Genomic DNA, 72,089 nt, shown 5'->3' with positions numbered 1-72,089 from the left:
TCCAGTTTTTACTTGGCATAGTATTATTCTTGTGCATTAGTGTTAAAGATACAGGAGCATGATCGCTGACAGCTATAGGGTGAATCTCAGTGTCTGAAACGTCACTCAGCAGTGAGCTGCTGACCAAAAAATAATCCAGACTAGAGTAGGAGTGATAAACATGTGAAAAAAAAGTATATTCCTTACTGGTGGGGTGAAGGGAGCGCCATGCATCGCAAAGACCAAAGTCGCTCATATACTGTTTGATTATATTTGTGGACTGCCAATTACGCCGAGTTCCTGCTGTATTGAGCCTATCCATTTCTTCATTCAGTCCAAGATTGAGGTCACCTCCAAGCACAAGTGTGCCATCTAAGTGTTCAGAGAGTGCACTGAAAAAACCGTGAAAGAATGAGGGATCATCAACATTTGGACCATATACACTTACAATACATAGCTTTTTATCAAGTATAGATAGTTTAATTCTCCCTCCCATTCTACTTTTAAATACTCTAGGAACAACAAGTAGGCCTGCAGAGTGGGAGCGAAGTGCTCTAATAGGGTAATATGGTTCTACAAGGTCATTAAGATAAGATGGGGCCTGATTATTTAAGACCTTGTATGTGAGGAGCAGGATTTTGAATTCAATTCTGGATTTAACAGGAAGCCAATGAAGGGAAGCCAAAACAGGAGAAATATGCTCTCTCTTTCTAGTCCCTGTCAGTACTCTTGCTGCAGCATTTTGGATTAACTGAAGGCTTTTCAGTGAGTTTTTTGGACATCCTGATAATAATGAATTGCAGTAGTCCAGCCTGGAAGTAATAAATGCATGAACTAGTTTTTCAGCATCACTCTGAGACAGGATATTTCTAATTTTAGAGATGTTGCGCAAATGGAAGAACGCTGTCTTACATATTTGTTTAATATGTGCGTTGAAGGACATATCCTGGTCAAAAATGACTCCAAGGTTCCTCACAGTGTTACTGGAGGCCAAGGTAATGCCATCCAGAGTAAGAATCTGGTTAGATACCATATTTCTAAGCTTTTCAGCGCCGAGTACAATGACCTCAGTTTTATCTGAGTTAAGAAGCAGAAAGTTAGTGGCCATCCAAGTCTTTATGTCTTTAAGACATTCCTGCAGTTTAACTAATTGGTGTGTGTTATCTGGCTTTATGGACAGATAGAGCTGGGTGTCATCTGCATAGCAGTGAAAATGTATGCTATGTCTTCTAATGATGCTGCCTAGGGGAAGCATGTATAATGTAAACAGAATTGGTCCTAGCACTGAACCCTGTGGAACTCCATAATTAACCTCAGTGTGTGAAGAGGACTCTCCATTTACATGCACAAATTGGAGTCTATTAGATAGATATGATACAAACCACTGCAGTGCAATACCTGTAATACCTACAGCATGTTCTAATCGCTCTAACAGGATATTATGGTCAACAGTATCGAATGCTGCACTAAGGTCAAGAAGGACAAGCACAGAGATGAGTCCACTGTCAGAGGCCATAAGAAGATCATTTGTAACCTTCACTAAAACTGTTTCTGTGCTGTGATGAACTCTGAAACCTGACTGAAACTCTTCAAATAAACCATTCCTCTGCAGATGATCTGTTAGCTGTTTGACAACTACTCTTTCAAGGATTTTTGATATGAAAGGAAGGTTGGAGATTGGCCTATAATTAGCTAAGACTGCTGGGTCTAGAGATGGCTTTTTGAGTAAAGGTTTAACTGCAGCCACCTTGAAGGCCTGTGGTACATAGCCGATTATTAGAGATAGGTTGATCATATCGCTCTAGGCCGTAGGTCGATGATCGATTTTGTAATCGTATCACCAGACCTGCGACCATATGTTCTGGACACTCGGGCAAAGAGAGGGGCTGAGCTGTCAACTGATCACCACCTGGTGGTGAGTTGGATCAGGTGGCGGGGGAGGACGCTGGACAGACCTGGTGCACCTAAACGTGTAGTGAGGGTGTGCTGGGAACGACTAGCAGAGGCCCCAGTCCGCGAGATCTTCAACGCACACCTCCGGCAGAGCTTCAACAGCATTCCGAGGGAGGCGGGGGACATCGAGTCCGAATGGACCATGTTCAGCGCCTCCATTGCCGAAGCTGCTGCATCGAGCTGCGGCCGCAAGGTGGTTGGTGCCTGCCGTGGTGGTAATCCCCGAACCAAATGGTGGACACCAGAGGTGAAGGGAGCCACCAGGCTGAAGAAGGAGTCCTATCGGGCTTGGTTAGCCTGTGGGACTCCGGAGGCAGCCGACAGGTATCGACAGGCCAAGCGGAATGCGGCTCGGGCAGTGGCTGAAGCAAAAACTCGGGTGTGGGAGGAGTTCGGAGAGGCCATGGAAAAAGACTTTCGGACTGCCTCGAAGAGGTTCTGGCAAACCGTCAGGCGTCTCAGGAGGGGAAAGCGGTGCTCTACCTGCACTGTGTATAGTGCTGGCGGAGCGCTGCTGACGTCGACTGAGAAAATTGTCAGGCGGTGGAAGGAATACTTCGAGGACCTCCTTAATCCCACTGACGCGTCTTCCAAGGAGGAAGCAGAGTCTGGGGATGAGGGGAATGACCCGCCAATTTCTGGGGGCGAGGTCACTGAGGCAGTTAAACAACTCCTTGGTGGCAGAGCCCCTGGTGTTGATGAGGTCCGCCCCGAGTTCCTGAAGGCTCTGGACGTTGTAGGGCTGTCCTGGTTGACACGCCTCTGCAATGTTGCGTGGAGATCAGGGGCAGTACCCGTGGACTGGTAGACCGGGGTGGTGGTCCCCATCTTTAAGAAGGGGGACCGGAGGGTGTGTTCCAACTACAGGGGGATCACACTCCTCAGCCTCCCCGGGAAAGTCTATGCCAGGGTGCTGGAAAGGAGAGTTCGTCCGCTAGTCGAACCTCAGATGCAGGAGGAACAATGCGGCTTTCGTCCTGGTCGCGGAACACTGGACCAGCTCTTTATCCTCTCAAGGATACTTGAGGGTGCATGGGAGTTTGCCCAACCAGTCTACATGTGTTTTGTGGACTTGGAGAAGGCATTCGACCGTGTCCCTCGGGGTGTCCTGTGGGAGGTGTTGCGGGAGTATGGGGTGTCTGGCCCATTGCTACGGGCCATTCGATCCCTATACAACCGTTGCAAGAGCTTGGTTCGCATTGCCGGCAATAAGTCGGACTCGTTCCCGGTGGGTGATGGGCTCCGCCAGGGCTGCCCTTTGTCACCGGTTCTGTTCATAATTTTTATGGACAGGATTTCTAGGCGCAGCCAAGTGGCGGAGGGCTTTCGCTTTGGTGGCCTCAGGATCTCATCTCTGATCTTTGCGGATGATGTGGTTCTGTTGGCTTCATCGGGTGAGGGCCTCCAGCTCGCACTGGAGCGGTTCGCAGCCGAGTGTGACGCAGCGGGAATGAGGATCAGCACCTCCAAATCTGAGGCCATGGTTCTCAGCCGGAAAAGGGTGGAGTGCCCACTCCGGGTCGGGGATGAGGTCCTGCCCCAAGTGGAGGAGTTCAAGTATCTCGGGGTCTTGTTCGCGAGTGATGGGAGAAGGGAGCCGGAGATCGACAGACGGATTGGGGCTGCAGCTGCAGTAATGCAGACGCTGCACCGGTCCGTCGTGGTGAAGAGGGAGCTGAGTGTAAAAGCGAAGCTCTCAATTTACCGGTCGATCTACGTCCCTACCCTCACCTATGGCCACGAGCTGTGGGTAGTGACCGAAAGGACGAGATCGCGGATACAAGCGGCGGAAATGAGCTTCCTCCGAAGGGTGGCTGGCATCTCCCTTAGAGATAGGGTGAGAAGTTCGGCCATCCGGGAGGGGCTCAGAGTAGAGCCGCTGCTGCTCCACATCGAAAGGAGCCAGCTGAGGTGGTTTGGGCATCTGGTAAGGATGCCCCCTGGGCGCCTCCTGGGTGAGGTGTTCCAGGCATGTCCCACCGGGAGGAGGCCCCGGGGCAGACCCAGGACACGCTGGAGAGATTATATCTCTCGGCTGGCCTGGGAACGCCTTGGTGTTCCCCCGGATGAGCTGGAGGAGGTGGCTGGGGAGAGGGAGGTCTGGGCCTCTTTGCTTAGGCTGCTGCCCCCGCGACCCGGCCCCGGATAAAGCGGATGAAGATGGATGGATGGATGGTTGATCATATATAAGATCGAAGAATTAATCAATGGCAGGACTTCTTTGAGCAGTTTTGTAGGAATGGGGTCTAAAAGACACGTTGATGGTTTGGAGGAAGTAATTATTGAAGTTAACTCAGAAAGATCGATTGGAGAAAAAGAGTCTAACTTAACATCAATGGTACTAAGAGTAGCTGTAGATAATATTACATCTGTGGGATGATTATTGGTAATTTTTTCTCTAATGATAAAAATTTTATTTGTGAAGAAGTTCATGAAGTCATCACTAGTTAACGTTAAAGGGATGGTTGGCTCAAAAGAGCTCTGACTTTTTGTCAGCCTGGCTACAGTGCTGAAGAGAAACCTGGGGTTGTTCTTATTTTCTTCAATCAGTGATGAGTAGTAAGCTGTTCTGGCTTTGCGGAGGGCTTTCTTATAAAGCAACAAACTATTTCTCCAGGCTAAATGATGATCCTCTAAATTTGTGACACGCCATTTCCTCTCCAGATTACGAGTCATCTGCTTTAGGGTACGTGTTTGAGAATTATACCACGGGGTCAGGTACTTCTGATTAGAGACCTTAGTTTTCACCGGAGCTACAGTATCCAGAGTCGTACGTAGTGAGGAGGTGAAATTATTAACAAGATAATCGACCTCTGTTGGGGTAGCGTTCAGATAGCTGCTCTGCTCTGTGTTGGTACAGGGCATTGACGATGATAACAGTGGCTGGATTATATTCTTAAACTTAGTTACAGCGCTTTCAGAAAGACATCTACTTTGATAAAGTCCACTCTCCACTGCTGCGTAATCAATTATTGTAAATGTAAATGTTATCAAGAAATGATCAGACAGGAGAGGGTTTTCAGGAAACACTGTTAAATGTTCAGTTTCTATGCCATATGTTAAAACAAGATCTAGAGTGTGATTAAAGTGGTGGGTGGGTTCTTTTACATTTTGAGAGGAACCAATTGAGTCTAACAACAGATTAAATGCCATGTTGAGGCTGTCATTTTTAGCATCAACATGGATGTTAAAATCACCCACAATAATTATTTTATCTGAGCTCAGAACTAAATTAGATATAAAGTCTGAGAAATCAGACAGAAACTCTGTGTAAGGCCCAGGTGGACGATAGATGATAACAAGTAAGACTGGTTTCTGAGTTTCACAGCTGGGGTGGGCAATGTTAAGCATCAGGCTTTCAAATGAATTAAAAGTCTGTCTTGGTCTTTCATTAATTAATAGACTGGTGTGAAAAATTGCTGCCACACCGCCCCCTCGACCTGTGCTTCGAGATTTCTGGTAGTTAGAATGACTCGGGGGTGTTGATTCATTTAAACTAACATAATCATCCTGCTGCAACCAGGTTTCTGTAAGGCAGAGTAAATCAATTTGTTGATCAATTATTAAGTCATGTACTAACAGAGACTTGGAGGAGAGAGACCTAATATTTAATAATCCACATTTCACTGTTTTACTCTTTGGTTCAGATGTGGATACTGTATTGTTCTTTCTTTGTAAATGTTTAAGTTGTTTGTTGCTGGTTTTTAGTTTGTTTTTTGTCTTTTTGGAAGCAGACACAGTCTCTATGGAGATGGGTTTTTGGGGGGGTAGCAGGAGGAGAGAAGCTGCAGAGAGGCGTGTAAGACTGCAACTCTGCTTCCTGGTCCCAACTCTGGATAGTCATGTTTTGAGGGGTTTAATAAATTTGTCGATATTTCTAGAAATGAGAGCTGCTCCATCCAAAGTGGGATGGATGCCATCTCTCCTAACAAGACCAGGTTTCCTCCAGAAGGTTTGCCAATTATCTATGAAGCCCACATCATTTCTGGGACACCACTCAGACAGCCAGCAATTTAAGGAGAACATGCGGCTAAACATGTCACTCCTGGTCTGATTGGGGAGGGGACCAGAGAAAACTACAGAGTCCGACATTGTTTTGGCAAAGTTACACACCGATTCAATATTGATTTTAGTGACCTCCGATTGCCGTAAGCGGGTGTCATTACTGCCGACGTGAATTATGATTTTACTGAATTTACGTTTACCCTTAGCCAGCAGTTTTAAATTTCCCTCCATGTCGCCTGCTCTGGCCCCTGGAAGACAATTGACTATGGTTGCCGGTGTCTCTAGCTTCACATGTCTGAGAACAGAATCACCAATTACCAGAGTTTGACCCCCAGCGGGTGTGTCACCGAGTGGGAAAAAAACGGTTAGACACATGAACGGGTTGGTGGTGTACCTGGGGCTTCTGTTTAGGACTATGCTTCCTCCTCACCGTTACCCAGCCGCCTTCTTTCCGCAGCTGCTTGGGATTTGCCGGGGAACAGCTAGCGGGGCCTACGCTATCTTCGGCTGCACCAGCTACAGGGGCCTGGCTAGCTAAGGGTGAGAGAAGGGTGCAAAGCCGAGTCTCAAGATCAGTAATCCTGGCCTCCAGAGCTGCAAATATGCTACATTTGTTACAGATATCATTACTGCTAAAGGAGGCCGAGGAGTAACTAAACATCTGACACAATGAGCAAGAAAGTGCAGAAGGGACAGGTGAAGTAGCCATGGTGCTAACGGGTCGGCTACGAGCTAAGCTAGCGAAACAGTACAGAGACAGTGAGTGAATACTTTGGCTATAAATTAGGTAGTGAGTACACAGAAAGTGTGCTTCGGATGAAGGACGTGAAGATTATACTGTGGAAAAAAAAGAATGTATTTAAAAGTTGTTAATTAAACTGCTAAGCAAATAAGCTGCTCAGAAACACCACTGTGTTTGAGCAGGAACAGGAAGCGATACTATACCACAGAGCGAGCGAACCAGTGTTGCCAACTCCTCAGTGATATATGTTACTCTCATTGAGTAACGTAACGGATTACGTTACAAAATACATTTTGGGGCATGTATTCTGTAATCCAAGGGCGTAGATTTGGTTTTGGGGATGGATGATTCCACCACCGAACTCTGCCCCGTTTCTTTTCTCCCCCTTTTTGTCTTTGCTAAAGACAAAAAAAAAGATTAACAAAAGGGAGAAATATACTTGCCTACATGAACCACCAAGTCATCATCGAATTTCACCTGTGATCTTGTGTCACCATTACTCTCTGAGCTTTGTGTTGGTTCTTCTGTCACCTGATAAATAGGACATACATGACAATAAGAATAAAATGTGTAGCTGCTTTAGTGTTTCTGTCAGTTTGTGCAGATCTTGATTCATCAGTAATGTTTGTAGGCTGAGTGCATTTTTAAAACAATTTGTGCAAACTGCACTACAAGGTGGAATATTTGCAAAATCATGACTACCTCATGATATTTTGCCTCAAAAATTAACCCTATGAATATGTCAGTACCATTAGGATGAAATTATTGTGTCACCAACATGTTAACGTTAGACATATAATTTTAACAGCTTCTATAAACTAATATCCTGGCTTGCTCGAGGCTGCCGTTTTCTCTGACAGTTTCAATCAAAATTAGAAATGCTGCTCTGAGACTGAGAGAACTAATAGTGCTGCCTGTTGTGCAGCACTATCGCGTTCGGTGTGAATGCACCGTAACACACCTTTTTGAGAAAAACTGTCTGAAAAATCCTCAGTACTATAAATTCAGCTCCTGGACATTTAATGAGAAAAGGGATTTCACTCAAACACTTGATTGTTTTTAGGAAACGGCAATTAATACACAAAGCCTGCGAGTGCTCCACCTCTGCCTGCCTGAAACATGCATTCATTCAAAGTTTGGAGATGAAATAGAACAGATAATCACAATGGCTTGAGTTACACTTACAGCATGATTTCAAGGTTAGAAACACCCAGAATAACAGAGTTTCTGTTGCTGTTTGAAGTCTTCTATTAAAAACACGTTTCACACTTTAGCCTGTCACTAATCTCTCATGCGATGAAAAACACAGATGCCTGTGCTGTCACTCACTATGGAAAGCTAGCACGAGCTTTCTCATTATTAGCATAGGTCATCACTAGGTGTCATATTGTACCCATGTTTTTATCCCAATTACTGCAATGAAGAGAATTTAATTATTTAATGTTTTGAAATAAAATGTGCTTGAGCTCAGAATCTTTTAATTGTCACAGCTCTGGTTCCTTTTGACTCAGTGTTTTTGACTTCTTGTGTTTGTTATGGAAATGTTAACAATAACCTGCAACACACCCAGTGAGCTTGATTTGAAGTGGGTTTAATAAACACAATGTGGAGAGAGCATCCCAGTGAAACACCAGGACCATCTCTGAAATGTGGCCACCGCCCTTACATCTTATATACAGACACACAGACAAAGAACATTCCTCAAATATGTCTGTGAAGGTTCTCACTCAAACTCTTACATGTTGGCCCCTCTCACGGGGGGGGGGGGGGGGGGGGGGGGGGGGGCTATACCTCCTCCCTCACAGAGAGAATTATGACCTTGTTTTCTGCTTAGCCTTCACCTAAGGATTTACATCCCTGATAAGCAGAAGGAGCCTCACTATCTGTTTAACGTGTCTCATTACAACAGCCTCACTGTGTTAACTTTCCACATGCATGTAAACTGGTGACAGGAGTGCTCTTACTATAGTAAAGTGAGAAAGTGATATTACTATAACTAATGTGATATGATTAAATATGTGATTAATACATGAGAAAAGAAATCTGCCACCACATGTTTTAGTGTTACTTTGTATCATAGTTCATACTCTGGTTCATTTGTAGTCTTAGTTATTCTGTTTTGAGTTTCTTATATTCCCTGTTTAGCGTCTTGATGATCAGATTCCCTCTTGTGTCTTTGGCCTCTGTGTCTCTGTGTGTGTCTGTGTTTATATATGTTGTGAGTTATTGTGTCTTGCTTCCCTCCTCATGTTTCACTCTCTTCCCCCCTGCCTGTTATGTTTCTCATGTCTCCTCTCGTTCCCTCGCTCCCTCTAATCTACCTTTCCTCCACTTCTCTGTCAAACTCATGTGTCAGTCTTGTGTTCCTTATGTGTCTTCTGTTCCCTTGTCATTGTACTTTGTGTTTGCCGATGTCTCCCTAAGTATAGTGTTGCATTCTCCCTCATGGCTGTGCGTTTCCCCTGTGTGCCTCTTCGTATGTTTAGTTTATATATGTCCCAGTAAAGTTTTGCATTATTTGCCTTTCAGTGTTTTTGAGTTTCCCGTCTCCATCTGCATTTTGGGTGTCTGCATTACAGCCGTCTATGACATTAATATCAAACCTCTTTAGTGCAAACAAGATACTTACTCCAGTGTATAAACTACACCTTGGACATCCATTCAAAAACACAATCATGACAGTTATAACTGTATGACTCTGATACAGGATATTGGACTGGATTATCAAAGTTAAAGAGGTAATTGCAGGCTAGCCAACAAGCTACCAGGCTAACAGCTGAGAAAGCTAACAGCTGACCGAGGAAACAGCTGACTGAACCTGCTACCAGTAGAACCAGATACAATGGGGCTGAAGAGGACTCCGTCAGCTGAGGAAGTCGGGGACATTAAAAGGTCTCTTTACTTCTTTGAAATTTCCACTATCAGGTTGCAGCAGAAAATTATCCTTGAACTTGTGGAGGTAAAGCTCCTTCACATCCAAAATGCAGAAAAATTACTAGACTACCAGGATCACATCACATTGTGCAACTCTCATAGACAACATTTTTACAAATGACATTAAAAATAAGACTGTAAGTGGACTCCTGATTAAAGACATAAGTGACCATCTTCCAATTTTTACCATCTATGATAGGAATTACAAGATCAATAAAGTGGACAGTAAAAAAGAGTACAGACAAGCAAGAACAGAAGAAACCGAACTAGGGTGAAATATATCAGAAACAAGACGTTCATAGTGCGTATAATGAATTCCTTAGAATATTTACATTATTGTATAATACCAACTGTCCAATAAAGCGATATAGTAGGAAACATAAATATATGGGCTGTCCATGGATAAGAAAAGGTCTGCAAAATGCATCTATAAAGAAAAATGCTCTATACAGAGATTTCTTAAGAAAGAGAACAGAAGATGCTGAAATCAGATACAAAAGATATAAAAATAAGTTAATTAATATACTTAAATATAGTAAAATGGAATACTATAAGAAGCAATTAGATATAAATAGAAATAATATTAAAAGTTTATGGGAAATACTGAACAGTGTTATAAAATGTGGGGCTGGACAAGAGAACTATCCCAAGTATTTAATTTGTAATGACCGTGAAGAATATAATATGGAGGTTGTGGCAATCTTTGGATTGTACTAATATTAATAATAATAATAATAAATTTTATTTATGAGCACCTTTCAAGTCACCCAAGGACACTTTACAATAGGATCAAAACATAATAAAACAATGTCAAAATAAGAACAATAAAACAAAAAGCACAGGATAAAATTAACTAACAGTGGATTCACAGTGAATATGCAGATTTGAACAGATGGGTTTTGAGTTGGGATTTAAACATGGGGGAGAGAACCAATGTTTCTTATATTTGGGGGTAGAGAGCTCCACAGTCTGGAGCAGAGCAGCTGAAAGCTCTGCTTCCCATGGTGGTGAGGCGGAAAGAAGGTACAGCAAGCTGGATAGAAGAAGATCAAAGTCAACGGGCAGAACAGGTGGTGCTTAACAGGTAAGAAAAGTAAGGAGGAGCGAGGTTATGAATGGCCTTGAAGGTGAGCAGAAGAAGTTTGAATATTATCTGGAATTTCACAGAGAGCCAGTGAAGTTCCTGAAGAACAGGGTGATGTGCTGGTAGGAGGGGTTCTGGTGATAATGCGAGCAGCAGAGTTCTGAACCAGTTGAAGCTTATGGAGGAATTTTTGGGGGAGACCATGCAAAAGAGAATTGCAGTAGTCAATACAGGAGGTAACAAGACTAGACAAGATTTCTAATATTTACGCTCTAGCTGCCGAGCTTTGGCCTTCAATGCTCGGAGGTCAGAGGTAAACTAGGCAGCAGAGTGAGCAAAGTGGGTTTTTACAGGAGCCAGAGAATCAAGGACAATGCGTAGACAATTATTATAATACAACAAGAAATCATCAGGAGTAGAATAGGAGTCCGGAATCTGAACATTGTCCAAACTGGTAGTGAGAATGTCCATATCAATGTTGTTGATGTTGCGGAACGTGATGAGACGGGTTGGCTTGGTAGAAGAGCAGCAGAGAGTGAGGTTAAATGAAAGGAGGAAGTGGTCAGTTATGGGGATTTCAGCAGCAGAAAGATTCGAGGGAGTAAGACCAGAACAGCAGACCAAGTCCAGGGTGTGTCCTTTAGAGTGAATGGCAAAGTCGATAAATTGTTTAAATTCAGAGCCTTCGAGACAAGAGGAAAAATCTCTGGTGAGCAGACGGTCATTATTATCCATATGAATGTTGAAATTTCCCACCAAGATCACATTTGGGGAGAGAGATGAAAGATGGGTTAGTAGATTAGCAAAGTCACTGAGGAAGACAGGGTTAGGTTTAGGGGGGCGGTATACAGTAGCTACACTGTAATCCCTAACAGTTGTTCTAGCTCATAACTAATAAGCTCATAACACTCAAATGTTGTTTTGTAGTTGAGCAAACTATAAAGTATTGAGCTCTGTTGGCTTTTATGCAACTTTAATTGAATAGGGCTCAATATTTTTTAGCTAATTTGTTTGGAACGCTCAAAAAGTTTAAGAAGCATATATTAGTGACGTTCTGGTGGGTGGAGTCTTGTCGCTCCCTCAGGAAAGCTGAGTCAGCCATCTTGAATTTACCTTGATGCGGGGAAGATTTGGCCAGCCCGTGTGGATTAAGAGTCCGCAACTTCAACCCACCACGACCACCACCTTATTTTTTTTTCATCAACTGCCCTAAATTTGGTAAGTCTAACGTGTTTTTGTTTTGTTTAAATTTAATTTCGATAAACATTCTTTTTTATTTTTTACTGGAAATATAGTCGTACTTTGTGCACAGTGAATGTTTGTTATAAATAAATTTGAATCCAAGTAATTGTAATTTTAGAAGTTTTCGAATGTGACAAATACGTAATGTTATTTCAAATTAGTACGGTGTAACGTTTTGGCGGTTTTCCGTGGGGGGCAACATTTCCCATAATGCATTGTATTCTTGCCCGGGAAGTTGACGGTGGCAGTTCTAGCTCCATGCGTTTGAACTTTCTACTAAAACTTTCTACTGTCCGTTTCTACCGGTTGTCGTATCCGCCGGTAATGCACGTGCGTATTGTGAGTATACTTATTTCAATAAGTGTCCCTGTTACACAGTCAGTAGTTTACGCTGTTGAGCTATGTGTGTGTGCTAGCATGAAGCGAACAATAATAAACAACATGAGTGTGTTAGCATGATGGTAATTAGGCACATGTCTGTATTTTTTCGTAGTCTCAAATGTGTGGTTGTGAGATAATCTCGAAATCCTTTTAACAGTTTAGAGGGGTATTCCACTAAGCGAGCTCTACAAGTCAAGGCTTGCGGAAAAATGCATCGCCTGATTCAGCCTAACATTACACACTGGTCGAACTCGGTGCTACGAACGAAGTTCAGCTAAATTCTTCGCGCTAATTCGACAAGGCTCAACCAGCCAGACTGAGGCGCCTCCTTGACACCTTTAAGCCAGACCCTATCGATCTTTGCTAGATAAATTGAAATGAAATGAAAATAAAGAGCCGCGTTCTGCTCCCAGGCTAAGAAAGAATCATTGATGCAGACTGTGCGGATCACAAATACTCCCTAACCTGTAATGAGGATTTCAAACCTGTTTGAAATCCTCGCGACCGTCGTGAGGGTGTCACCGCAGTTTCTCACACTGCGCACGCGCAAACACAAAGCACAGAGAAAAAACAAAGGGGAAAATAGGACGGGTAAATTTCAAGTTTGTTATTTAAGTTATTAAGCTTAGCAACACACCTATTAACATTAGTTTGAAACGGTTAACATTAACAGACTGAACTGGACTTAATAACAGGAGTGCATATAATCTTAGTAAATTATTGTGGTGAGTATCAGCTGTGCTGGGTATGTAAATCGGGCCATCCAGCTGCGGTGCTGATTCGACGTCACTGGTGCCAAAAATCCGGACAAATGTTACTTGATCAAGGAGCAGATCTGCATCAGATGAGATCAGCTGACTACGTGTGTGTGCTGTGCAAAAAATGTTTTTGAACATTAATAAGTCGTCTTTGTGCACATATTGTTTACAGATATCAGACTGCAAAGAGCGCTACAGAGAGTCAACATTTCACCAGTTGTCAGTGGGTGAGTTTTATAATTTGTGTCCTAATTTAAATAAAAAATAAATACAAAGAAACTAGAGAATTTTGCCCTGAATTATTCAAAATTTTTAGATTTTTTTTGCAACAGAACAGACAAAATTAAATTACTGTGTGAACTTGTTGGCATAATTATGTTCCACCTAATTTAAAAATTTACACGCATTTTAAGTACAATGCATGTAAACAGTGCATTTTGAAAAGCCAAAAGTGCAAACAGGGCTGAAATGGTTTTGACTTTAATTGCAAATATTTTAATTGCAGGGGTGAAGTTGGCCCAATGGAGTGGAAATGCAAGTTGTGTTCTGCAACTTCAAATACTCGGGGACAATTATTTTGGCACTACACTGTATTGCATACCCAATATTCACGAGTGTCCCCCCTGCCATGTCTCTATGACAGTTGCATTTGTACTTTTCCATCATTCGAGGCAATGAAAGCTCATCTGTCAAGATCACATAATGATTCACATAGAGTTGATGCGACTGAAGGAGCATGTGGTTGTTTTATATGTCCTTTGTGTAACTTCACACAGCCAACACACATGGTAAATAACAAAAACAAATATCTTGGCATATATTTATTATTGAAAACATTTATTTAAACATATGTTTTGAAACCAAACCCAAAATAAGATTATTGTAATGCATCATGATGTATCGCCATATCAAATTAAATCGTTGACATTATAATCCTAAAAGAAACGTGCGACTTATGAAGATTCACACCTCTAATCAATAGCATGATTTGTGTCCTTGTGGGGCTGAACTCATTCTTGTATTATTTTTGTTTTGCAGTCAGCAGATGGTCCAGACTTCATTGACACTCCAGTGGCTCTGCTGACAATTGTCACGGATGACACTACTGATTCGGCCCTCTTCAGTCCCGAAAGCATCTGCATTGTCGTTGAGGATGAAATACTTGTGAATGGTCCCACAAATCTGGCTGAGTCATTTCTCCTGCTCTTTGGGTACATCTATGCACTAGACCTACAATACCCAAAGAAACTTGAGCTTACATTCACATTTATCCAGAAGGTTATGATGTGCCTTGAGGACAACAAACCACTGAAAGGGCGTCTACTGACGCTGAAGAATGATTTGTTCAATGAGTGAATCACTCAGAATGGACTACTTGTTGAGCTGAGTATTGAGGAAGCTTTTTTGTTTGTTTTTTTCCTAATCATTTGGCTTTTCTACCTCACATTTAAGATGAATGACTGTTCAGTTCATGCACTATTCATGTTTAATGTTCTGTTGCCTAATACATAAATGCACTGCCTTGATGTTTGTTCCCTATAAGTACAGCAGTGGAAACCAGTACTGTTTTTTATGTATTTTTAAAAAAGAAAGTGAGCTGCAGCTGTCAAGGTACAGTAAGTTTTAAATGCCTCAATGTTCTAATAGCTGCAATTGCTGTTAATACTGAAAATGTTATTGAATTTTAGAATTGAGATGGAGACCCTTGAAGTCTTTTTCTCTTGTTTTATTTATGAAGCACTTTTTTATGAGTGAGCTCTGTTGTTTGTGCCTTTTTAAAAGCACATTGTGTTTAATAAAAAGTTGTTAAATTGTTAGTGTTGTTACTTTCATGTTTTCTAACACTTTTAGCTGATTATAATTTACTGGGCAAACAGTTTAGAATTATTTGTAAGTGTATTTCCCACAGTATTTTAAAAATATTGAAGATTTTAAGTGTTATTTCCCATATTATAACTTAGAAAATATGAAAAAGTTTGAGTTTATTTCCCACATCGTATGAGTTGCAATATGTAAAATATTTTGAGTGTATTTCACACCTTAATTAAGTTGAATAATATTGAACATTTTGAGTTTATTACTCCCTAATTATAAGTTGAGGAATATTAACATTTATGAGTTAACATTGAGGTAATTTAAGGCAACTGCAAATATAATTTTTATTTTAGTTAAACTTAAAACTTTTAAAAACATCACTCAAAAATTGTTGTGTAATCTGTTACACAACAATTTTTGAGTTCTGTGAACTTATTAGGTTTTACAGTGTATGATGGTGGGAATGGGTCCAGTCAGCTCACATGCAAGGCACTCACGGGAACTAAAGGTATCAAGATTAACTGGTGGGACATTCAAATGCTAGCGAAAGAAGATCGCGAGACCACCCCCACGACCTATGCAGCGAGGTTTAGAAAGGTAAACAAACCCCGGAGGAGTGGATTCATTTAGCTGAGAAAAGTCATCAGGTTGTTGCCAGGTTTCAGTTTAGCAGAAAAAGTCAAACTTACGGTCAGATAGGAGGTCTTGGATGAGAGGCCCCTTATTTGTCAGTGAGCGAATGTTTAGAAGACCGAAACTGAGTGGAGTATTTTCTTTTTTGCTAATCGCGGTCGGCGCCCTGGGCAGGTGGGCTAGAGATTGGTGGTTGACAGTCCGATCAGGGTTCCTGCGAGGGCGGCGAGTAGCAGACCAGAACGATTTAGTTCCATTGGAGTTATGGAAAATCATGCGGGACCCGCGATGGATGTATCTCCGGCGAGGCTGGAAAGTGATGTCTGGGTGGCAGTGGAGCTCCACCGGCGACGGGAGCGACAGCTGCTCGCGAAGGTGCAGGAGCTCAGCGGCTGTATAGCGGAGCAGACCAGCCATAGGATGGTAGACGAGCGTCAGGAGAATCCATAATAGTGCCGACCAGCTCAGAAACATCTTGGGCCACATCTTCGATTATGTGGAGGAAAAGGAGCCGAGCCAGCCGGAGCGACGAACAGGTAGGCTAAAATAGCTCAAACAGTTAAGCTAGTGCAGCTCACTGTGAAGAAGACGTAAGAGCACATTCAGCTGAAATAGCAGATGTTGAGGACAAGCGTTGCAAATCAATCCCTGGCAGAGATCGATCTGGTCCTGAGTGTGAATGTCCCTGTTCATTCAAATCTGAATCCAAATAATCTAAATAATCAAAAATGTACCGGTGAGTAGCAGTAGCCAGGCGCACCAGCGTTCACTCAAGCCGGAACCCGATTGATATTGATATGATAGTGGTTAAAAGATATAGTAAGGCTATTATAAAATCGTTTACGTACATCTGTAATTTATCATTTCAAACTAGTCGATTTCCAGACAGAATGAAAATAGCAAAAGTTGTACCCCTATACAAATCTGGTAACAAACACCATTTCATAAACTGCAGGCCGGTCTCTTTACTACCTCAATTCTCAGAAATTCTTGAAAAACTGTTTAACAACCAACTGGACAAATTTATAGATAAACATAAACTACTCACTGAGAGTACGGATCAAGCAGAATTCAATAGAATACATCTCAAATTCCATAGACAAAAAGCAATATGTGGCTGGGTTATTCAAAGACTTGACAAAGGCATTTGACACTATAGATCACAATATATTAATAAGAAAACTGGAACGTTATGGTGTCAAAGGGGTAGTTTTAAATTGGGTCCTGAATTATTTAAGTAAGCAGTTTGTGAAATTAAATGGTGGTTGCTCCTTATGTATGGACATTGCTTGTGGTGTACCCCAAGGCTCAGTTTTGGGCCCAAAATTCTTCAACTTAAACATTAACAACATCTGTAAAGTGTCCAAGGTATTAAAAATGGCTCTCTTTGCTGACGATACAAACATCTTCTGCTCTGGTGATGATCTGCAGAATTTATTGGATGATATGACTAATGAAATAAGTAAAGTGAAGTTCTGGCTTGATAAAAACAAATTATCATTAAATTTGAATAAAACTAAAATTATGTTATTTGGAAATAGTACTTTAAATACAATGCTAAGATTAAACTAAATGGTGTTGATATTGAAAGAGTCAGGGAAAATAAATTTCTGGGGGTAATAATAGATGAAAAACTGGAGTGCTCACGTAAGATATATTCATTCCAAAGTATCACGAAGCATTGCAATACTAAACAAGGCAAAGCAGGTATCACACGGGACATCACTTCATATTCTCTACTGTTCACTGGTTTCACCATACTTAAGCTTTTGTGCAGAGGTCTGGGGCAACAACTATTAAACCACATTACATTCACTTTTTACTCTTCAACAAAAAAAAGCAGTTCGAATCATCCACAATGCAGGTTACAGGGAACATACAAACTCACTATTTTTGCAGTCTGAAATATTGAAATTTGCTGATCTAGTGAAATTCCAAACAGCGCAAATTATATTCAAAGCTAAAAATAAAGAACTGACAGATTATATTCAGAGTAAGTTATAATTTAAGGGGTTTTTGTAACTTCAAAACAGGGAAGGTACGTACAACAGGAAAAAGCTTTTGTGTTTCTGTGCATGGAGTGAAGCTGTGGAACAGTTTGAATATGAAATTGAAGCAATATCCAAACATAAAACAGTTCAAAAAGAGTTATAAAGATATGATCTTCTTGAGCTATAAAGAAAAGGGAAAATGTTGAAATTAAGTGAATGTCACTATTTAGAAAACTTCATGATGTGATATTATAGTATATATTATATCAGAAATCTGTTCACTATTTTTATTACAGATTATATCAGTAAGGAAGCTGACTAAATATTGACTGATAACTTATGGCAAAGGGGTGGGATTAAATAAGTGTGTACTTCTTCCCTCTCCCTTTCGACATGTAACTGAATCAGAACAGAAGCAATATTGAAATGTATTAACTTTATTTTGTATAGTATTTTTTCTCAGATTTTCTTTGCTAAATGTACCTGTATATTGTTTACATGATTGAAATAAATTAACAAACAGGCCCAAATACAGGAGAAGGACAGCTGAGAGTGGAAAAAAAATCACAAAAATAAATACTGCCAGATTTTCAACTTCGGTCTACAAGAAAATAAGAAGATCATGGGATTAGCCTCGATTGCACTTTGGACCTATTGACGGGATGCGCTCCGTCCCTTGATGCATGTACACTTTCAATTTCTGGTTGGGCTGCTTGGGTACAAAGTAAGTTTCATCATCAGATGATGAGCTTCATGTAAACATCTGCATGGAAACTGGATGCCTGGACTTCTCTGCTTACTTAGACCAAACCAAACCCTGAATTATGTTGGAAAATATGTGATGTTTTATGAAGGATCACATAAGAAACAACATTTTTTAGTTGTTTTTGTGAAAAAATAGTTTAGAAAGGACTTTTACATTTTCATAATATTCATGGCTGTGTGGTAAAGCTGACATGATCTCACTTGTAATGGTTCAGATTGGACACTGTGACTGGCCGGTTCTGTGCTCCAGACCACATGTTTGATACCCCTGGACCCATGCAACGAAGTATAAAAAAACGTGTCCACACTTTGGCCTGTGAAGAGTGAAAGCAGATATACGGCTTGATATCGAGCCAAATGCTTCAAAGTGTTCCTTGATGATGTGATAAAGAAGTGGCGTTCCTCCTCCAACCACAAACAGGAAGCTCATGAAGCGAGCAGTGTCAGTGCTTGTACGACACTCACCACGAGACCTCTGAGCAGGATGGCTGCAGTCGCACAGCTCTGCTTCTCCCTGCTGTTCACTCTCATCAGCAACATTCATGCAGAAGAATTTATCGCCATAAGAGAAGAAGGAGAGTCTTTACAGTTCAAGCTCCCAGATCAAAACAGCTCCTGCATCACCTCCAGACGTGTTGGTGAAGATACTCTGGTCCTGTGGAACATCTCTGACCCCTGGAACAGAAACTTCACAGTACATGAAGACCTGACAGGACGACTCTCAGCTCCTGAGACATTTCATGGTTCTCCTTCATTTACTCTAAAGAGCCTGACCCACTCAGACTCTGGACTGTACCAAGAAGTGTGCTGGACTCAGGGCAGCGTGACATATGAGAGAAACATCAGCCTGACTGTGTGTAAGACAGTAAGGTGGGGAGAAGATATCACAAGTCCTGATGCCACTGTAGACGTACAATGTAAAGGAGCAGGTGAGAATCTGACGGTGCGTTGGATCAGACATGACAGGAAGTGGCGACCAGGAATGCTGAATAGTTTCGAAGACAGAATAATTTTTAAGGTGAATAAAGTCCAAGAAAGTTTCCTGGAGGTGAAAAACACATCACTTCTTCATGTCTTCAATCAACAACAAACGTCTTACATCTGCCTGTTGATGAACCAACAGCAGTGTGTGAGCACTTACTCTGTACATTTGACCAAACAAATAAAGCTACATTATGCTTCAGAGGGAGACACAGCTGTGCTGGAGTGTCCCTTCATGGACCCCATTCATGACCAGCCCCCAGTTTGGATGAAGGAAGCAGGTTCCTACAATATTGATCAAGAAATTGGTCGAAACTTCTCGCTGGTACTTCCATCACTAATGTTAAATGATTCAGGTTACTACTACTGTGAAGGTGAAAAAGTAAAACATGCGTACTGGCTTTGGGTGTGCCCTAAATTTGGTCCACCTGCAGTAAAGGTTTTCTTAGAGGGAGATGAAGTCACTATGAGATGCTCTGATGATTGGAAAAATAGTACTTCGGCCTTTATTAAGTTGATCCAAACAGAAGGCAAAATTGTGTACGCTAATAAGTTCTGCAGTGACAATAGAATCACTTGTTCCTATGACAGCCTGATAATCTCTAATGTCTCACTGGAAGATGCAGGAGATTATGTGTGTACAGGTTATAAGTCAGGTAGTGAGTGTTTGTCCGCAGAAAAATTTGTTCTGATCTACAGAGAGCCCTTTGGGGTTTACTCGACCTTCTACAGAGTCAGGTGGATACTGCTCAGCAGTCTGCAGGTGATGCTTTGTGTTGTTGTGGTCTGTGTGAGACAGAAAACCAGGAGAGGAGAGCAGCTTTCAGCTCAGACACACACTTAATATGCTTATAATAATAATAATAATGATAATAATAATAATAATAATAATAATAATAATAATAATAATAATAATACATAGAAGTTAAGAAATCAAAACAAAAACAAACAAAAATATTATTGTAGATATGAATCTGTGACCTGACTGGACGGTTCAGTCTCTTATATGATTATATATTTTAAACATTTTGCCTTTTTCTATCTTTCGACTTAATTCTTGTTTATTTCTGCTCATATTTTATTTCAGTTATAATGATTATGTGCTTTTTTGTTTTATGTGATTTGATGTTTATCCATATCTCATTCATGTATCTCTCAGAGTATCATTTTGAATATTCTTCTGTTTCTATCAGTGATCAGTTCGATCTATAATAAATGTTAGAAACCAGTTGTAAATGTATTCGTTCTTCACTCTGATGTGAATCATTATCATCTCTCTTGGAAAATGTATTTTGTTATTGTGTTTAAGAGCAGATTCATTACAGCACCATGTTCATCTGCACTATATTGTTTTCATTGTTGTGAATAAACATGATTGTCTGATACAGCAAACACTTCATAATATGGACGTTACTGCTTTGATTGTGTTTTTATATTCTCCATTTTTGTTAGGAATCATTTCTGAAATAAAAATATCTAAATCTAATTTAACAGGCTGAACGTTGATGCTCTTCTGTCAATGACTCCATGATGATTTTAAATTTTAATAAACACACAATCCTCATATTTCAGTGCAGGATGTAGAGCAGAGTATATCAGTCAACTGGATCAGAGCTCATCAGCATTTTGAACTGAATATGCAGCCAACACACTTTAACACGTGTCTGATGTAGAGTGAAACATATCATGGAAAAATGGAAGACGAGAGAAGCTGCACATGGTTATCATCATTTATTTATTCATTTATTTTTTTGCATGTCCCATTTGGATCTTTAGCCATCAGAATTGTTGTTTGAAGGCCAAGAAAGATGCCATGTTGGTCCATTTGATTGACCTTTATTATAATTGTGTATTTATTTTATTTTATTATCGGTTGTTACAGACGGGACAGACATGACTGGGGGATAGGACAGGGAGAAGGAAAGAAGGAAAGAAAGAGAGGGAGAGAAAGAAAAACAGAGGGCAGAAGAGATGATGAGAAAGGGGGAAGGAACAAAAAGAAAAACAAACACCTGGATCACCTGTATGGAGAAAAAAAACAGAAGAGAAATCAAACAAAGAGCAACATAATAAATACATGTTATCATCATTTATTATTATTTTTATTTTTTGTTTTTGGTGGTGGTAGAGTTTAAATTTTGGTGTTTTTTTTAATATTTTATTTTAATTAATTAAAATGTTTTAATGAAAAACTATGAATTTTTTTAGCGTTATTTTTTAAAATCTTTTTACTTGACGATAGTACGTTTACTGCACATAGCTTGGAGGACTGTGCTGAATCAACTCCGTTCACTGAGCAACACAAAGGCCTACCACACCCGGTGCACGGCATTGGTGCATGGGGGTCGTAGTGCAAGATGTAATAAAAGAATAGAGTCCAAATAGAAATGCACAATCACCAACTGCTGCACCTGTAAGAAAAAACAAACATACAACAGCTGGAACACAAAAATCTGAAAATGCACAGATACATAAATCAACAATCTTCTCCTGCAGCAGTCAAACAGTCTCGTTATCACACCTGCATGAAGCACTGTGTAAATGACGGCATCTACCACGTGCACGCGCTATTTCTCCTGCATTGATTGTTTGTGTGTGATAACAGTCTGAAGCACAAAGCTGTACGTGAGCTCCACTGCAGTGGCTCGTGCACCGCTGCGTTCACAGTGTGACATATGTATGTAAAATGTTTACTGAAGTTAGTGAAACAGTGTTTGTAAGGACAATCCATCCATCCATCCATCCATCTTCATCCGCTTTATCCGAGGCCGGGTCGCGGGGGCAGCAGCCTAAGCAAAGAGGCCCACACCTCCCTCTCTCCACTACCTCCTCCAGCTCGTCCGGGGGAACACCAAGGCGTTCCCAGGCCAGCCGAGAGATATAATCTCTCCAGCGTGTCCTGGGTCTGCCCCGGGGCCTCCTCCCGGTGGGACATGCCTGGAACACCTCACCCAGGAGGCGCCCAGGGGGCATCCTTGTCAGATGCCCAAACCACCTCAGCTGGCTCCTTTCGATGTGGAGCAGCAGCGGCTCTTCTCTGAGTTCCTCCCGGATGGCCGAACTTCTCACCCTATCTCTAAGGGAGATGCCAGCCACCCTTTGGAGGAAGCTCATTTCCGCCGCTTGTATCCGCGATCTCGTTCTTTCGGTCACTACCCACAGCTCGTGGCCATAGGTGAGGGTAGGGACGTAGATCGACCGGTAAATTGAGAGCTTCGCTTTTACACTCAGCTCTCTCTTCACCACGACGGACCGGTGCAGCGTCCGCATTACTGCAGCTGCAGCCCCAATCCGTCTGTCGATCTCCGGCTCCCTTCTCCCATCACTCGCGAACAAGACCCCGAGATACTTGAACTCCTCCACTTGGGGCAGGAACTCATCCCTGACCCGGAGTGGGCACTCCACCCTTTTCCGGCTGAGAACCATGGCCTCAGATTTGGAGGTGCTGATCCTCATTCCCGCTGCTTCACACTCGGCTGCGAACCGCTCCAGTGCGAGCTGGAGGCTCTCACCCGATGAAGCCAACAGAACCACATCATCCGCAAAGATCAGAGATGAGATCCTGAGGCCACCAAAGCGAAAGCCCTCTGTAAGAACTATAAGGTCCATAATTACTGAGGCAGTTAGGCAGTTTCGCAATCTTGGCTCAATACACACACAGACACACACACACACACACACAGACACACACACACACACACACACACACACACACACACACACACTCCATTTTTATCTGTATCTAGCATTTCCGAGCAGCATGTCTTCATTATCTGTGTGTCTGCAAACTCTCTGGTTTCAGTGGTTTCAGATCCATTTCTCTCTCACGTTGGTACAAATTAGTAAACACTTTTTATATTTCACTGTTTTTACACAAGTAAGCAGCACGTCTTTATCAAGATCAATAAGCTGCTCGCAAACAAGAGTTTTAGTCAAAGGTAATGTAGTAATAATTAAACATTTTAGTATTAATATCCTGGCTGCTCGAGGCTCCGTTTTCTCTGACAGTTTCAGTCAAAATTAGAAATGCTGCTCTGAGACTGAGAGAACTAATAGTGCTGCCTGTTGTGCAGTTAGTTTCCAAAACACGTTATTCATGGTTGCATACAATTTTAGACTGATGTGGGCCAAAGCCTAGCATAGCCTGTAACGTTATTATGACGGGCACATTTTATGAGTGAACTTGGCTTTAAGTGACTTACAGGTTTCTTTGAAAAACACTTTCTTATATCCAGGTTCTTCCTTTTTGCTGCCGTCCTCCTCTCCTCCTTTCAGGTCCTCACAGTGCAGGCTTGCTGCTGCTAAAACTAAACAGAGCTCCCTGAAAGGCACAGCCAATCACATTGGCCATATTTGTCACATGAGGTAGAGAACGTAATTTAAATCTTTCTTCGCCGCTGGTTGAACGAGACGTTGACAGATTGTTTTTTTCTTTCTATCGCGTTTGTTTTTCTTTACTTGAAGAAATCAAATTATTGGTGGGGCCATGCCCCCTCTGTCCATGCCAAATCTACGCCCTTGGCCTAGTACATGGTTCTGTTGTTGTAATGATGGTCATGTCATCCATGTAGGCCCTAATGGGAGGAAGACGAAGGCAGTTAGGCAGTTTTGCAATCTTGGCTCAATACACACACACACACACACACACACACACACACACACACACACACACACACACACACACACACTCCATTTTTATCTGTATCTAGCATTTCCGAGCAGCATGTCTTCATTATCTGTGTGTCTGCAAACTCTCTGGTTTCAGTGGTTTCAGATCCATTTCTCTCTCACGTTGGTACAAATTAGTAAACACTTTTTATATTTCACTGTTTTTACACAAGTAAGCAGCACGTCTTTATCAAGATCAATAAGCTGCTCGCAAACAAGAGTTTTAGTCAAAGGTAATGTAGTAATAATTAAACATTTTAGTATTATTTGTTGACTCCATGTTCTGAGTGTTACATTTTGCCAACTTGTCTATTGGCGATAAAAAGTTAAAGTTAGACTGAAAGCGGGTTCAAGTGTCCAGTGTTCTTCATGTCATGATGTTGCAGTGCACTCACACAGAGGCTGTGGATGCTCCAACAGCACAACTGTGGTTTGTCACTGATATGTGAGACTTGAGTTTGTGCAGCTGAAAGCAGATGAAGAGGTAATTAAAAATATAAATAAAAATAAAACAAATGTATATTTTATATATATATATATATATATATATATATGTATGTGTGTGTGTGTGTATATATATAAATTAGTTTGTGTGCTGCAGCAGGCCCTGTACTGATGAGGTCCGCATGGTTCCCTCATTTAGATCCAGGCAGACTTTGAGGTCATAAGTCATGATGTGAGCTGTTAACTTTTGGATTAGCTTGTGTGTTATTGCACTGAACATCTCAAGAACTTCAATGTTCTTTTATTTATTTTCAGTGTTGGGGAGTAACAGAATACATGTACCGAAGTTACGTATTAAAATAGAAAATATGAGTAACTGTATTCCGTTACAGTTACCATTTAAAATGGTGGTATTCAGAATACAGTTACTTTTTTGAAATAAAGGGATTACACGGCCGTCTTTTCCTGTTTCATATGTTCGGCTATGCCCTCTCTGTTTTTGGTAATTCCATGCCGACAGAACCCCCCAAAAAAACACGCATTAAGAGGCTCTAATGGCGGTGTCTCAATCTCGCGGCCCATGTCACCCTACTTGCAGCCCACATAATGACGTGGAGAAATTCTTTTTTTTTCAATTATTGTTCAAAAATTCTTTAATATAAAAGCAACAGGCAGACTGTTCCAGGCATAGCCCTAAAGAATGTAGCTGTCATGAACTGGCTGTGTGGAGGCAGAGGAGGACTCAAACGCAAAACTCACGGAGACAGGAACTGAACTCAAAATCACTGCTTTATTGCAGGCCTTAACACGAAACAGAATTAAACCGGGAATACTAACAAAAGACCGAGGGAACACAGAAAGCCACACAGGTTCGTGGAGGAGACATTGACGACGCGACACCGAACTGAGGGAGACATGCACATAAATACACAGAGAGTTAACGAGGGAAGTGGAAGCACACGGGGAACACAGCTGACACAGATAAACATAACGAGACATGGCAGGAGTAAACCACACTGACGGGAGACTGTCAAAGTAAAACAGGAAGTACACAGAGGTGCAGACAGGAGGAGAGAGCACAGACATAACGGGCTGGGGAAAACATCAAATGAAACACGAGGGGAAACGAGGGCTCACAGATACACAAAGGGGCACACAGGGGGTAATCAAATAAGGAACATCTTTAACAGAACCTAGGAACCACGGCATAAGGAACAAAATACAAGAAAACTAAGAATGCTGGGCCAACATGGCCCAGGACCATGACAGTAGCCTCATGGGCAGTGTAGCCCAGCTGTAAGTAAGCTATTAAGACTCGACTGTACACCGTGTTCGTGTTTTCCTCTGAAACAATAAGTTCTGTTGGAGCAGCCTTTCAACGCCTCTCTCTGTCTCTGCTAGCAAAGTTGACCCAGACAACAAAGTAAAGCTAGTTTTCAGCTACGAGCTCGACACGAACCCGACGTATTAGCCAGAGGTCCCTTTACTACGGTTTGGAGCCGCGGACCTGTTTTATATACGCGCGGAATAGTTTCTATATGAGATCGCTGCTAAAAGTGCAGCCTTACCTAATGTCCACCTACTGTTACTCATTTATATTAAGATTTAAAAATCTAGTTGGTGTTGATATGGTGAGTAGCCTACAGTAATAGTAATAAATCACAGCAATAGTACATTCATGTAGTTGTAAACAGCATGATAATATGTTAGGTAATCCAAAGTATTCAGAATATGTTACTCTCATTGAGTAACGTAACGGATTACGTTACAAAATACATTTTGGGGCATGTAATCCTTAATCCAAGGGCGTAGATTTGGTTTTGGGGATGGATGATTCCACCACCGAACTCTGCCCCGTTTCTTTTTCCCCCTTTTTGTCTTTGCTAAAGACAAAAAAAAAGACTAACAAAAGGGAGAAATATACTTGCCTACATGAACCACCAAGTCATCATCCAATTTCACCTGTGATCTTGTGTCACCATTACTCTCTGAGCTTTGTGTTGGTTCTTCTGTCACCTGATAAATAGGACATACATGACAATAAGAATAAAATGTGGAGCTGCTTCAGTGTTTCTGTCAGTTTGTGCAGATCTTGATTCATCAGTAATGTTTGTAGGCTGAGTGCATTTTTAAAACAATTTGTGCAAACTGCACTACAAGGTGGAATATTTGCAAAATCATGACTACCTCATGGTATTTTGCCTCAAAAATTAACCCTGTGAATATGTCAGTACCATTAGGATGAAATTATTGTGTCACCAACATGTTAACGTTAGACATATAATTTTAACAGCTTCTATAAACTAATATCCTGGCTGCTCGAGGCTGCCGTTTTCTCTGACAGTTTCAATCAAAATTAGAAATGCTGCTCTGAGACTGAGAGAACTAATAGTGCTGCCTGTTGTGCAGCACTATCGCGTTCGGTGTGAACGCACCATAACACACCTTTTTGAGAAAAACTGTCTGAAAAATCCTCAGTACTATAAATTCAGGTCCTGGACATTTAATGAGAAAAGGGATTTCACTCAAACACTTGATTGTTTTTAGGAAACAGCAATTAATACTCAAAGCCTGCGAGTGCTCCACCTCTGCCTGCCTGAAACATGCATTCATTCAAAGTTTGGAGATGAAATAGAACAGATAATCACAATGGCTTGAGTTACACTTACAGCATGATTTCAAGGTTAGAAACACCCAGAATAACAGAGTTTCTGTTGCTGTTTGAAGTCTTCTATTAAAAACACGTTTCACACTTTAGCCTGTCACTAATCTCTCATGCGATGAAAAACACAGATGCCTGTGCTGTCACTCACTATGGAAAGCTGGCACGAGCTTTCTCATTATTAGCATAGGTCATCACTAGGTGTCATATTGTACCCATGTTTTTATCCCAATTACTGCAATGAAGAGAATTTAATTATTTAATGTTTTGAAATAAAATGTGCTTGAGCTCAGAATCTTTTAATTGTCACAGCTCTGGTTCCTTTTGACTCAGTGTTTTTGACTTCTTGTGTTTGTTATGGAAATGTTAACAATAACCTGCAACACACCCAGTGAGCTTGATTTGAAGTGGGTTTAATAAACACAATGTGGAGAGAGCATCCCAGTGAAACACCAGGACCATCTCTGAAATGTGGCCACCGCCCTTACATCTTATATACAGACACACAGACAAAGAACATTCCTCAAACTCTTACATGTTGGCCCCTCTCATGGGGGGGGCTATACCTCCTCCCTCACAGAGAGAATTATGACCTTGTTTTCTGCTTAGCCTTCACCTAAGGATTTACATCCCTGATAAGCAGAAGGAGTCTCACTATCTGTTTAACGTCTCCCATTACAACGGCCTCACTGTGTTAACTTTCCACATGCATGTAAACTAGTGACAGGAGAGCTCTTACTATAGTAAAGTGAGAAAGTGATATTACTATAACTAATGTGATTAAATATGTGATTAATACATGAGAAAAGAAATCTGCCACCACATTCCAGCCTTTGTGATACCACAATTAAGAATCACATAAAAACATGGGGATTTATTTTCTAACTACTGAACATAACATCAGCACAATTGTGTACTCAAAGAAATTCCATAATGTGCATCCTCCCTATAATCAGAAGGAAAAAACAAATTCACACTTCATGGTCATCTTCGCTCCATCTGAGCCTCCACCCTTTCTTCAAAGGATGGCAGTTATACCATAAAAGAAAACACAATATGAGATCATATACAAAATGAAACAGCCTTCGTTGTTCATCTGCAAAAGAAAACTTTAACCTTAGTTACATCAAGCTGCTCTTTCATAAGAACCTGTTGTTTAGATAAGGACGTCTTTCAGGATGTGATATATTTCCCACTTTATCATTAAATTCATCATCCCATGTTTCCAAATTTATTAACGGTTTCTGTAAAAGACCTTCATTCCCAGTGTTATTAGGGATTGAGGCACACATGCCTCACCAAACATCACACACACTCCTTTGTGCCATTTGCTTTGCCCTGTCCAGATGTTTGCCATAAAGGACAGTGACTATATCTGTACCTAAGTGAATACCACAAACCTAAACTAACTTCAAAGTTAGTGCTTCCCAAAGTCTGGGGTAAAACCCAGAAGTAGCCATGAATTTCCACACAGCCAACATATATCAAACACTTCTGAGCTAAATTTACAACAGAATTATAGATCTTTCCTCTCTGTCTATGCAGTGTGCTGTACTCTTTACTATTGTAGGGCCATCAGCCTGTTTAAAAGGTGTAAACCCTCTCAAGGGCATTTACAATTATCTTCACTGTGCCCACATCAGTGATTGGGGAAACCAAAACAACCACATTTAACTCTGGAAGAACAACCTCCTTCTTTAGGTGCTTCCAGCATGTTTGAGGCCGATCAAAATCCCTCAATGAAATGTGATGAACCCAAAATCCTAGTTTAGGGTGTCAAACAATGTGTCAAAGTTGAGTACACATGTCAAAAGAACTCACAACTGTTGTTACTATGTTTACTCAGACAATGAAGGCCTAATGAACTGATCAGGAAGTGACACGCTAGATAATCAGTCTACCTATCCTACAAAATGCACACAAGTTGCTGTAAAACTCTCATGCTATAATTACTCCAATCACTTTTACTCAGGCTCAGGACTCTAACAGAGTTTGTGATGTTCGGAGAATCATGTAAATGCATATCATTTAAAAAATGATTATTAACGTCACACCAACGACCTCCTTAACTTAAAAACATACTAAGCTTTCCAGGGAAAGTGATTGGCTGTTTTAAGCAGGTGTTATCTGCATTCATTCGCTGATCCCTCTTGTGTGGCACAGAGTCTGCTCTGCAGTCGTTGAGTTGGAGCTTGGCCTTGTTGGAGGAGGGCGCTCTTTTCACCCCTCACCCTCTCGTTTCAACGCAGTTTTATGGTTATTGCTGTGGTTCTGGAATCTTCTCATGATGACTAGTAGGGCCCCAAACTGCACGACCTTTGACCTCAACCACTGCCTGAGCTGTCAGCTATGCTATGAATGGTCCCTGCTTCTCGCTGGGTCTCTGAAGACTTCTGAAGACTCAGTCAGGAGATTCCACCCTTGGGATGATTTCTTCCAGCAATACTCTGGCTCCTGCACCTGTATCGCTTTACTAGGAGGAAAAACTTCTAACCATTTGGAAAACATGTCAACCATAATAATCATAATAATAATGGATTGCATTCATAAAGCGCTTTTGGAGACCCTCAAAGCGCTTTACAATTCCACTATTCATTCACTCTCACATTCACACACTGGTGGAGGCAGCTACAGTTGTAGCCACAGCTGCCCTGGGGCAGACTGACAGAAGTGAGGCTTCAAACCACATTTTCCTTTCAGTTCAGTGAAGTTTATTTATAGATCATCAAAACCTTATCTGAACATGGACTTAACCCCCCTGTAGAGGTTTTAATACCTGTACATGAACTGTTAATCCCACAAATCACAGTAAAAAAGCCATGGACAAAAACAATGTTTCATGTTAAACCTAGAATCCCTCCTTTTGACACATGGTCTCTCCCATGAGTCAACTCACCAGAACTAGGAGAATAACAAAAAGTAAAAGGTTAGTTACACAAATTCTTAGACAACATCAGGGCTTCTCCTCCGGAGTAATGTCGCTTCAGCCCTGTAAACTCTGTGTTAAAGACTAAAATCAGCATTAATGTCATGTTAAGTGGGTCTAACTCTTGGCTCTGCCTGGAGCCTGCATCCACACCACAATTACCTAGAAACCAAAATCGGTGAGTAAATACAAACGTCACACTTAGAAACAACTGTAGGGTCATAGGAGCAATAAGGCATCCCACACCACAGACACAAGTGTGCCATGTGCAGTTTATGTCCCCAGATAATTAAAAACACTACTGTTGACATAATTTACCCAAATCATGAATCACCCCATGTGTTTAATCAAAACTACCGTAACCAGTGACTTTTCTTAAGTAACGTCACTCACGTGCTTTCACACTATGAGCCCAACAGTCAGATGTTCTGTAATCACTGCACAACCTGTTTCGTTTCACTTATGTCTGTCTGTGTCTGTGCCGAATCCTCCACAAGCACTCTTAGAGAGAAACAAACATTAGCAAAACATATGAAGCATCCTGGAGGTTTTTCCTGGATCAACAGATTCCAGAGGTGCTGCAAAAAGATCATAAAGTTAACACTCTGCTGTAAAAGAGGTAATACTGGTTTCAAACACAGTATGTTTGACACTGTATTCACATTTTCTCCAACATTTTCTCAACAACATAGTGTAATTGCATAACAAACATATAACCTGCAATCACAGTTGCCTTCACACATAAACCCAGTAATCCTGTGAGAAAAAAAATTAACCAGAATCAGATCACATGATGAACTCTCTGCTGTAGAAAGGAGAATGTAAATGTTAGCGCCACGCAGGTGTATACACACTTCCTCACAGTGACCTCTGCATTTGGCAATACTAGGTCATAATAACACTCCGCTGGTAAATTCACAGACACAGAAAGTGGCATTTAAAAGGTTAAATCAGCACACAACCTAGGATGTTGCTGTCATCTTTCCACTCCTTTAAAAACAGAGAAACTCACATAGATACATCCACCCTGTCATCATGTGGAGGTGCAACCTCACTACTTTTAGCATTCATCCACCTCAAATAAATCTATGGTCAGAGCTTTGTGACTTCCTGCACACGTCGGGCCCAATTCATGCATTCAACGGACCCGTCTGTGTTTTGATTAAAATTTTGTTTCCTAATGAAGTCAGCAGTGGGTGGGTGAAAGCCGTTAATCAGAGCATAGCTGAACTGCAGCTGATGTGGGCTGGCCTTCTCTGCACGCTCTTCAACGCCGCTATGTTTTCTGCCAACTTCTAACATTTGACATTTTCCAACAATACAGTGTGTCACCATAACCAACAAGCAGCCAGTAAAAACAGTTTCTTTCACACGAAATCAGTAAAACAAAAAGTAGCAGCGTAAGGGTTAAGTCTGCAAGGCCCGCCCACACTCATGTAAACCTACAGTCTCTCCTCCTCTGGTCTCTGTCATCCTTCTGCTTCTACAAAAAACAAGCAAACAAAAACACATACATCCACCCTTTTTCACTGTTTGGGTGGATTAGGCATTAGAAGTGACTAATCCTAAAATAGTTACTGTCTTCTCAATTTCAAGTCAGTCACATTTAGTCCACATCATCAGTCCAGCCACAGTCCTCTGCATTTGCATTTATACCAATCACATGCATTCATCTAGTCACATGCATTCATAACGATCATTGCTGATAGTGGAAAACCGCGCACAAATTTAAATATCCACTGACAACAATATTTCGTCATTCCAAAAACAAAAACAATTCTTATTGTATTTGAAATGGATTGAATCGCTATAATCCTTTTAAACACAGGATTTACCATCTAATATGGTCAGCGTCCTATGTAGGTGAATTTTCTCAGAATCCAATTGTAATCTAGAGAAGCTCACCTTATATTTGCTCTCAATTAAAGTATTTTATAGCGCTTTTGCCCCCCAACTTGCAGGCCTGCTTTTAAATCATCAACACACAAAATATCACCCCCAGAGGGATGATACCTGGCAGGTTTTTTTCCTAAGTGCACTGTTACAAAAAAAAAAAACATATTAGGCCTGGTTCCAGACATGTCTAAGTGTAAAAAAAAAAAAAAAGTCTTTCTCTTAGAAAAAGAAAAACAACCTAAACCTAACTGGCAGAGTCAGCCTGGTACTAAAACAAAAACCCCAAAATGTACCGGAAAAATCACAGGAAAAGTTTTGCCTTCAGGTGAAATAACAGGCTGTAGGGGTTAGAACCTGCCATGCAGTGCTGCAGTCACTGCTTCTGGCTTTAATTAACAACTGATGCTTAATGTTACATCCTGTGAGGCTGTGGGAGTGTGTGGGTGTGGTGTTGTCCTCTCCCTCTCCTCCTCCTTCTTTATTGCCCCTCCCCTGTCTCTTTCTGCCCCTACCCTCTCCTATTAGGGCACACCTGCTGCTCATCTGCCCTCGTTGACCACCAATTACCCTCAGAGGAGATATAAGCTGGAGATGAGCAGTGTGGAGGTGGGAGAGGCTTCTGGTGGATTTGTGCTGTGCTGGTCAGTGTGTGTCTGGTCTAGGTGTGGAAAAGGCCTGCTGTGTGTGACCAGCCCCACTGTGCGTGGCTCTTTGTGAGTAGTTTTAACTGAGCGGTGGTTCTCCTTAAGTGACGGCGGCCTCCATTATTTTGTTTGGCCTGTCTGGTTATTGTTAATAGCAGCGTTGCTGTCTTTTTCTGTTGAAGCCTTATAGTTGTTTTCTTTGTTAAGTGGTCACCAGCTCTTTGGGTTGACCGGTCTGATTTATCATTAAAGCAGCGGTGCTATCTCTTTTTGTTGTTACTATTTATATGATTATTGAGGCAATTGATTATAATAAAGATATTTTGTGTTAAGTACCTCTACCTGGTGTTCTTTTCATTTCAACCCAGATCCAACTGTTACTGCCCCCCATCCTCATCGCCTAGATTTTATGCGGGGACGTAACAAAGTGGGGGCTCTTCCGGGATCGGAATGAAAGGCATTGAGTTGTTTACGAGTTTGAATAGATGTTTGTGTGTTGTGTGAGGGTCATTTGACTAGCTGCTGCTCTCCCCGGCTAGCACAGGGGAGTGTCTAGCTGAGCATTTGCTCTTCCTTCGGACATTCGTTTTTTGTTTTGCCTTTGTTATTTTTAGAGCAAACCTGGGTGGGGATTAATTCTCTGTTGGGGGTAGGCTTTTCGGTGCCTTTGGCACTTGATGATTTGCCTTTAAAGTGGCCTCGAGCCTGGTACGCTCCAGAAGCTAGGTCAGGCTAAATTTGGAGTAGGCAGGACTGGGGGGAGTGTGGGCAGAGTTTTAGTTAATGGTTGACTTGACACAACACATTTTATTTTGCCGGTTTTTGGTTGTGTAGTGAAGGTGTTGTGTGGCCCTTTTGTGGTTAGCTGGTGTTTTGCAGGCCGTTTTGAGTTTTCATGGCCACTTTTGATATTCCTGGATTTACGGCAGAGCCGTCGCTTGCCCTGCTTGATGTTTGTAGGAAGAGGGATCTGCACGAGGTGGCAACATATTACGGGATCAGTGTCTCCACTGGTCTACGCAAAGCGGAGCTGAAGGCTGCTCTGGTGTCTGGGTTGTTGGAGAAGGGGGTGGTTGTAAGGCGAGAACCCCCGAGCACACCCGGTCCGGCTGGACCAAGTGCAGTGCCTCAGGGTACAAGCCAGGCTGTAGAACCGTCAGTATCTACACCGGTGGGCCAGGGGCTGCCTGAGGGCGGGCCAATGACGCTGCCCCGTTTTGATCCGCTCTCCACCCAGTCATCAGAGGGTTCTAAGCAGGATGCTAGGCTCAAAGTCCGTCTGGCTCGTCTCCAGCTGGAAAAGGAGCAGCGTGAGAGAGAGTTCCAGCTGAAAAGAGAGACAGAGCTTAGGCGTTTGGACACGGAACTGGCTAGGGCTAGGGAGGTTGAGCTGATGAAGGTGGAGGCGGAGACTAAGGTCAAGCTGCGACAGCTGGAACTCCAGCAGGCCTCCTCCCCTCCTGTGGCGGCTTCGCTGTCACAGACAGAGATACAGTTTGATGTAGGAAGGAATAGTCGTCTGGTCCCTGTATTTCGTGACACTGAGGTGGAGATTTATTTTGAATCATTTGAGCGGATAGCGACAGCCTTGCGTTGGCCGCGGGATGCGTGGGCCATCCTGCTGCAGTGTAAGCTGGTGGGCAAGGCACAGGAAGTTTGTTCCTCATTGTCCGCTGAATGCAGTTTGGACTACGACAAACTGAAAAGTGCAATCCTGTTAGCCTACGAACTAGTCCCCGAGGCTTACAGGCAGCGATTTCGGGGGTTGAAAAAGGTGCAGGGTCAATCCTTCCTGGATTTCGTGAGGGAAAAGAGTGTCCTCTTTGACCGATGGTGTATGGCCTGTAAAGCTGCGGACCTAGTTTCGGTACGGGAGTTGATTCTCATTGAGGAATTTAAAAACTGCATCTCCGAGCGGATGGCAGTATACCTGAACGAACAGAAGGTCTCCTCGTTGCAGCAGGCCACGACACTGTCTGACGAGTTCGCACTCGTCCATAAAGCCAGTGTCATTAAGCATGAGCGACGCGACACCCTAGCGAAGGCCAGCGGCGAGCAAGACACAAGGGGAGAGGTACCTCTGCCTCGTCCCAAGTCAGACCGGAAATGTTTCTACTGTTTTAAATCTGGCCATTTAATAGCGGACTGCGAGGCCTACAGGCGAAGACAGCCAGCTTCAACACCACGTAAGCCAAAAGGGATAGGGCTGATTAAAACCGCTTCTCCTGGTAACAGACCCCTTAGCACTGAGACTCCTGATGAATGTTTTAAACCCTTCATTTTCAAAGGAGCAGTGTCGCTCTCTGGTAAGCCTGAAGATATGCGTACTGTGACCATTTTACGTGACACAGGTGGCTCACAGTCCCTCATACTGGCCAGTGCACTTGCCTTTGATGAAAAGACTGCCAGCGGCACTGATGTTATTGTTAGAGGTGTTGGAATGACTTATGTGCCCGCCCCCCTCCATCGAGTTTGGGTGCAGAGTGACCTAGTAAGTGGTGTGTTTCCTGTAGCTGTGTGTCCTTGCTTCCCAATTGATGGCGTGGATTTCATAATGGGCAATGACATTGCAGGCGGGAAGGTTTATCCTACCCCAGAGGTCACAAAGACTCCTGACCCAAGTCCTTTGTCAGATGTTTTAAGCTGGCAGCACCCGGATGTATTTCCTGTCGGTGTTCTTACTCGGTCACACGCCCATCGGCAGGGAGAAGTGGTTGACTTGTCAGAGTCAGTGGTCGGCTCTATTTTGGAAAAGGATGTGATGCCCTCCGAGGAGGAGGTGGGTCCTGACGCCAAGGAACTGGCTCAAGAAGTAGCTGAGCCTGCTCCTGAACCCGCAGCCCCCCCTCTCCTCACACGGGAGGCCCTTATGATCGCTCAGAAAGAGGACCCGTCGTTAGCCAAATGTTTCGCTGCCATAGATGAGAGCGATGGTCCGGCAGGAGACAGGAAGCAGACATTTGTTGTTTGTGGTGGACTGTTAATGCGCAGGTGGACCTCAAAGCCAGGGGAGGACTGGAGTGTAGTCCAACAGATAGTGGTCCCGGCTAGTTTGCGTCAGCACGTGCTACAATTAGCCCATGACCATTCATGGTCAGGACATTTGGGGATAACTAAAACATATGACCGTGTTCTGCAGCACTTCTTCTGGCCGGCAATGAAGGCAGATGTTGCAAGGTATTGTAATACTTTTCACACGTGTCAACTGGTGGGCAAACCAAACTGTGCCCCCCGCCCCACTATGTCCAATACCTGCTGTTGGTGAGCCATTTGAACACGTTTTGGTCGATTGTGTTGGTCCGTTGCCAAGAACACAGGCAGGTAACCAGTTTTTATTGACCATAATGTGCTTGTCCACGCGGTTCCCCGAAGCAATTCCTCTGCGGAGGATCGCCACTGCAAACATTACTAAGGCACTGATCAAATTTTTTACCACCTTTGGTCTCCCAAAAACAGTGCAAACAGATCAGGGAACTAACTTCTTATCCCGAGCATTTAAACAGACTTTAATCTCCCTTGGCATTTCTCATTCTGTGTCCAGTGCTTACCACCCAGAGTCGCAGGGTGCACTTGAGCGTTGGCACCAAACACTTAAGGCCATGTTGAAAAAGTACTGCCATGATACGGGCAGAAGTTGGGATGAGGGTGTCCCCTTTGTACTGTTTGCCATACGCAATGTTAAGCAGGAGTCCTTAGGGTTCAGCCCAGCTACCCTTGTGTTTGGCCGCGAGGTGCGGGGCCCGCTAAAGATGTTGAAAGAGAGGTTCCTTAGTGGGGGTGTTCCAAAAACTAACGTGGCAGATTTTGTGAAGACATGTAGGGATCGCTGGCAGCGTGCTACCTCATTAGCAAAAGAGGCCCTGTGTACTTCCCAGGCAAGCATGAAGAAGTGGTACGACAGAAAGGCTGTGAAAAGACATTTTCAGGCTGGAGACAAAGTTTTAGTGTTGCTACCGGTGCCTGGTTCTGCTCTTTCGGCCCGTTTTGCGGGACCGTATGTTATAGTGAGGAAGGTGTCTGAGACAGATTATGTCCTCAGTACCCCAGAACGCAGGAGGAAAACACGTCTGTGCCACATTAACATGTTAAAACCCTACCATGGTAGGGAAACCCATGAGAGTGTTGCCAGCGCAGTAATCTCCAGCTCTGTCTCTGCCACTGTGGTGAGCGTAGAGGCCAGTGCTGACAACGATCTGCATATGTTTTCTGAGGGACAACAGTGTGGGCGGTTGGCGAATTCAGCTTACTTAGCCGAGGCAACGGCCCACTTGTCTCATCTGTCCCCTTCACAACGCGAAGATGTGCTTAGCCTACTGCACTCTTACCCTTCTCTCTTTGGTGATGTGCCCTCGCATACTAGTGTTTGTGAACATGATATCGATGTTGGTGACGCAACCCCAATCAAACAGCACGCGTACCGCTGCCCCATGGGAAAGCGCGAGGTGATGAAGAAGGAAGTCAGTTATTTAGAAGAGAATGGTTTGGCACAACCGAGCCACAGCCCTTGGAGCTCCCCTTGTTTGCTTACGCCCAAGACTGATGGCACCCCACGTTTCTGCACCGACTACCGGAAGGTAAATGCAGTGACCGTCTCCGATTCTTTTCCACTTCCTCGTATGGAGGATTGCATTGATAATATAGGTCCTGCCACGTTCATTTCCAAACTGGACCTTCTTAAAGGGTATTGGCAGGTGCCTTTGACCCCCAGAGCCTCCAACATTTCTGCAGTTGTCACACCCGACCATTTCATGCAGTACACCGTGATGGCGTTTGGCATGAAAAACGCTCCGGCCACATTTCAGCGTTTAATGCAGCTGGTGTTGGGGGATGTGCCTCAGTGTAATGTATACTTGGATGATGTAGTGATATACACGGCCACATGGGAAGAGCATGTGGCCATCCTACAATCAGTGTTTCAGCAATTGGCCGACGCCTCGTTAACTCTAAATCTCGCTAAGTGCGAGTTTGCCAGAGCGACAGTCACCTACCTGGGAAAACAGGTGGGTTTCGGGCAGGTTCGCCCGGTAGAGGCAAAAGTCGAGGCTGTCCTCAGCTACCCGGCCCCAGCCACTAGGCGGGAGTTAAAGCGATTCCTGGGCATGACTGGATACTATCGCTGTTTTTGCAAGAACTTTGCGGTAGTTGTGGCCCCTTTGACAAAGCTATGCAGCCCCAAGATCCCTTTTGTGTGGTCAGGGGAATGCCAGCATGCATTCGAGTCTGCAAAATCCCTCCTTTGCAGCGCCCCAGTTCTGGCTGCTCCCAACTTCTCTCAGCCTTTCAAACTGGAAGTCGACACCAGTGCCACCGGAGCTGGTGCAGTGCTGTTGCAGGACGACGCAGAGGGTGTGTGTCACCCAGTCTGCTACTACTCTGTAAAGTTCAAGCGCCATCAGCTAAACTATTCCACCATAGAGAAAGAAGCTCTAGCGCTGCTGATGGCCTTGCAGCACTTCACTGTGTATGTGGGCTCTAGCTCCTTTCCAGTGACGGTGTATACAGATCACAATCCCCTTACTTTCCTCCAACGCATGTACAACCACAACCAGCGACTAATGCGCTGGGCATTGCTGGCGCAGGATTATGATCTGGTTATCCAGCACAAGAAAGGGTCTGAAAATCTGGTGGCTGATGCGCTCTCACGCAGCGCTTAGTGATGAGTTTATTCTGTGTTTTGTATAGTGTGAATATAGGGTGGGGGGAATGTTACATCCTGTGAGGCTGTGGGAGTGTGTGGGCGTGGTGTTGTCCTCTCCCTCTCCTCCTCCTTCTTTATTGCCCCTCCCCTGTCTCTTTCTGCCCCTACCCTCTCCTATTAGGGCACACCTGCTGCTCATCTGCCCTCATTGACCACCAATTACCCTCAGAGGAGATATAAGCTGGAGATGAGCAGTGTGGAGGTGGGAGAGGCTTCTGGTGGATTTGCTCTGTGCTGGTCAGTGTGTGTCTGGTCTAGGTGTGGAAAAGGCCTGCTGTGTGTGACCAGCCCCACTGTGCGTGGCTCTTTGTGAGTAGTTTTAACTGAGCGGTGGTTCTCCTTAAGTGACGGCGGCCTCCATTATTTTGTTTGGCCTGTCTGGTTATTGTTAATAGCAGCGTTGCTGTCTTTTTCTGTTGAAGCCTTATAGTTGTTTTCTTTGTTGAGTGGTCACCAGCTCTTTGGGTTGACCTGTCTGATTTATCATTAAAGCAGCGGTGCTGTCTCTTTTTGTTGTTACTATTTATATGATTATTGAGGCAATTGATTATAATAAAGATATTTTGTGTTAACTACCTCTACCTGGTGTTCTTTTCATTTCAACCCAGATCCAACTGTTACTGCCCCCCATCCTCATCGCCTAGATTTTATGCGGGGACGTAACACTTACATGGTCTGAAATCAGACTTAAGAGTCACTACCTTTGTTCATGTTCCCCACGTCATATTTACTGGTTGCCCACAAGTGCTCCAGAATATCACACAATTGTGGAAAGTCTGGGGCCAACCAACATAGTTCCACCTGCTAAACACAAACTTTTTTTATCAGCAGCTGCACAGTTCAAACAACACTAATGTTCACCATTAAAAGCTTCCTAAACACTTCATATCAATGTTTTATCACTGGAATGTGGATTTCTTCCCCCTTTTTTTCTTCCCCAAACATAAAACATGTAACATGCTGTCAGGTATTTCACAAAACAGGTTTGGTCTCATGTAATCAGATCTGGGTGCAAGCTTCACCCATACATCAGAAACAGGAAACTCAACCCTCTGCTACATCTTATTCACTTGTTTTATAATCCAGTCATCCTTTCCTGATCTAGTAACAATAAACTCATTTGCATATCAGCTATTAGCCCACCCAGTTGACAGGACAACAGAAATGCATGTTCAAAATATTATCACAAAAGAGAATTTCCTTCATACAGTAAATTACTTGTGCTGCACCAATCAAGCAGAAAGTATTTGACAATTTACTATATTAACAACTAAATTTATTGTCTGATCACTGGTTGGTCAAACCAGAATCTTTTTTCCCCCCACAAACGTTAAACTGTTGTCCTTCAACCCAGAGAGTTAACTGTCAGCAGTGGATACACTCAGCCTTTGATAACATGTGTCTTTGAAATTTGCACAATTTTAACACTGACGACAGATAACAAACTGATTTTAATTGCATGTTTGTGTGTGTTAGTAGGCAGGTTTAATGGATGTGTGTGCAGTGGAGCTGCAGATTCAGCAGGGCATGTCCTTAAAGCTGCCTTTCCTTCACATTTCTCTGTTTATGTGTGTTTGTGTGTGTTTTAGTTTTACCTTTGTTGCGATCCTACGGACTCTTTATCAACCTCCACAAGACAGCCGGCCACAGTTTTCCAACCCAATTTTCATGTGTTCTCACATTAACAACAACAGCCTTCATTTTTCCTCCATGCTCTCTTCTCCCCACTTCTCACAGCTTCTGTCTCTCTCCCACATCTGCAGCAGTTCACAGTTGTGGCGTGTCAGGGACCCAGTGGGCCGTTCTTCTTCAGCTTTGCCTTTTGTCTTTCACTCTTTTCAGTCTCTTCCTTTGCCATTTCAGCTCCCAGTATAGCAAATGTGAAACTCAGACAGTCTTCTCAAGTCCATTCACTCACAGTGATGTCGCTGGTGAACCTCCCAGCTTGTGATTGGGAGCGCACACTTCCATTCATCCATGGTATTTGTACATGCTGCTGAACCCTTTAAGGTTTAGGGCAGTGTTGCTGTGTGTTCACATTGTTGAGTCTTGAAGTCGACGCTGTTGCTCTCGAACTGCATTTTCTCTTCAGGGAGAGATTGATTCAATTCAATTCAATTCAATTTTATTTATATAGCGCCAAATCACAACAAATGTCGCCTCAAGGCGCTTCATAGATACAGAGAAAAGCCCAACAATCATATGACCCCCTATGAGCAAGCACTTTGGCGACAGTGGGAAGGAAAAACTCCCTTTTAACAGGAAGAAACCTCCGGCAGAACCAGGCTCAGGGAGGGGCGGCCATCTGCTGCGACCGGTTGGGGTGAGAGAAGGAAGACAGGATAAAGACATGCTGTGGAAGAGAGACAGAGATTAATAACAGATACGATTCAATACAGAGAGGTCTGTTAATACATAGTGAGTGAGAAAGGTGACTGGAAAGGAAAAACTCAATGCATCATGGGAATCCCCCGGCAGCCTACATCTATTGCAGCATAACTAAGGGAGGATTCAGGGTCACCTGGTCCAGCCCTAACTATATGCTTTAGCAAAAAGGAAAGTTTTAAGCCTAATCTTAAAAGTAGAGATAGTGTCTGTCTCCCGAATCCAAACTGGAAGCTGGTTCCACAGAAGAGGGGCCTGAAAACTGAAGGCTCTCCCTCCCATTCTACTTTTAAATACTCTAGGAACAACAAGTAGGCCTGCAGAGCGAGAGCGAAGTGCTCTAATAGGGTGATATGGTACTACAAGGTCATTAAGATAAGATGGGGCCTGATTATTTAAGACCTTGTATGTGAGGAGCAGGATTTTGAATTCAATTCTGGATTTAACAGGAAGCCAATGAAGGGAAGCCAAAACAGGAGAAATATGCTCTCTCTTTCTAGTCCCTGTCAGTACTCTTGCTGCAGCATTTTGGATTAACTGAAGGCTTTTCAGTGAGTTTTTTGGACATCCTGATAATAATGAATTGCAGTAGTCCAGCCTGGAAGTAATAAATGCATGAACTAGTTTTTCAGCGTCACTCTGAGACAGGATATTTCTAATTTTAGAGATGTTGCGCAAATGGAAGAACGCAGTCTTACATATTTGTTTAATATGTGCGTTGAAGGACATATCCTGGTCAAAAATGACTCCAAGGTTCCTCACAGTGTTACTGGAGGCCAAGGTAATGCCATCCAGAGTAAGAATCAGGTTAGATACCAAATTTCTAAGCTTTTCAGCGCCGAGTACAATGACCTCAGTTTTATCTGAGTTGAGAAGCAGAAAGTTAGTGGCCATCCAAGTCTTTATGTCTTTAAGACATTCCTGCAGTTTAACTAATTGGTGTGTGTTATCTGGCTTCATGGACAGATAGAGCTGGGTGTCATCTGCATAGCAGTGAAAATGTATGCTATGTCTTCTAATGATGCTGCCTAGGGGAAGCATGTATAATGTAAACAGAATTGGTCCTAGCACTGAACCCTGTGGAACTCCATAATTAACCTCAGTGTGTGAAGAGGACTCTCCATTTACATGCACAAATTGGAGTCTATTAGATAGATATGATACAAACCACTGCAGTGCAATACCTGTAATACCTACAGCATGTTCTAATCGCTCTAATAGAATATTATGGTCAACAGTATCGAATGCTGCACTAAGGTCAAGAAGGACAAGCACAGAGATGAGTCCACTGTCAGAGGCCATAAGAAGATCATTTGTAACCTTCACTAAAGCTGTTTCTGTGCTGTGATGAGCTCTGAAACCTGACTGAAACTCTTCAAATAAACCATTCCTCTGCAGATGATCTGTTAGCTGTTTGACAACTACTCTTTCAAGGATTTTTGATATGAAAGGAAGGTTGGAGATTGGCCTATAATTAGCTAAGACTGCTGGGTCTAGAGATGGCTTTTTGAGTAAAGGTTTAACTGCAGCCACCTTGAAGGCCTGTGGTACATAGCCGATTATTAGAGATAGGTTGATCATATATAAGATCGAAGAATTAATCAATGGCAGAACTTCTTTGAGCAGTTTTGTAGGAATGGGGTCTAAAAGACACGTTGATGGTTTGGAGGAAGTAATTATTGACGTTAACTCAGAAAGATCGATTGGAAAAAAAGAGTCTAACTTAACATCAATGGAACTACAAGTAGCTGTAGATAATATTACATCTGTGGGATGATTATTGGTAATTTTTTCTCTAATGATAAAAATTTTATTTGTGAAGAAGTTCATGAAGTCATCACTAGTTAACGTTAAAGGGATGGTTGGCTCAAAAGAGCTCTGGCTTTTTGTCAGCCTGGCTACAGTGCTGAAGAGAAACCTGGGGTTGTTCTTATTTTCTTCAATCAGTGACGAATAGTAAGCTGTTCTGGCTTTGCGGAGGGCTTTCTTATAAAGCAACAAACTATTTCTCCAGGCTAAATGATGATCCTCTAAATTTGTGACACGCCATTTCCTCTCCAGATTACGAGTCGTCTGCTTGAGGGTACGTGTTTGAGAATTATACCACGGGGTCATGTACTTCTGATTAGAGACCTTAGTTTTCACTGGAGCTACAGTATCCAGAGTCGTACGTAGTGAGGAGGTGAAATTATTAACAAGATAATCGACCTCTGTTGGGGTAGCGTTCAGATAGCTGCTCTGCTCTGTGTTGGTACAGGGCATTGACGATGATAACAGTGGCTGGATTATATTCTTAAACTTAGTTACAGCGCTTTCAGAAAGACATCTACTTTGATAAAGTCCACTCTCCACTGCTGCGTAATCAATTATTGTAAATGTAAATTTTATCAAGAAATGATCAGACAGGAGAGGGTTTTCAGGAAACACTGTTAAATGTTCAGTTTCTATGCCATATGTTAAAACCAGATCTAGAGTGTGATTAAAGTGGTGGGTGGGTTCTTTTACATTTTGAGAGAAACCAATTGAGTCTAACAACAGATTAAATGCCATGTTGAGGCTGTCATTTTTAGCATCTACATGGATGTTAAAATCACCCACAATAATTAATAAGATTGATTGTCTTTACTGCATTCCTCAGTTTCTACACACTTCAGACTGTACGTATTCTTTCCCATATTTCTGAAAGAGAAAAAAAATCATCCAATCAAAACCTGGATTTGCCCGGACCACCTGGAGGTGGCCGTACTGCTGATCTCAGCTTTGTGGACAAGCGTGTTCGCCGTCCAGCCTTTTCCTTATGGTGCAAAAGTGTTAAACACCATAAACTAAGGACAGAGTCCTTCCCACAACAGTCCTGAAATTAGGTGTCGTATTCCTGAGGTTTCCCTCCCAGTGGTCCATCCAAAACAAAAACAAAAAAAAAGAAAGAAAAAGAAAACAACAAAAGCAACAACAACTTTAAAAAAAAAACTACAAACAAACAAACAAAACTCTTATTCCTGTCAACATCTTTCTCTTACACAACACATACTTCACCCATTTGGAGTTTTCACCCAGACCACCTCGAGGGACACAACCTCCCCACGGCTCCTGTAGCCGCTTTGCTGAGCTCAGCACCCATTGCAGCCGGGCGTCCCCTCTGCAGCCTTTGCTTCGGTACAAAGTGCTAAAAACCATAAACCCAAGGACGGAAGAGTCCTTCCCAAGGACAGAAGAGTCCTTCCCACGACAATCCATAATTTAGGCTTCGTTTTTTTGAGGTTTTCCCTTTTTGTGGTCCGCTTGAAAACTCCCCCCAAATCAAAACAGCTCACCGTTGCAGATTCTTTTCCCATTTCTTTCCTCATAGTTCGTTAAATTCCTGCATGTGTGAGTCGCTGAAGGCCTCTAGCGGTTCCCCCTTTTTTGAAAACAAAAGAACGGTGGGACTGGGACAATTTTCCCCCAGGATGGCCAGTCACCGCATACCTGCCATTCAGCGAAACTCACGTGAGGAATCCTGTTCGTGACGCCAAATTGTCATGGAAATGTTAACAATAACCTGCAACACACCCAGTGAGCTTGATTTGAAGTGGGTTTAATAAACACAATGTGGAGAGAGCATTCCAGTGAAACACCAGGACCATCTCTGAAATGTGGCCACCACCGTTACATCTTATATAGCATATACAGAGACACAGACAAAGAACATTCCTCAAACTCTTACATGTTGGCCCCTCTCACGGGGGGGCTATACCTCCTCCCTCACAGAGAGAATTATGACCTTGTTTTCTGCTTAGCCATCACCTAAGGATTTACATCCCTGATAAGCAGAAGGAGCCTCAATATCTGTTTAACGTCTCCCATTACAACGGCCTCACTGTGTTAACTTTCCACATGCATGTAAACTGGTGATGGGAGTGCTCTTACTATAGTAAAGTGAGAAAGTGATATTACTATAACTAATGTGATATAATTAAATATGTGATTAATACATGAGAAAAGAAATCTGCCACCACATGTTTTAGTGTTACTTTGTATCATAGTTCATACTCTGGTTCATTTGTAGTCTTAGTTATTCTGTTTTGAGTTTCTTATATTCCCTGTTTAGCGTCTTGATGATCAGATTCCCTCTTGTGTCTTTGGCCTCTGTGTCTCTGTGTGTGTGTCTGTGTTTATATATGTTGTGAGTTATTGTGTCTTGCTTCCCTCCTCATGTTTCACTCTCTTCCCCCCTGCCTGTTATGTTTCTCATGTCTCCTCTCGTTCCCTCGCTCCCTCTAATCTACCTTTCCTCCACTTCTCTGTCAAACTCATGTGTCAGTCTTGCGTTCCTTATGTGTCTTCTGTTCCCTCGTCATTGTACTTTGTGTTTGCCGCTGTCTCCCTAAGTATAGTGTCGCATTCTCCCTCATGGCTGTGCGTTTCCCCCGTGTGCCTCTTCGTATGTTTAGTTTATATATGTCCCAGTAAAGTTTTGCATTATTTGCCTTTCAGTGTTTTTGAGTTTCCCGTCTCCGTCTGGATTTTGGGTGTCTGCATTACAGCCGTCTATGACATTAATATCAAACCTCTTTAGTGCAAACAAGATACTTACTCCAGTGTATAAACTACACCTTGGACATCCATTCAAAAACACAATCATGACTGTTATAACTGTATGACTCTGATACAGGATATTGGACTGGATTATCAAAGTTAAAGAGGTAATTGCAGGCTAGCCAACAAGCTACCAGGCTAACAGCTGAGAAAGCTAACAGCTGACCGAGGAATCAGCTGACTGAACCTGCTACCAGTGGAACCAGATACAATGGGGCTGAAGAGGACTCCGTCAGCTGAGGAAGTCGGGGACATTAAAAGGTCTCTTTACTCCTTAATGGAGGAAATTTCCACTATCAGGTTGCAGCAGAAAAGTATCCTTGAACTTGTGGAGGTAAAGCTCCTTCACATCCAAAATGCAGAAAAATTACTAGACTACCAGGATCACATCACATTGTGCAACTCTCATAGACAACATTTTTACAAATGACATTAAAAATAAGATTGTAAGTGGACTCCTGATTAAAGACATAAGTGACCATCTTCCAATTTTTACCATCTATGATAGGAATTACTAGATCAATAAAGTGGACAGTAAAAAAGAGTACAGACAAACAAGAACAGAAGAAAGAGTGAATGCATTGAAAAAAGATTTAATGAAACCGAACTAGGGTGAAATATATCAGAAACAAGATGTTCATAGTGCGTATAATGAATTCCTTAGAATATTTACATTATTGTATAATACCAACTGTCCAATAAAGCAATATAGTAGGAAACATAAATATATGGGCTGTCCATGGATAAGAAAAGGTCTGCAAAATGCATCTATAAAGAAAAATGCTCTATACAGAGATTTCTTAAGAAAGAGAACAGAAGATGCTGAAATCAGATACAAAAGATATAAAAATAAGTTAATTAATATACTTAAATATAGTAAAAAGGAATACTATAAGAAGCAATTAGATATAAATAGAAATAATATTAAAAGTTTATGGGAAATACTGAACAGTGTTATAAAATGTGGGGCTGGACAAGAGAACTATCCCAAGTATTTAATTTGTAATGACCGTGAAGAATATAATATGGAGGTTGTGGCAATCTTTGGATTGTACTGATATTAATAATAATAATATTAATAAATTTTATTTATGAGCGCCTTTCAAGTCACCCAAGGACACTTTACAATAGGATCAAAACATAATAAAACAATGTCAAAATAAGAACAATAAAACAAAAAGCACAGGATAAAATTAACTAACAGTGGATTCACAGTGAATATGCAGATTTGAACAGATGGGTTTTGAGTTGGGATTTAAACATGGGGGCGAGAACCAATGTTTCTTATATTTGGGGGTAGAGAGCTCCACAGTCTGGGAGCAGAGCAGCTGAAAGCTCTGCTTCCCATGGTGGTGAGGCGGAAAGAAGGTACAGCAAGCTGGATAGAAGAAGAAGATCGAAGTGAACGGGCAGAACAGGTACTGCTTAACAGGTAAGAAAGGTAAGGAGGAGCGAGGTTATGAATGGCCTTGAAGGTGAGCAGAAGAAGTTTGAATATTATCTGGAATTTCACAGGGAGCCAGTGAAGTTCCTGAAGAACAGGTGATGTGCTGGTAGGAGGGGTTCTGATGATAATGCGAGCAGCAGAGTTCTGAACCAGTTGAAGCTTATGGGGGAATTTTTGGGGGAGACCATGCAAAAGAGAATTGCAGTAGTCAATACAGGAGGTAACAAGACTGTGGACAAGAATGGATGTAGACTGGGTGGAAAGAGAAGGAAGCAATCTGTTAATGTTGCGTAGATGGAAGTAGGCAGAACGGGTGAGATTATTGATGTGAGATTTAAGGGAGAGTGAACTGTCTAGGATGACACAAAAGCTCTTAACCTGAGGAGAAGGGAAAACTGTGGAGTTATCGATGGTGAGTGAGAAATGGTTCACCTTCAAAAGGTTGGATTTGGTACCAAAAAGCTTGAGAAAATTAGAGATAAACCAGGATTTTAACTCGGATAGACATTCTGAAAGGGAGGAAGGTGGAAGGGAGGAATCAGGTCTGCAAGAGAGATATAACTGGGTGTCATCAGCAAAACAGTGAAACTGAAGATCAAATTAGCGGAAAATGGTACCTAGAGGGAGGATGTATGTTATGAAGAGGGCCTAAAACTGAGCCTTGAGGTACACCAGAGGTGACGGGGAATAGACAAGAGCAGAATGATCTTAGTTGAATAAACTGGGAGCGGTCGAGGAGATATGATTGAAACCAGGCAAGCGGTGTGTCGGAGATGCTGAGAGAGGAAAGTCTGCTTAGAAGTACAGAGTGAGAGATGGTGTCGAAGGCTGAGCTCAGATCTAAAAGGACGAAAATGGTGAGAAGGCCAGAGTCAGCTCCGATTAGAAGATCGTTAGTGACTTTAATTAAAGCAGTTTCTGTACTGTGACATGAGCAAAAACCAGATCGAAATCTCTCGTAAATATTATTATTAACCAGGTGAACATGAAGTTGAGCTGCAACCACTTTTTCGAGTATTTTAGAAATGAAGGGTAAATTGGAAATCGGACGGAGGTTGTTAAAGTTGTTAGGATCTAAAGAAGGTTTTTTGAATCAGTCTTGAATAAGGAGGGAACGATACCGGTGGTGAGAGAAGAGTGAATGATAGCAGAGATGAGTGGGAGTAGAGAAGAGAGGCAAGATTTCACAAGCCCTGTGGGCATGGGGTCAAGATGACATTAGGCAGGCTTTGATTTACATATGAACTCGGAAATATCGGAAAAATCGGGAAGATAAACAGTGGAAAACGGCTCAAAAAGGAGAAAAGGTTCTGGAGAGGAGGTAGACACAACATTTGATCTGAGTTGCTGGTGGATGTTATTCATTTTCTAGGTCCAGAACAGCATCAAGGAGTTGCAGGTTTCAGAGGAATAGAAGTGCGGTGGTAAAGCGTAGGGGGGCTGAATTAGTTTGTTGAGAACTGAAAACAGAGTCCTTGCATTACCCTAATAAGACCTGATAATACCAGAGTAGAAACTTAGTTTGGCCTTGCTGATGGAGTCTTTATACTGAAGTACATGGTATTTATAGATTTCTGAATCAACAGTTAAACTAGATTTCTAATATTTACGCTCTAGCTGCCGAGCTTTGGCCTTCAATGCTCGGAGGTCAGAGGTAAACTAGGCAGCAGAGTGAGCAAAGGAAACAGAGTGGGTTTTTACAGGACCCAGAGAATCAAGGACAATGCGTAGACAATTATTATAATACAACAAGAAATCATCAGGAGTAGAATAGGAGTCCGGAATCTGAACATTGTCCAAACTGGTAGTGAGAATGTCCATATCAATGTTGTTGATGTTGCGGAACGAGATGAGACGGGTTGGCTTGGTAGAAGAGCAGCAGAGAGTGAGGTTAAATGAAAGGAGGAAGTGGTCAGTTATGGGGATTTCAGTAGCAGAAAGATTCGAGGGAGTAAGACCAGAACAGCAGACCAAGTCCAGGGTGTGTCCTTTAGAGTGAATGGCAAAGTCGATAAATTGTTTAAATTCAGAGCCTTCGAGACAAGAGGAAAAGTCTCTGGTGAGCAGACGGTCATTATTATCCATATGAATGTTGAAATTTCCCACCAAGATCACATTTGGGGAGAGAGATGAAAGATGGGTTAGTAGATTAGCAAAGTCACTGAGGAAGACAGGGTTAGGTTTAGGGGGGCGGTATACAGTAGCTATGATGGTGGGAATGGGTCCAGTCAGCTCACATGCAAGGCACTCACGGGAGCTAAAGGTATCAAGATTAACTGGCAGGACATTCAAATGCTAGCGAAAGAAGATCGTGAGACCACCCCCACGACCTATGCAGCGAGGTTTAGAAAGGTAAACAAACCCCGGAGGAGTGGATTCATTTAGCTGAGAAAAGTCATCAGGTTGTTGCCAGGTTTCAGTTTAGCAGAAAAAGTCAAACTTACGGTCAGATAGGAGGTCTTGGATGAGAGGCCCCTTATTTGTCAGTGAGCGAATGTTTAGAAGACCGAAACTGAGTGGAGTATTTTCTTTTTTGCTAATCGCGGTCGGCGACCTGGGCAGGTGGGCTAGAGATTGGTGGTTGACAACCCGATCAGGGTTCCTGCGATGGCAGCAAGTAGCAGACCAAAACAATTTAGTTCCATTGGAGTTATGGAAAATCCTGTGGGACCCGCGATGGATGTATCTCCGGCGAGGCTGGAAAGTGATGTCTGGGTGGTAGTGGAGCTCCGCCGGCGACGGGAGCGACAGCTGCTCGCGAAGGTGCAGGAGCTCAGCGGCTGTATAGCGGAGCAGACCAGCCATAGGATGGTAGGCAAGCGTCAGGAGAATCCATAATAGTGCCGACCAGCTCAGGAACATCTTGGGCCACATCTTCGATTATGTGGAGGAAAAGGAGCCGAGCCAGCCGGAGCGATGAACAGGTAGGCTAAAATAGCTCAAACAGCTAAGCTAGTGCAGCTCACTGAGAAGAAGACGTAAGAGCACATTCAGCTGAAATAGCAGATGTTGAGGACAAGCGTTGCAAATCAATCCCTGGCAGAGATCAATCTGGTCCTGAGTGTGAATGTTCCTGTTCATTCAAATCTAAACCCAAATAATCTAAATAATCGAAAATGTACCGGTGAGTAGCAGTAGCCAGGCGCACCAGCGTTCACTCAAGCCGGAACCCAATTGATATTGATATGATAGTGGTTAAAAGATATAGTAAGGCTATTATAAAACCGTTTACGTACATCTGTAATTTATCATTTCAAACTAGTTGATTTCCAGACAGAATGAAAATAGCAAAAGTTATACCCCTATACAAATCTGGCAACAAACACCATTTCATAAACTGCAGGCCAGTCTCTTTACTACCTCAATTCTCAGAAATTCTTGAAAAACTGTTTAACAACCAACTGGAAAAATTTATAGATAAACATAAACTACTCACTGAGAGTACGGATCAAGCAGAATTCAATAGAATACATCACAAATTCCATAGACAAAAAGCAATATGTGGCTGGGTTATTCAAAGACTTGACAAAGGCATTTGACACTATAGATCACAATATATTAATAAGAAAACTGGAACGTTATGGTGTCAAAGGGGTAGTTTTAAATTGGGTCCTGAATTATTTAAGTAAGCAGTTTGTGAAATTAAATGGTGGTTGCTCCTTATGTATGGACATTGCTTGTGGTGTACCCCAAGGCTCAGTTTTGGGCCCAAAATTCTTCAACTTAAACATTAACAACATCTGTAAAGTGTCCAAGGTATTAAAAATGGTTCTCTTTGCTGACGATACAAACATCTTCTGCTCTGGTGATGATCTGCAGAATTTATTGGATGATATGACTAATGAAATAAGTAAAGTGAAGTTCTGGCTTGATAAAAACAAATTATCATTAAATTTGAATAAAACTAAAATTATGTTATTTGGAAATAGTACTTTAAATACAATGCTAAGATTAAACTAAATGGTGTTGATATTGAAAGAGTCAGGGAAAATAAATTTCTGGGGGTAATAATAGATGAAAAACTGGAGTGCTCACGTAAGATATATTCATTCCAAAGTATCACGAAGCATTGCAATACTAAACAAGGCAAAGCAGGTATCACACGGGACATCACTTCATATTCTCTACTGTTCACTGGTTTCACCATACTTAAGCTTTTGTGCAGAGGTCTGGGGCAACAACTATTAAACCACATTACTTTCACTTTTTACTCTTCAACAAAAAAAAGCAGTTCGAATCATCCACAATGCAGGTTACAGGAAACACGCAAACTCACTATTTTTGCAGTCTGAAATATTGAAATTTGCTGATCTAGTGAAATTCCAAACAGCACAAATTCTATTCAAAGCAAAAAATAAGGAACTGCCAGATTATATTCAGAGTAAGTTATAATTTAAGGGGTTTTTGTAACTTCAAAACAGGGAAGGTACGTACAACAGGAAAAAGCTTTTGTGTTTCTGTGCATGGAGTGAAGCTGTGGAACAGTTTGAATATGAAATTGAAGCAATATCCAAACATGAAACAGTTCAAAAAGAGTTATAAAGATATGATCTTCTTGAGCTATAAAGAAAAGGGAAAATGTTGAAATTAAGTGAATGTCACTATTTAGAAAACTTCATGATGTGATATTATAGTATATATTATATCAGAAATCTGTTCACTATTTTTATTACAGATTATATCAGTAAGGAAGCTGACTAAATATTGACTGATAACTTATGGCAAAGGGGTGGGATTAAATAAGTGTGTACTTCTTCCCTCTCCCTTTCGACATGTAACTGAATCAGAACAGAAGCAATATTGAAATGTATTAACTTTATTTTGTATAGTATTTTTTCTCAGATTTTCTTTGCTAAATGTACGTGTATATTGTTTACATGATTGAAATAAATTAACAAACAGGCCCAAATACAGGAGAAGGACAGCTGAGAGTGGAAAAAAAATCACAAAAATAAATACTGCCAGATTTTCAACTTCGGTCTACAAGAAAATAAGAAGATCATGGGATTAGCCTCGATTGCACTTTGGACCTATTGACGGGATGCGCTCCGTCCCTTGATGCATGTACACTTTCAATTTCTGGTTGGGCTGCTTGGGTACAAAGTAAGTTTCATCATCAGATGATGAGCTTCATGTAAACATCTGCATGGAAACTGGATGCCTGGACTTCTCTGCTTACTTAGACCAAACCAAACCCTGAATTATGTTGGAAAATATGTGATGTTTTATGAAGGATCACATAAGAAACAACATTTTTTAGTTGTTTTTGTGAAAAAATAGTTTAGAAAGGACTTTTACATTTTCATAATATTCATGGCTGTGTGGTAAAGCTGACATGATCTCACTTGTAATGGTTCAGATTGGACACTGTGACTGGCTGGTTCTGTGCTCCAGACCACATGTTTGATACCCCTGGACCCATGCAACGAAGTATAAAAAAACGTGTCCACACTTTGGCCTGTGAAGAGTGAAAGCAGATATACGGCGTGATATCGAGCCAAATGCTTCAAAGTGTTCCTTGATGATGTGATAAAGAAGTGGCGTTCCTCCTCCAACCACAAACAGGAAGCTCATGAAGCGAGCAGTGTCAGTGCTTGTACGACACTCACCACGAGACCTCTGAGCAGGATGGCTGCAGTCGCACAGCTCTGCTTCTCCCTGCTGTTCACTCTCATCAGCAACATTCATGCAGAAGAATTTATCGCCATAAAAAAAGAAGGAGACTCTTTACAGTTCAAGCTCCCAGATCAAAACAGCTCCTGCATCACCTCCAGACGTGTTGGTGAAGATACTCTGGTCCTGTGGAACATCTCTGACCCCTGGAACAGAAACTTCACAGTACATGAAGACCTGACAGGACGACTCTCATTTCCTGAGACATTTCATGGTTCTTCTTCATTTACTCTCAACAACCTGACCCACTCAGACTCTGGACTGTACCAAGAAGTGTGCTGGACTCAGGGCAACGTGACATATGAGAGAAACATCAGCCTGACTGTGTGTAAGACAGTAAGGAGGGGAGATTATATCACAAGTCCTGATGCCACTGTAGACGTACAATGTAAAGGAGCAGGTGAGAATCTGACGGTGCGTTGGATCAGACATGACAGTAAGTGGCGACCAGGAATTGTGAGTATTTTCGAAGACAGAATAATTTTTAAGGTGAATAAAGTCCAAGAAAGTTTCCTGGAGGTGAAAAACACATCACTTCTTCATGTCTTCAATGAAGAAGAAACTGTTTACATCTGCCTGGTGATGAACCAACAGCAGTGTGTGAGCACTTACTCTGTAAGTTTGACCAAACAAATAAAGCTACGTTATGCTTCAGAGGGAGACACAGCTGTGCTGGAGTGTCCCTTCATGGACCCCATTCATGACCAGCCCCCAGTTTGGTGGATGAAGAAAGCAATTTCCTACAATACTGATCAAGAAATTGGTCGAAACGTCTCGCTGGTACTTCCATCACTAATGTTAAAGGATTCAGGTCTCTACTACTGTGTAGGTGAAACAGTAAAACATGCGTACGAGCTTGTGGTGTGCCCTAAACTTGGTCCACCTGCAGTAAAGGTTTTCTCAGAGGGAGATGAAGTCACTATGAGATGCTCTGATGATTGGAAAACTAGTATTTCGGAATTTATTAAGTTGATTCAAACAGAAGGTAACATTTTGTACGATGATGAGTTCTGCAGTGACAATAGAATCACTTGTTCCGATGGCAGCCTGATAATCTCTAATGTCTCACTGGAAGATGCAGGAGAGTATGTGTGTACAGGTTTTAAGTCAGGTGAGTGTGTGTCAGCAGAAACATTTGTTCTGATCTACAGAGAGCCCTTTGGGGTTTACTCGACCTTCTACAGAGTCAGGTGGATACTGCTCAGCAGTCTGCAGGTGATGCTTTGTGTTGTTGTGGTCTGTGTGACACAGAAAACCAGGAGAGGAGAGCAGCTTTCAGCTCAGACACACACTTAATATGCTCATAATAATAATAATAATAATAATAATAATAATAATAATACATAGAAGTGAAGAAATCAAAACAAAAACAAACAAAAATATTATTGTAGATATGAATCTGTGACCTGACTGGACGGTTCAGTCTCTTATATGATTATATATTTTAAACATTTTGCCTTTTTCTATCTTTCGACTTAATTCTTGTTTATTTCTGCTCATATTTTATTTCAGTTATAATGATTATGTGCTTTTTTGTTTTATGTGATTTGATGTTTATCCATATCTCATTCATGTATCTCTCAGAGTATCATTTTGAATATTCTTCTGTTTCTATCAGTGATCAGTTCGATCTATAATAAATGTTAGAAACCAGTTGTAAATGTATTCGTTCTTCACTCTGATGTGAATCATTATCATCTCTCTTGGAAAATGTATTTTGTTATTGTGTTTAAGAGCAGATTCATTACAGCACCATGTTCATCTGCACTATATTGTTTTCATTGTTGTGAATAAACATGATTGTCTGATACAGCAAACACGTGCACGCGGGATTTCTCCTGCATTGATTGTTTGTGTGTGATAACAGTCTGAACCACAAAGCTGTACGTGAGCTCCACTACAGTGGCTCGTGTACCGCTGCGTTCACGGTGTGACATATGTATGTAAAATGTTTACTGAAGTTAGTGAAACAGTGTTTGTAAGGACTATAAGGTCCATAATTACTGAGGCAGTTAGACAGTTTTGCAATCTTGGCTCAGTACACACACACACACAGACACACACACACACACACACACACACACACACACACACACACACACACACTCCATTTTTATCTGTATCTAGCATTTCCGAGCAGCATGTCTTCATTATCTGTGTGTCTGCAAACTCTCTGGTTTCAGTGGTTTCAGATCCATTTCTCTCTCACGTTGGTACAAATTAGTAAACACTTTTTATATTTCACTGTTTTTACACAAGTAAGCAGCACGTCTTTATCAAGATCAATAAGCTGCTCGCAAACAAGAGTTTTAGTCAAAGGTAATGTAGTAATAATTAAACATTTTAGTATTATTTGTTGACTCCATGTTCTGAGTGTTACATTTTGCCAACTTGTCTATTGGCGATAAAAAGTTAAAGTTAGACTGAAAGCGGGTTCAAGTGTCCAGTGTTCTTCATGTCATGATGTTGCAGTGCACTCACACAGAGGCTGTGGATGCTCCAACAGCACAACTGTGGTTTGTCACTGATATGTGAGACTTGAGTTTGTGCAGCTGAAAGCAGATGAAGAGGTAATTAAAAATATAAATAAAAATAAAACAAATTTATATTTTATATATATATATATATATATATATATATATATATATATATATATATATATATATATGTGTGTATATATATATATAAATTAGTGTGTGTGCTGCAGCAGGCCATGTGTTCATGACATGGGGCACGTGTTCTGTAATCCAAGGGCGTAGATTTGGTTTTGGCATTGGTGGGGATGGATGATTCCACCACCGAACCCTGCCCCGTTTCTTTTTGCCCCCTTTTTGTCTTTGCTAAAGACAAAAAAAAAGATTAACAAAAGGGAGAAATATACTTGCCTACATGAACCACCAAGTCATCATCCAATTTCACCTGTGATCTTGTGTCACCATTACTCTCTGAGCTTCGTGTTGGTTCTTCTGTCACCTGATAAATAGGACATACATGACAATAAGAATAAAATGTGGAGCTGCTTTAGTGTTTCTGTCAGTTTGTGCAGATCTTGACTCATCAGTAATGTTTGTAGGCTGAGTGCATTTTTAAAACAATTTGTGCAAACTGCACTACAAGGTGGAATATTTGCAAAATCATGACTACCTCATGATATTTTGCCTCAAAAATTAACCCTATGAATATGTCAGTACCATTAGGATGAAATTATTGTGTCACCAACATGTTAACGTTAGACATATAATTTTAACAGCTTCTATAAACTAATATCCTGGCTTGCTCGAGGCTGCCGTTTTCTCTGACAGTTTCAATCAAAATTAGAAATGCTACTCTGAGACTGTTAGAACTAATAGTGCTGCCTGTTGTGCAGCACTATCGCGTTCGGTGTGAACGCACCGTAACACACCTTTTTGAGAAAAACTGTCTGAAAAATCCTCAGTACTATAAATTCAGGTCTTTGACATTTAATGAGAAAAGGGATTTCACTCAAACACTTGATTGTTTTTAGGAACCAGCAATTAATACTCAAAGCCTGCGAGTGCTCCAGCTCTGCCTGCCTGAAACATGCATTCATTCAAAGTTTGGAGACAGATGAAATAGAACAGATAAATACCTCCTCCCTCACAGAGAGAATTATGACCTTGTATTCTGCTTAGCCATCACCTAAGAATTTACATCCCTGATAAGCAGAAGGAGCCTCACTATCTGTTTAACGTTTCCCATTACAACGGCCTCACTGTGTTAACTTTCCACATGCATGTAAAGGAGTGGCAGGAGTGCTCTTACTATAGTAAAGTGAGAAAGTGATATTACTATAACTAATGTGATATGATTAAATATGTGATTAATACATGAGAAAAGAAATCTGCCACCACATGTTTTAGTGTTACTTTGTATCATAGTTCATACTCTGGTTCATTTGCAGTCTTAGTTATTCTGTTTTGAGTTTCTTATATTCCCTGTTTAGCGTCTTGATGATCAGATTCCCTCTTGTGTCTTTGGCCTCTGTGTCTCTGTGTGTGTCTGTGTTTATATATGTTGTGAGTTATTGTGTCTTGCTTCCCTCCTCATGTTTCACTTTCTTCCCCCCTGCCTGTTATGTTTCTCATGTCTCCTCTCGTTCCCTCGCTCCCTCTAATCTACCTTTCCTCCACTTCTCTGTCAAACTCATGTGTCAGTCTTGCGTTCCTTATGTGTCTTCTGTTCCCTCGTCATTGTACTTTGTGTTTGCCGCTGTCTCCCTAAGTATAGTGTCGCATTCTCCCTCATGGCTGTGTGTTTCCCCTGTGTGCCTCTTCGTATGTTTAGTTTATATATGTCCCAGTAAAGTTTTGCATTATTTGCCTTTCAGTGTTTTTGAGTTTCCCGTCTCCGTCTGGATTTTGGGTGTCTGCATTACAACCGTCTATGACATTAATATCAAACCTCTTTAGTGCAAACAAGATACTTACTCCAGTGTATAAACTACACCTTGGACATCCATTCAAAAACACAATCACGACTGTTATAACTGTATGACTCTGATACAGGATATTGGACTGGATTATCAAAGTTAAAGAGGTAATTGCAGGCTAGCCAACAAGCTACCAGGCTAACAGCTGAGAAAGCTAACAGCTGACCGAGGAAACAGCTGACTGAACCTGCTACCAGTGGAACCAGATACAATGGGGCTGAAGAGGACTCCGTCAGCTGAGGAAGTCGGGGACATTAAAAGGTCTCTTTACTTCTTAATGGAGGAAATTTCCACTATCAGGTTGCAGCAGAAAAGTATCCTTGAACTTGTGGAGGTAAAGCTCCTTCACATCCAAAATGCAGAAAAATTACTAGACTACCAAGATCACATCACATTGTGCAACTCTCATAGACAACATTTTTACAAATGACATTAAAAATGCAGCATTCGATACTGTTGACCATAATATCCTATTAGAGCGATTAGAAAATGTTGTAGGTATTACAGGTATTGCACTGCAGTGGTTTGTATCATATCTATCTAATAGACTCCAATTTGTGCATGTAAATGGAGAGTCCTCTTCACACACTGAGGTTAATTATGGAGTTCCACAGGGTTCAGCGCTAGGACCAATTCTGTTTACATTATACATGCTTCCCCTAGGCAGCATCATTAGAAGACATAGCATACATTTTCACTGCTATGCAGATGACACCCAGCTCTATCTGTCCATGAAGCCAGATAACACACACCAATTAGTTAAACTGCAGGAATGTCTTAAAGACATAAAGACTTGGATGGCCACTAACTTTCTGCTTCTTAACTCAGATAAAACTGAGGTCATTGTACTCGGTGCTGAAAAGCTTAGAAATATGGTATCTAACCAGATTCTTACTCTGGATGGCATTACCTTGGCCTCCAGTAACACTGTGAGGAACCTTGGAGTCATTTTTGACCAGGATATGTCCTTCAACGCACATATTAAACAAATATGTAAGACTGCTTTCTTCCATTTGTGCAACATCTCTAAAGTTAGAAATATCCTGTCTCAGAGTGACGCTGAAAAACTAGTTCATGCATTTATTACTTCCAGGCTGGACTACTGCAATTCATTATTATCAGGATGTCCAAAAAACTCACTGAAAAGCCTTCAGTTAATCCAAAATGCTGCAGCAAGAGTACTGACAGGGACTAGAAAGAGAGAGCATATTTCTCCTATTTTGGCTTCCCTTCATTGGCTTCCTGTTAAATCCAGAATTGAATTCAAAATCCTGCTCCTCACATACAAGGTCTTAAATAATCAGGCCCCATCTTATCTTAATGACCTTGTAGTACCATATTACCCTATTAGAGCACTTCGCTCTCGCTCTGCAGGCCTACTTGTTGTTCCTAGAGTATTTAAAAGTAGAATGGGAGGGAGAGCCTTCAGTTTTCAGGCCCCTCTTCTGTGGAACCAGCTTCCAGTTTGGATTCGGGAGACAGACACTATCTCTACTTTTAAGATTAGGCTTAAAACTTTCCTTTTTGCTAAAGCATATAGTTAGGGCTGGACCAGGTGACCCTGAATCCTCCCTTAGTTATGCTGCAATAGATGTAGGCTGCCGGGGGATTCCCACGATGCATTGAGTTTTTCCTTTCCAGTCACCTTTCTCGCTCACTATGTATTAACAGACCTCTCTGTGTTGAATCATATCTGTTATTAACCTCTGTCTCTCTTCCACAGCATGTCTTTTATCCTGTCTTCCTTCTCTCACCCCAACCGGTCGCAGCAGATGGCCGCCCCTCCCTGAGCCTGGTTCTGCCGGAGGTTTCTTCCTGTAAAAAGGGAGTTTTTCCTTCCCACTGTCACCAAAGTGCTTGCTCATAGGGGGTCATATGATTGTTGGGCTTTTCTCTGTATCTATGAAGCGCCTTGAGGCGACTTTCTTTGTGATTTGGCGCTATATAAATAAAATTGAATTGAATTGAATTGAAAAATAAGATTATAAGTGGACTCCTGATTAAAGACATAAGTGACCATCTTCCAATTTTTACCATCTATGATAGGAATTACAAGATCAATAAAGTGGACAGTAAAAAAGAGTACAGACAAGCAAGAACAGAAGAAAGAGTGAATGCATTGAAAAAAGATTTAATGAAACCGAACTAGGGTGAAATATATCAGAAACAAGATGTTCATAGTGCATATAATGAATTCCTTAGAATATTTACATTATTGTATAATACCAACTGTCCAATAAAGCAATATAGTAGGAAACATAAATATATGGGCTGTCCATGGATAAGAAAAGGTCTGCAAAATGCATCTATAAAGAAAAATGCTCTATACAGAGAGGTTAGAAGAGATGCTGGCTGTCCGATTGGCCTCCCTGCTGCTGCGGAGCCTGGGGCGGTCTGCTTGCCTCCACCCCGGAGGGAAGGGTAACATCTCTTGGGTCTGGGTGCCGTTTCCCCCTCTGGGGGCGAGGATACCTGGACCCGGGGTATAGAGTATGTTTGGGGAGTGTGATTGTGTGTACATGTCCATTTACGTTTATTCCAACGTTGGGTGAGTGCTGAGTGTTTGTATATGTGTGCATGAGGGTGGGAATGTATGTCTGTGTCTGTGTGTGCCTGTTTGTCTGTGTCTATATGTCAGGTCGGGTCTTAGACTCCACCTCTCTGGGTACTCCCAGGCCCTCCATGTGTGGAGGCCTATCTCCCCTCACCACACTCCCTGCCGGTGACTGATGTCCTCAGGGGTCGGTGCATTGTTGGTTCTTGGTGTCCGGGGCTGGGCGCTCAGGTCATGTGCCAGCTCACTCCCGGTGGCTACTTGGCGGGGCCTGGCGCCTGCTGCTCGGTCAGGCCTCTTCCGGGGCGCGGAGGGCCCTCAGGCCTCCGGCCTCTGTGCCTGCGGCTCGGTTCACTCTGGCACAGCTGGCTGCCGGCGGAGCCGGCGGGAACGCCGGTGCAGCCCCCTCTAGTTTCTGCCCGGTGGCTACTGGGTGACCCCTCGTCTGGGGATCCTCAGCCCTTCCCATGAAGGTGGCACGGATGCCCCTCCGGTGGTCCTCCTTGGGCTCTTGCACTCTGGGGCCTCTGGATGTCTGGGGCCTGGATCTCCTCCATGCCTGCTTCATGCCCTGAGGGACAGGGCTATGGCTCTCTACATCCTCTTGCAGACCATTACATGGGGAAACCATTTGAATACAAGCGCGCCGACCCACACAGGTGTGCACACGGGTGTTCACTGTTCGTAGACTTAAATCACACCTTTCTTGGCTGCTACTTCAAAGCACATTGTGCGCTGTCAGTCCTGCGTGCTGCACAACAACACTCAATATTTAGTATTTACTGCTGTTTACACTTAGCTAGATTAATGCGATGGTGTTGTGTATAGTATGTTGCTTTGTTTTGTTGTTTTTTTTGCTTGTTTTCTACTCTTTTTCTCTCAACAGGTGATCCCGGAGATATTTTTTCCCCCCCCCTTTTTCACTGTCCCTCTCCCCTTCTGTTTTTGTTTTCCTTCCTCTTTCTTTCTCCCTTTCCTATCCCTCACTCATGTCTGTCCCGTCTGTAACAACTGAAAATAAAATAAAATAAATAATAAAAACAAAGGTCGATCAAATGGACCAATACGGCAATGCCATGATGATCCATTTGGCAAAATAAATCCATTGGGTATCCTTGTTGGTCTTCAGACAACAATTCTGACGGCTAAAGAACCAAATGGGACAGGCAGGAAAAAAAAAAAAAAAAAAAAAAAAAAAAAATATAATGAATTCCTTAAAATATTTACATTATTGTATAATACCAACTGTCCAATAAAGCAATATAGTAGGAAACATAAATATATGGGCTGTCCATGGATAAGAAAAGGTCTGCAAAATGCATCTATAAAGAAAAATGCTCTATACAGAGATTTCTTAAGAAAGAGAACAGAAGATGCTGAAATCAGATACAAAAGATATAAAAATAAGTTAATTAATATACTTAAATATAGTAAAAAGGAATACTATAAGAAGCAATTAGATATAAATAGAAATAATATTAAAAGTTTATGGGAAATACTGAACAGTGTTATAAAATGTGGGGCTGGACAAGAGAACTATCCCAAGTATTTAATTTGTAATGACCGTGAAGAATATAATATGGAGGTTGTGGCAATCTTTGGATTGTACTGATATTAATAATAATAATAATAAATTTTATTTATGAGCGCCTTTCAAGTCACCCAAGGACACTTTACAATAGGATCAAAACATAATAAAACAATGTCAAAATAAGAACAATAAAACAAAAAGCACAGGATAAAATTAACTAACAGTGGATTCACAGTGAATATGCAGATTTGAACAGATGGGTTTTGAGTTGGGATTTAAACTGTGGGAGAGAACCAATGTTTCTTATATTTGGGGGTAGAGAGCTCCACAGTCTGGGAGCAGAGCAGCTGAAAGCTCTGCTTCCCATGGTGGTGAGGCGGAAAGAAGGTACAGCAAGCTGGATAGAAGAAGAACGAAGTGAACGGGCAGAACAGGTACTGCTTAACAGGTAAGAAAGGTAAGGATGAGCGAGGTTATGAATGGCCTTGAAGGTGAGCAGAAGAAGTTTGAATATTATCCGGAATTTCACAGGGAGCCAGTGAAGTTCCTGAAGAACAGGGGTGATGTGCTGGTAGGAGGGGTTCTGATGATAATGCGAGCAGCAGAGTTCTGAACCAGTTGAAGCTTATGGGGGAATTTTTGGGGGAGACCATGCAAAAGAGAATTGCAGTAGTCAATACAGGAGGTAACAAGACTGTGGACAAGAATGGACATAGACTGGGTGGAAAGAGAAGGAAGCAATCTGTTAATGTTACGTAGATGGAAGTAGGCAGAACGGGTGAGATTACTGATGTGAGATTTATAGGAAAGTGAACTGTTTAGGATGACACCAAGGCTCTTAACCTGAGGAGAAGGGAAAACTGTGGAGTTATCAATGGTGAGTGAGAAATGGTTCACCTTCAAAAGGTTGGATTTGGTACCAATAAGAAGGATTTCAGTTTTATTCTCTTTCAGCTTTAGAAAATTAGAGATAAACCAGGATTTTAACTCAGATAGACATTCTGAAAGGGAGGAAGGTGGGAGGGAGGAATCAGGTCTGCAAGAGAGATATAACTGGGTGTCATCAGCAAAACAGTGAAACTGAAGATCAAATTAGCGGAAAATGGTACCTAGAGGGAGGATGTATGTTATGAAGAGGGCCTAAAACTGAGCCTTGAGGTACACCAGAGGTGACGGGCAATAGACGAGAGCAGAATGATCTTAGTTGAATAAACTGGGAGCGGTCGAGGAGATATGATTGAAACCAGGCAAGCGGTGTGTCGGAGATGCTGAGAGAGGAAAGTCTGCTTAGAAGTACAGAGTGAGAGATGGTGTCGAAGGCTGAGCTCAGATCTAAAAGGACGAGAATGGTGAGAAGGCCAGAGTCAGCTCCGATTAGAAGATCGTTAGTGACTTTAAGTAAAGCAGTTTCTGTGCTGTGACATGAGCGAAAATCAGATCGAAATCTCTCGTAAATATTATTATTAACCAGGTGAACATGAAGTTGAGCTGCAACCACTTTTTCGAGTATTTTAGAAATGAAGGGTAAATTGGAAATCGGACGGAGGTTGTTAAAGTTGTTAGGATCTAAAGAAGGTTTTTTGAATCAGTCTTGAATAAGGAGGGAACGATACCGGTGGTGAGAGAAGAGTGAATGATAGCAGAGATGAGTGGGAGTAGAGAAGAGAGGCAAGATTTCACAAGCCCTGTGGGCATGGGGTCAAGATGACATGTGGCAGGCTTTGATTTACATATGAACTCGGAAATATCGGATAAATCGGGAAGATAAACAGTGGAAAACGGCTCAAAAAGGAGAAAAGGTTCTGGAGAGGAGGTAGACACAACATTTGATCTGAGTTGCTGGTGGATGTTATTGATTTTTGTAGTCCAGAACAGCATCAAGGAGTTGCAGGTTTCAGAGGAATAGAAGTGTGGTGGTAAAGCGTTGGGGGGTTGAATTAGTTTGTTGGGAACTGAAAACAGAGTCCTTGCATTACCCTAATAAGACCTGATAATACCAGAGTAGAAACTTTGTTTGGCCTTGCTGATGGAGTCTTTATACTGAAGTATATGGTATTTATAGATTTCTGAATCAACAGTTAAACTAGATTTCTAATATTTACGCTCTAGCTGCCGAGCTTTGGCCTTCAATGCTCGGAGGTCAGAGGTAAACTAGGCAGCAGAGTGAGCAAAGGAAACAGAGTGGGTTTTTACAGGAGCCAGAGAATCAAGGACAATGCGTAGACAATTATTATAATACAATAATAATTGTAGCTCAGGCTACCCTCCCTCCCTGGCTGTAGCTCAGGAGGTAGAGCAGGTCACCTACTGATCGGAAGGTTGGAGGTTCGATCCCAGGCTCCTCCAGTCGGCATTCCAAGTATCCTTGGGCAAGATACTAACCCCAAGTTGCTCTCCGATGCGTCCATCGGAGTATGAATGTGTGTGAATGTAGTTAGAAAAAGCACTAAGTATAGATAAAGTGCTTGTGAGAATGGGTGTGACTGGGTGAATGTGGCATGTTGTATAGAGCGCTTTGAGTACTCCGGGAGAGTAGAAAAGCGCTATATAAGAATCAGTCCATTTACCATTTACCATTTAACAAGAAATCATCAGGAGTAGAATAGAAGTCCGGAATCTGAACATTGTCCAAACTGGTAGTGAGAATGTCCATATCAATGTTGTTGATGTTGCGGAACATGATGAGACGGGTTGGCTTGGTAGAAGAGCAGCAGAGAGTGAGGTTAAATGAAAGGAGGAAGTGGTCAGTTATGGGGATTTCAGCAGCAGAAAGATTTGAGGGAGTAAGACCAGAACAGCAGACCAAGTCCAGGGTGTGTCCTTTAGAGTGAATGGCAAAGTCGATAAATTGTTTAAATTCAGAGCCTTCGAGACAAGAGGAAAAGTCTCTGGTGAGCAGACGGTCATTATTATCCATATGAATGTTGAAATTTCCCACCAAGATCACATTTGGGGAGAGAGATGAAAGATGGGTTAGTAGATTAGCAAAGTCACTGAGGAAGACAGGGTTAGGTTTAGGGGGGCGGTATACAGTAGCTATTATGGTGGGAATGGGTCCAGTCAGCTCACATGCAAGGCACTCAAGGGAACTAAAGGTATCAAGATTAACTGGCGGGACATTCAAATGCTAGCGAAAGAAGATCGCGAGACCACCCCCACGACCTATGCAGCGAGGTTTAGAAAGGTAAACAAACCCCGGAGGAGTAGATTCATTTAGCTGAGAAAAGTCATCAGGTTGTTGCCAGGTTTCAGTTTAGCAGAAAAAGTCAAACTTAAGGTCAGATAGGAGGTCTTGGAGGAGAGGCCCCTTATTTGTCAGTGAGCGAATGTTTAGAAGACCGAAACTGAGTGGAGTATTTTCTTTTTTGCTAATCGCGGTCGGCGCCCTGGGCAGGTGGGCTAGAGATTGGTGGTTGACAACCCGATCAGGGTTCCTGCTAGGGCGGCAAGTAGCAGACCAAAACGATTTAGTTCCATTGGAGTTATGGAAAATCCTGCGGGACCCGCGATGGATGTATCTCCGGCGAGGCTGGAAAGTGATGTCTGGGTGATAGTGGAGCTCCGCCGGCGACGGGAGCGACAGCTGCTCGCGAAGGTGCAGGAGCTCAGCGGCTGTATAGCGGAGCAGACCAGCCATAGGATGGTAGGCGAGCGTCAGGAGAATCCATAATAGTGCCGACCAGCTCAGGAACATCTTGGGCCACATCTTCGATTATGTGGAGGAAAAGGAGCCGAGCCAGCCGGAGCGACGAACAGGTAGGCTAAAATAGCTCAAACAGTTAAGCTAGTGCAGCTCACTGAGAAGAAGACGTCAGAGCACATTCAGCTGAAATAGCAGATGTTGAGGACAAGCGTTGCAAATCAATCCCTGGCAGAGATCGATCTGGTCCTGAGTGTGAATGTCCCTGTTCGTTCAAATCTGAATCCAAATAATCAAAATAATCGAAAATGTACCGGTGAGTAGCTCAGCCAGGCGCACCAGCGTTCACTCAAGCCGGAACCCAATTGATATTGATATGATAGTGGTTAAAAGATATAGTAAGGCTATTATAAAACCGTTTACGTACATCTGTAATTTATCATTTCAAACTAGTCGATTTCCAGACAGAATGAAAATAGCAAAAGTGATACCCCTATACAAATCTGGCAACAAACACCATTTCATAAACTGCAGGCCGGTCTCTTTACTACCTCACTTCTCAGAAATTCTTGAAAAACTGTTTAACAACCAACTGGAAAAATGTATAGATAAACATAAACTACTCACTGAGAGTACGGATCAAGCAGAATTCAATAGAATACATCCCAAATTCCATAGACAAAAAGCAATATGTGGCTGGGTTATTCAAAGACTTGACAAAGGCATTTGACACTATAGATCACAATATATTAATAAGAAAACTGGAACGTTATGGTGTCAAAGGGGTAGTTTTAAATTGGGTCCTGAATTATTTAAGTAAGCAGTTTGTGAAATTAAATGGTGGTTGCTCCTTATGTATGGACATTGCTTGTGGTGTACCCCAAGGCTCAGTTTTGGGCCCAAAATTCTTCAACTTAAACATTAACAACATCTGTAAAGTGTCCAAGGTATTAAAAATGGTTCTCTTTGCTGACGATACAAATATCTTCTGCTCTGGTGATGATCTGCAGAATTTATTGGATGATATGACTAATGAAATTCAATTCAATTCAATTCAATTTTATTTATATAGCGCCAAATCACAACAAAAGTCGCCTCAAGGCGCTTCATAGATACAGAGAAAAACCCAACAATCATATGACCCCCTATGAGCAAGCACTTTGGCGACAGTGGGAAGGAAAAACTCCCTTTTAACAGGAAGAAACCTCCGTCAGAACCAGGCTCAGGGAGGGGCGGCCATCTGCTGCGACCGGTTGGGGTGAGAGAAGGAAGACAGGATGAAAGACATGCTGTGGAAGAGAGACAGAGATTAATAACAGATACGATTCAATACAGAGAGGTATATTAACACATAGTGAGTGAGAAAGGTGACTGGAAAGGAAAAACTCAATGCATCATGGGAATCCCCCGGCAGCCTACATCTATTGCAGCATAACTAAGGGAGGATTCAGGGTCACCTGGTCCAGCCCTAACTATATGCCTTAGCAAAAAGGAAAGTTTTAAGCCTAATCTTAAAAGTAGAGATAGTGTCTGTCTCCTGAATCCAAACTGGAAGCTGGTTCCACAGAAGAGGGGCCTGAAAACTGAAGGCTCTCCCTCCCATTCTACTTTTAAATACTCTAGGAACAACAAGTAGGCCTGCAGAGCGGGAGCGAAGTGCTCTAATAGGGTGATATGGTACTAAAAGGTCATTAAGATAAGATGGGGCCTGATTATTTAAGACCTTGTATGTGAGGAGAAGGATTTTGAATTCAATTCTGGATTTAACAGGAAGCCAATGAAGGGAAGCCAAAACAGGAGAAATATGCTCTCTCTTTCTAGTCCCTGTCAGTACTCTTGCTGCAGCATTTTGGATTAACTGAAGGCTTTTCAGTGAGTTTTTTGGACATCCTGATAATAATGAATTGCAGTAGTCCAGTCTGGAAGTAATAAATGCATGAACTAGTTTTTCAGCGTCACTCTGAGACAGGATATTTCTAATTTTAGAGATGTTGCGCAAATGGAAGAACGCAGTCTTACATATTTGTTTAATATGTGCGTTGAAGGACATATCCTGGTCAAAAATGACTCCAAGGTTCCTCACAGTGTTACTGGAGTCCAAGGTAATGCCATCCAGAGTAAGAATCAGGTTAGATACCATATTTCTAAGCTTTTCAGCGCCGAGTACAATGACCTCAGTTTTATCTGAGTTAAGAAGCAGAAAGTTAGTGGCCATCCAAGTCTTTATGTCTTTAAGACATTCCTGGAGTTTAACTGATTGGTGTGTGTTATCTGGCTTCATGGACAGATAGAGCTGGGTGTCATCTGCATAGCAGTGAAAATGTATGCTATGTCTTCTAATGATGCTGCCTAGGGGAAGCATGTATAATGTAAACAGAATTGGTCCTAGCACTGAACCCTGTGGAACTCCATAATTAACCTCAGTGTGTGAAGAGGACTCTCCATTTACATGCACAAATTGGAGTCTATTAGATAAATATGATACAAACCACTGCAGTGCAATACCTGTAATACCCACAGCATGTTCTAATCGCTCTAATAGGATATTATGGTCAACAGTATCGAATGCTGCACTAAGGTCAAGAAGGACAAGCACAGAGATGAGTCCACTGTCAGAGGCCATAAGAAGATCATTTGTAACCTTCACTAAAGCTGTTTCTGTGCTGTGATGAACTCTGAAACCTGACTGAAACTCTTCAAATAAACCATTCCTCTGCAGATGATCTGTTAGCTGTTTGACAACTACTCTTTCAAGGATTTTTGATATGAAAGGAAGGTTGGAGATTGGCCTATAATTAGCTAAGACTGCTGGGTCTAGAGATGGCTTTTTGAGTAAAGGTTTAACTGCAGCCACCTTGAAGGCCTGTGGTACATAGCCGATTATTAGAGATAGGTTGATCATATATAAGATCGAAGAATTAATCAATGGCAGGACTTCTTTGAGCAGTTTTGTAGGAATGGGGTCTAAAAGACACGTTGATGGTTTGGAGGAAGTAATTATTGAAGTTAACTCAGAAAGATCGATTGGAGAAAAAGAGTCTAACTTAACATCAATGGAACTAAGAGTAGCTGTAGATAATATTACATCTGTGGGATGATTATTTGTAATTTTTTCTCTAATGATAAAAATTTTATTTGTGAAGAAGTTCATGAAGTCATCACTAGTTAACGTTAAAGGGATGGTTGGCTCAAAAGAGCTCTGACTTTTTGTCAGCCTGGCTACAGTGCTGAAGAGAAACCTGGGGTTGTTCTTATTTTCTTCAATCAGTGATGAGTAGTAAGCTGTTCTGGCTTTGCGGAGGGCTTTCTTATAAAGCAACAAACTATTTCTCCAGGCTAAATGATGATCCTCTAAATTTGTGACACGCCATTTCCTCTCCAGATTACGAGTCATCTGCTTTAGGGTACGTGTTTGAGAATTATACCACGGGGTCAGGTACTTCTGATTAGAGACCTTAGTTTTCACTGGAGCTACAGTATCCAGAGTCGTACGTAGTGAGGAGGTGAAATTATTAACAAGATAATCGACCTCTGTTGGGGTAGCGTTCAGATAGCTGCTCTGCTCTGTGTTGGTACAGGGCATTGACGATGATAACAGTGGCTGGATTATATTCTTAAACTTAGTTACAGCGCTTTCAGAAAGACATCTACTTTGATAAAGTCCACTCTCCACTGCTGCGTAATCAATTATTGTAAATGTAAATGTTATCAAGAAATGATCAGACAGGAGAGGGTTTTCAGGAAACACTGTTAAATGTTCAGTTTCTATGCCATATGTTAAAACAAGATCTAGAGTGTGATTAAAGTGGTGGGTGGGTTCTTTTACATTTTGAGAGAAACCAATTGAGTCTAACAACAGATTAAATGCCATGTTGAGGCTGTCATTTTTAGCATCAACATGGATGTTAAAATCACCCACAATAATTATTTTATCTGAGCTCAGAACTAAATTAGATATAAAGTCTGAGAAATCAGACAGAAACTCTGTGTAAGGCCCAGGTGGACGATAGATGATAACAAGTAAGACTGGTTTCTGAGTTTCACAGCTGGGGTGGACAATGTTAAGCATCAGGCTTTCAAATGAATTAAAAGTCTGTCTTGGTCTTTCATTAATTAATAGACTGGTGTGAAAAATTGTTGCCACACCGCCCCCTCGACCTGTGCTTCGAGATTTCTGGTAGTTAGAATGACTCGGGGGTGTTGATTCATTTAAACTAACATAATCATCCTGCTGCAACCAGGTTTCTGTAAGGCAGAGTAAATCAATTTGTTGATCAATTATTAAGTCATGTACTAACAGAGACTTGGAGGAGAGAGACCTAATATTTAATAATCCACATTTCACTGTTTTACTCTTTGGTTCAGATGTGGATACTGTATTGTTCTTTCTTTGTAAATGTTTAAGTTGTTTGTTGCTGGTATTTAGTTTGTTTTTTGTCTTTTTGGAAGCAGACACAGTCTCTATGGAGATGGGTTTTTGGGGGGGTAGCAGGAGGAGAGAAGCTGCAGAGAGGCGTGTAAGACTGCAACTCTGCTTCCTGGTCCCAACTCTGGATAGTCATGTTTTGAGGGGTTTAATAAAGTAAAGTGAAGTTCTGGCTTGATAAAAACAAATCCATCCATCCATCCATCTTCATCCGCTTTATCCGGGGCCGGGTCGCGGGGGCAGCAGCCTAAGCAAAGAGGCCCAGACCTCCCTCTCCCCAGCCACCTCCTCCAGCTCATCCGGGGGAACACCAAGGCGTTCCCAGGCCAGCCGAGAGATATAATCTCTCCAGCGTGTCCTGGGTCTGCCCCGGGGCCTCCTCCTGGTGGGACATGCCCGGAACACCTCACCCAGGAGGCGCCCAGGGGGCATCCTTGTCAGATGCCCAAACCACCTCAGCTGGCTCCTTTCGATGTGGAGCAGCAGCGGCTCTACTCTGAGCCCCTCCCGGATGGCCGAACTTCTCACCCTATCTCTAAGGGAGATGCCAGCCACCCTTCGGAGGAAGCTCATTTCCGCCGCTTGTATCCGCGATCTCGTCCTTTCGGTCACTACCCACAGCTCGTGGCCATAGGTGAGGGTAGGGACGTAGATCGACCGGTAAATTGAGAGCTTCGCTTTTACACTCAGCTCCCTCTTCACCACGACGGACCGGTGCAGCGTCTGCATTACTGCAGCTGCAGCCCCAATCCGTCTGTCGATCTCCGGCTCCCTTCTCCCATCACTCGTGAACAAGACCCCGAGATACTTGAACTCCTCCACTTGGGGCAGGACCTCATCCCCGACCCGGAGTGGGCACTCCACCCTTTTCCGGCTGAGAACCATGGCCTCAGATTTGGAGGTGCTGATCCTCATTCCCGCTGCTTCACACTCGGCTGCGAACCGCTCCAGTGCGAGCTGGAGGCCCTCACCCGATGAAGCCAACAGAACCACATCATCCGCAAAGATCAGAGATGAGATCCTGAGGCCACCAAAGCGAAAGCCCTCCGCCACTTGGCTGTGCCTAGAAATCCTGTCCATAAAAATTATGAACAGAACCGGTGACAAAGGGCAGCCCTGGCGGAGCCCATCACCCACCGGGAACGAGTCCGACTTATTGCCGGCAATGCGAACCAAGCTCTTGCAACGGTTGTATAGGGATCGAATGGCCCGTAGCAATGGGCCAGACACCCCATACTCCCGCAACACCTCCCACAGGACACCCCGAGGGACACGGTCGAATGCCTTCTCCAAGTCCACAAAACACATGTAGACTGGTTGGGAAAACTCCCATGCACCCTCAAGTATCCTCGAGAGGATGAAGAGCTGGTCCAGTGTTCCGCGACCAGGACGAAAACCGCATTGTTCCTCCTGCATCAGAGGTTCGACTAGCGGACGAACTCTCCTTTCCAGCACCCTGGCATAGACTTTCCCGGGGAGGCTGAGGAGGGTGATCCCCCTGTAGTTGGAACACACCCTCCGGTCCCCCTTCTTAAAGATGGGGACCACCACCCCGGTCTGCCAATCCACGGGTACTGCCCCTGATCTCCACGCAACATTGCAGAGGCGTGTCAACCAGGACAGCCCTACAACGTCCAGAGCCTTCAGGAACTCGGGGCGGACCTCATCAACACCAGGGGCTCTGCCACCAAGGAGTTGTTTAACTGCCTCAGTGACCTCGCCCCCGGAAATTGGCGGGTCATTCCCCTCATCCCCAGACTCTGCTTCCTCCTCGGAAGATGCATCAGTGGGATTAAGGAGGTCCTCGAAGTATTCCTTCCACCGCCTGACAATTTTCATTAAATTTGAATAAAACTAAAATTATGTTATTTGGAAATAGTACTTTAAATACAATGCTAAGATTAAACTAAATGGTGTTGAGTCAAGTGAGTCAGTGAAAATAAATTTCTGGGGGTAATAATAGATGAAAAACTGGAGTGCTCACGTAAGATATATTCATTCCAAAGTATCACGAAGCATTGCAATACTAAACAAGGCAAAGCAGGTATCACACGGGACATCACTTCATATTTTCTACTGTTCACTGGTTTCACCATGCTTAAGCTTTTGTGCAGAGGTCTGGGGCAACAACTATTAAACCACATTACATTCACTTTTTACTCTTCAACAAAAAAAAGCAGTTCGAATCATCCACAATGCAGGTTACAGGGAACATGCAAACTCACTATTTTTGCAGTCTGAAATATTGAAATTTGCTGATCTAGTGAAATTCCAAACAGCACTAATTATATTCAAAGCAAAAAATAAAGAACTGCCAGATTATATTCAGAGTAAGTTATAATTTAAGGGGTTTTTGTAACTTCAAAACAGGGAAGGTACGTACAACAGGAAAAAGCTTTTGTGTTTCTGTGCATGGAGTGAAGCTGTGGAACAGTTTGAATATGAAATTGAAGCAATATCCAAACATGAAACAGTTCAAAAAGAGTTATAAAGATATGATCTTCTTGAGCTATAAAGAAAAGGGAAAATGTTGAAATTAAGTGAATGTCACTATTTAGAAAACTTCATGATGTGATATTATAGTATATATTATATCAGAAATCTGTTCACTATTTTTATTACAGATTATATCAGTAAGGAAGCTGACTAAATATTGACTGATAACTTATGGCAAAGGGGTGGGATTAAATAAGTGTGTACTTCTTCCCTCTCCCTTTCGACATGTAACTGAATCAGAACAGAAGCAATATTGAAATGTATTAACTTTATTTTGTATAGTATTTTTTCTCAGATTTTCTTTGCTAAATGTACGTGTATATTGTTTACATGATTGAAATAAATTAACAAACAGGCCCAAATACAGGAGAAGGACAGCTGAGAGTGGAAAAAAAATCACAAAAATAAATACTGCCAGATTTTCAACTTCGGTCTACAAGAAAATAAGAAGATCATGGGATTAGCCTCGATTGCACTTTGGACCTATTGACGGGATGCGCTCCGTCCCTTGATGCATGTACACTTTCAATTTCTGGTTGGGCTGCTTGGGTACAAAGTAAGTTTCATCATCAGATGATGAGCTTCATGTAAACATCTGGAAACTGGATGCCTGGACTTCTCTGCTTACTTAGACCAAACCAAACCCTGAATTATGTTGGAAAATATGTGATGTTTTATGAAGGATCACATAAGAAACAACATTTTTTA

This window comes from Neolamprologus brichardi, chromosome 9 (assembly GCF_056152115.1).
Source record: "Neolamprologus brichardi isolate AB-2024 chromosome 9, ASM5615211v1, whole genome shotgun sequence".
Taxonomy (NCBI): Eukaryota; Metazoa; Chordata; class Actinopteri; order Cichliformes; family Cichlidae; genus Neolamprologus; species Neolamprologus brichardi.
The sequence above is the reverse complement of the archived record's forward strand: the minus strand, read 5'-3'. Positions refer to the sequence as shown.